Below are 66,776 nucleotides of genomic sequence, written 5' to 3' on the forward strand. Positions count from 1 at the left end.
CAGGGAGTGGGGCGATCGGTGGGGGGGGTAACGCGAGGGCAGGGAGTGGGGCGATCGGTGGGGGGGTAACGCGAGGGCAGGGAGTGGGGCGATCGGTGGGGGGGGTAACGCGAGGGCAGGGAGTGGGGCGATCGGTGGGGGGGGGGTAACGCGAGGGCAGGGAGTGGGGCGATCGGTGGGGGGGGGGGTTTGCTCCAGCTCGGTCGGGACGGAGCTGCCGATCCCCACCCCCGCGGGTGCGGCCGCCGGGGCGGGGCGGGGCGGGGCGGCTGATGCCGGCTCCCGGGCGCTATAAAGCGGCAGCGACCGGCGTGTTCCTCCTCCTGCGACCGGTGCCGCTGCCCCCGTGTCTCTTCCTCGGACTCAGGTCAGTCCCCGCCCGGGGCGCCGCAGACGGAGGCTCGGGCGCCTGGACGGAGCGGATCCCCCCTGGGAGCCGGCACCCTGGGTGGGCTCCGGCCCCTGCAGCGCTTCGCTGGCTCTGCCCGGGTGACCCGACCCTAAATCTCCCCGCACGCCTCCAGGGGACTAGCCCAAGTCCTGGCTCTCAAAGCAGGGCCATCTGCCCCCCCAGCGTGCCCAAGGATGACCAGCTGTGGCTCGAAGTGACTGGCCTTGCGCTCGAAACCCCTGCCCCCACGGTAGAGAGGAGCCAGGGGCTGAGCCGCAATCCCTGGTCCACACTGGGCACCAGACACGGGGCGGGCTTTCTTTGCTCTTGTCTTGGCTTTTTCATGCTGCCCGAAAAGCGCTTTGGGGGCGCGGCCGGGCTCCGCTGCGTCTGACTCCGGGGGCCGCCCGAGCTGTAAACGCAGGTCGGTGTCTCCGCGCAGATCAACACGCGGCGGTTCCGCAGAGCGGCTGGACTGCGCTGCCTTTGCGCGTGGGCCGCAGTTCAGCTCCCGCTCCTGCGTCGCTAGCCCATCTTGACTACGGGCAAAAACTCCGCCTGTAAAACGTACTTTGCTCCCATGTGTGCTCTCCCCGCAGGCTAGGGAGTATGATTATCAGGTGTCTCGCTTCTAAACGACCGTCTATGGAAAACCAGGGGGATCAGAGAGTCCTTGCAGTAAGCAAATTTGACGAGCGCGATACCTTCAGAGAACCCTGATCGAAGCGCAGTCGCCCTGAAATACTTGACTAAGGTAACGCTTCAATGTACCGTCTTCCCTAATGCTCTTCGGTTGCATCGACCAGGTTTGGCGGCGCTCTTGCCTCTGGGACTGAAGCCTGAGCATTAGTTTCATAAAACGAATTGGGCCAAGACCTAATTCTGGCTTGGTAGATCGGTGCTAGGTGCTGATCTGTTAAAGGGATCCTCTTCCAGGTGGGATTGTTAAATGGAGTCACCTGCTGAAATTAACTCCACAAAGAGCAGCCTAACCGGGTTTGAGGTTGGTGGTCTGATTGCAGTCGCTGATCACAAAATGAGGGCTGCATTACTGGTCTCTAAGTTGTTACACTGTAAATCTCTTTAATAGGTGAAGTCCATAAATCCAAAGTCTAATCTCCCCCGTGACTAGATGGCCGTGTATGTGTCTAACTCTGAGAAATGGTCCTTCTGCAAGATCTTGGACCCCATGGTCTATCCTAGCTTGACCAGCAGCTGTGTTTCTAGAGCGACTTCAGAAGGCAGTAAAGCAGTGCCCTTCTCTCCCCCTTTTAACTGGTGGAAATATTCATTTAGGGCAGTAGTTACCCTGTTTAGGAGAGAGCTCTCCTAAGGAAACTCCTGCTGCACGGAGGGTGACTGGGTAACAGTCCTCCTTTCCTGTGGACAGGGTTACAATTGGGAACCCCACCCATGTAGGAAAATCTTAGTGAAGGCCAATGCAGATCCTGTCCACACTAGGACCAGAAATGGCCTACTCTAGCTATGACTGTGCTCAAGCGTGGTGGCTACTAGCAGGCTGTTACTGCCACGTGGCAACCACATCCTGGACAATGGCAGCTAGGTTTCTTGGCTAGTCACAGCCTAGCAACAAGTGCACCCAGTCAGATCTGAGCTCCATGCTCAGCTGATGCATGTTGTATCTACCCCCATCAGTCACTAGGACAACAGTCTTTCAGCTGACCAAAACAAGCCTTTAGAATCTAGCTGGGGATGGCGGGGTGGTGGTTGGTGATGTTACCCCCAACTGGTGAAACATATCGCCTTCATCTCCAGCTTTCAGTGTGGGGGGGTTACCGGGCTTGACTTACACCAAATCCTGAATGGTGCCCTACCAGCACATCTGTCTCCTCTGCAGCTGGCTTTGCGCTGAGGCTGCACACCTCAGTCATGCATCCAGTGGCTTCATAAAAACCAAGTTGGAAGAACTCGCCTCCTGTTTTTAAGGAACTAAAAATGTCATTACCGTTGAATGAAAACCTGACCAGACCGACCCAGAATGCAGGCTCGGTTAGTGATGAAATTGCCTGCTAATCCGCCTCAACTCCCTCAAACTTGTGGTGTTAAACACATGATGGTTGCCTGGTGACAACTTCCCTATTTGCAGCATTTCTAAAACTCCTGCTCCAAGTGGGGAAATGGACTGCTCAGGGCAGGTTTTGCATGGCCCAGATAATAAACACAAATGTACCAAATGCTGAGTACTACCTACTTCAGTACTGCCAACCTCTAAGGAACAGTATTTTGTGAGGATCTGTGTGTCTCTCTCTCACCCCCAACCCAAGAGGTGGGAAATGCACACAGGATAGGCTAAATTTAGCTAGCCGGCTAGTCACCTATTTAAGCAGCAATGCCTTAACGCTTCTCCATGCCAGATATTTAAATGTATTTAATCCAAGTTTAGCATGGAAGCCAAATTGAGAAGGCAGTGTGCTCTAATGGTTAGAGCAGGGAATGTATAGCCAGGTTTCCTGTGTCTCCTAGCCTCAGCTCTGCCATAGATTCTGACTCAATTTGCCCATCTGAAAAATGGGTGTTATGAATGGCAAAAGCACCCTGCATGCGGATAGAAGCATCTCCTCTTGGAATACATGGGCATTGCTTGTATCCCGTGATGGAGAACCAGATGCCAGGGATGGAGCGTTGCTTAATGTGCATGGTGATCCTTGCCTGATGTAATGTAGAAAGCGGTAGGGTGTGGCCCAGATTTTAGAGCTCTGTTTATCGCTCTTGTTTCTGTCCCATCTAGACTGGGACAGAGTCCATTTGTCTTGCCCTTTGCTACATCGGAACGCAACTCGCTTCCTTTCCACTCCTCGTGTGCACTTGGCTTCTCCAGAGCTGCTCAGAAGCTTGCAAAATGGTTGGATTCAAGCCCACCGATGTCCCCCCGACAGCCATGGTGAAGTTCCTAGGGGCTGGGACAGCCGCATGCATAGCCGATCTGATCACCTTCCCCCTGGACACGGCGAAAGTCAGACTGCAGGTGAGAACTTCTGCAGGCGCGTGGACGGGTCTCGGGGTCCATGCTGAGCTCAGCATCCTTGTGGCTTGAGCTGCTGTCGTTGCATGATGCTGAGCAATGGCAGACGTGCCTTCGTATTTAATCTTCAATGACGTGCATTCTCAGCCAGCCCCCAGCCGGTCCAGTGAGCGTGCGAGAGTGTGGGCCCAAACAATGATGCTGCCACCACTTTCCTTAGCTGGTACTTCCACAGTCAAATACACTTCAGTGTAGATCCCAGGCAACTCCTGGATTTTTCCTTTATTTCTTCCCATTGCTCCTAGTTACACCCCTTTGTACCGCCCCCTCCTTGATGTGTGTCCCTCTAACAATGGGTAGATTCACCCCATCCACTCCCCACCCCTTAGCCATTGCATAGCTAAGCTGGGCATCTCTAGCCCTGCAGCCATGGGGCTGATCCTGCAAGGGGCTGACCACTTCTTGTGGAGCGCTGAGCGCACTCACGAACCCCGCCGCCAGGGAGTGGGGGGAGCACCGCGCCTCTCCAAATGCAGCCCTTGGATTGGCAGAGGGGGAAACGGAAGCAGCTGTGATGCATCAAAAGCCTGCGCCAGCTTTCATAGACATCCGAGAGGTCTGCGCAGCCCTTCCCTCGGCAGCTCTTCATGCAAACCTGGCTTGGGTCAGTGTGGCTCTGAGACTGGCTTTTACACTTGGCCCAGATTTGGGGTGATGGGGTTTTGTTCATAATTTAAGGCCAGCAATGGGGGTGTTGCTCCCCCAGACTTTCCTGAGTTCATTTAAATTTAACCCTCAGCCCCTTTGTATGGGGCACTGGAAATTGGCCCACACCCAGGGTGCTGGGACACAGCCCATTCTGGCTGTAACCTTGTGCTACCGTCTGATGCTTTAGGCAGCTGATGCCACCCTGACTCACAGCTCTTTGTTGTTAAAACACAAATTGCAAACAAAGGACCCGAAGGGGCGGTAAAGCCCCCAGTCTCCAGGATGGGAATCCAGATCACACTTCAACACAGGCCACGCATGGGCTGGAGTAGTGAGTTGGGCCAAGGCCCCAAATCACTGTCCAGCCTCTTCATCCCATTCTCTCCTGTACAGATCCAAGGAGAGACCAAGTCAGCAGCTAACACAAAAGCTGCTCAGTACAAAGGTGTCTTTGGCACCATTGCCACCATGGTGAAGACGGAGGGTCCCACGAGCCTGTACAATGGCCTGGTGGCTGGGCTCCAACGTCAGATGAGCTTCGCGTCTGTCCGTATTGGGCTGTACGACTCCGTGAAGCAGTTCTACACCAGGGGATCTGAGCGTGAGTGCCTGTTATGTGGCCTTTGACTCCCTCTCGTGGCTGGAGTGGGTAAAGGTTTGCAGCTGCTATGGCTTCCAAGCTAATGGCCTGGGTCCTCTAGCTCACACAATAAAGGCTCATGCTCTTCCATCCAAAGGTCGCGGGTTCAGTCCCCATGATGTGCCCTGGAGGGTCTCCCATGCATCCATTGCAGTGGGTTTAGCTGGGCTGAAATTTAATTTCTGTTGGGGTCAGGTGGCAGTTGGGACCTGACAAGATCCCCAAGAGAGGCCTGTGTATTTCCAGGCCCTGTGCTAGACAGCCAAAAATGGAGCCTTTTAGAGGCTCCACTGCGCACCCGGCTGCCTTTGGTGGCAGTAGCGGCCACAACCCGAGGGTTTGGTGTGGATCTGACCTTCCCAGGGGAAGGCCAGCTTTGTGGGCAAGGCCCAGGGAAGTAGGAGGTTTGGGAGCCATTCTCTATGGCATTGGAGTGAGTGGTTAATGGGGATAATACTCCATGCCCAAGGGGCTCCACTCCTGGGGGTAGAGCAGGCTAGCAAAGGCTGGAGAGGAAGCACTTCCCAGTGGTTAGAGGTCTAGCCTGGGCCGTGGGAGACCAGGGTTCAGTTCCTCCTTCTACACCAGGCTCTGGGTGTGACATCTACCCATGGGGTAACTGCCCTGCCCCACAGGGGTGCTGGGGGAGAGACCCTAGATTGTGAGGGGCTCAGATACTAAAGCACTAACTGGGGGCATGTGAGGACCCAGGACAGAGGCTAAAACCCTGTAGAGTCCACAGCTCCCCTGCGTGAACTGACTTTCCTCTTTCTGGCTCTCACTCTGTTCCCTGCTCTTTGCTAGGTGTCAGCATCAGTAGCCGACTCCTGGCTGGATGTACCACCGGAGCGATGGCTGTGGCCATTGCCCAGCCAACGGACGTGGTGAAAGTGAGGTTCCAGGCCCAGGCCCGAGTGGAGGGTGGCAGGCGATACCAGGGGACGCTGGATGCCTATAAGACCATTGCCAAGGAGGAGGGACTCAAAGGGCTGTGGAAAGGTTGGTGCAGTTCCAGAACCCTGCATGGAGGGGCCGGTTCTAAAGCAACACTCGTTACGTCTACACTGCCAAAAACCTGGGGCAGCAAGTCTCAGCCTGGGTCAACTGACAGGCTTGTGCTACAGGGCTAAAAATAACAGTGTAGACATCCTCTGGGTTTCGGCACTTGAGCAGGAGCATTTACATGCCTGTTTTTAGCCTTGTTGCCAGAGTCAGGTGGCCTGGGCTCTGAGTCTTGCTGTCATTAGCTTCCGCTGTGTAGACATACCCAGAGCATCCATTTTGCTGACTACTTCTTTTTCTCCTTGTTCTACAGGAACTTCCCCCAACGTGGCCCGTAACGCGATTGTGACTTGCACGGAATTGGTGACCTATGACCTGATAAAGGACACGCTGCTCAAACACAGCCTCATGACCGGTTGGTGTCCGGCTTGCTAGTGCAGGATGCTGACCTTGTGTCTGATTATTGCCAGGCGCTGAGTGCTTTCAGTTCAGACGCCACAGGGCAGTGGGCGGGCTAACGGCCATCCAGGACTTGATACGTACAGACCCAATTCTGATCAAGAACATGGGCTCCTACTCCTAAAGTGAGATTGTGACAGTCCTAAGCAAGAGGTGGGAAGTCACGCCAGAGTAACCCCTGCTAACGCATTCCTGCCTGCACTGAGCAATCGCTGGAAGATCAGCCGGCTCTACTTGGGCACTGTAAATACTGCACCGATGGAATGACCCACCCATCTCCTATTGCCTTGGCCCAAAGAGGTGCCTGGCTTATTCTCCCCTGCATAGCCAGAATAGAGGGACTGCTGCTGGCTCTCAGAGGGTGGAGTGAGAAGAAATATTCCCAGGACACTAGGGGCTAGTGGAGCCAGCCCTTGGCTGTTGTGCAGGGGGCAATGGCAGGTGGATCTAGGTAGCAGCAGATCCATTGGCTCTAGCCTGGCCTGTGTGACAGCCTGCAGGGAGATCCCATAGAGGTTTGCGCCTGATATGTAGGGATGCTGTCTCCTGGACAGACTCCCAGAAAGTCCTGCACCAGGAGGGAGGGGGTCAGGGTTCACACCCCCCAAGCATGGTTTGCTGCCTGGCTTGACAGTGCATGTTGTCCCCTTGTGAGCACTCTGGCAACAGCGGTGCTAGATTAGCCCCCAAGCAGCTAAGAATCCGGTTACTGACCTGCATGCTCAGGGACCCATCCCCTCTCCTGTCTGGCAGATAACCTCCCATGTCACTTCACCTCTGCCTTCGGGGCCGGCTTCTGCACCACACTCGTTGCTTCCCCCGTTGATGTAGTGAAGACCAGATACATGAACTCTGCCCCCGGCCACTATGGAAGTGCCGTCAGCTGTGCCCTTACCATGCTGAGGAAGGAGGGGCCCACGGCTTTCTACAAGGGGTGAGTAGAGCTCCTACTGCTAGGATTCTCTACACCAGCGACCTCGCATGGTATGCCCAGCACAGTCCTAGCATCCCTGCACCTGCCACTGAAATGCAACCACCCCTGAGGTGGAGCCCCAGCAGCTGATCTGTGCATGGCAAAGCTCTGGACTGAGACAGCAAGCAAAAATACCCCAGGCGAAGGAAGCTGCAAGTGATGGGGAGGATTTTAAAACCTTGTGCTACAGAATGGCTCTGTTTGGAGGATCTGAAGCCCATGGCTTCAAGTGTGGGGCTCCCTGGCCCAGGCTAGCACATCAGGGCTGAACTGATACCCCCAGGAGCACTGGGAGGGGGAAGGGAAGAGGATGGAGCCATCCTCGGATGGCTCCATGCCTAGCAGTGACCAGCCCTTCAGAGGTGGATCTGGACACCAGTGACTGAGTTGATGGGGCAGTTGTATTTTCAAAGGAAGGGCCCCTTCCTGATTGCGGATCTGTTCCTGTGCAGTCCAGGGGCAGCTCTGCTGATTCTGTAATGAATGAGTAAACTAGCAGTGTGAGCCCTGCAGCGCTGGCTGCCCTGTTCTCCTCATGCTTCATCAACAGAGCCCCAAGTTGGGCCACAAACACCTGGAGGCAAAGGGCTGCCACTGGTGTGACAGGGAATAACTCAGCCCTGCAGAGCCCTCCTTGCTGGTGAGGTATAAGGAGGGAAGGGTCCAGCTTGACTGATTCCAGGCTAGCTGTCCACACTGCAAACTCAGACCATCTTGCTTATAAACTGAACCTGTTTGACCTGAAAATTAAGATCTATGGAGCCCCATCCCCTGTTCTAGTCTGTTTGCTGCTGAACTGCACACATAGGTTAGACTGATCTGACTGAATCCAGCTGTCCAGTTCCCTGCTGAAGCACTTTAACTCGCATCCACTTCACTCTCACTAGCTTATCTCCTCATGGGGCTGTCCCAGGTGCAGGGGAGTGAACCAAAGGCAAAGACATGGGAAGTCTCAACCCACAGACCTAGCTGTGACTCTTCTCCCCTCTTGCTGGCTCTAGGTTCATGCCCTCGTTCCTGCGGCTGGGATCCTGGAACGTGGTGATGTTTGTGACCTACGAGCAGCTCAAACGCGCCATGATGGCTGCCCGCAGCTCCTGGGAGGCCCCTTTTTGAGCCTGCCATGGGTGCAGCTTACAGATGTGGCATGAGCCCTTGCTAGCACTGACTGTCCTGTCTGTGAACTGAGATTGGCTCCGGACTCTTCCAAGCTGCCTCCAGTCACTAATGTGTCAGCCTCTAGTCTCTGATCTCTGCTCCTCTTCTGGAACAAATCTGGGCCTGCAGGGAGGAGCCGTAGCTGTAGTCCCCTGGGAGTGGGAGCAGGAGCCTCTGCCCTAGTAGGGAATGTGACCCTTCAAATTGGGCTTTGTTTTTTAATGGCAAGTTTGCTTCTTCCAAATTAGAAGGGCAAATGTACATTTCCCCCCGCCCCCTCAGGGCCAAGATCTGATGGACCTAGGCTGATGAGCCACTACAGCTCAGAGGGTAAGAGACAGGAATTGGAGTTAGCACCTGGGATGTGGCAAAGCCCTGGACCAGTCTGGTAGCAGGCAGTAAAATCACTCTATCAGGGAGTGAGATCCTTCCCTGATGGCAAGACAGGGAAACAGTCTTCAGCTGGATCATTCCAAGGTCTAATCACTAGAGCCTATGTGTTCAGACTGGCAGGCCTGGCCTGAACATTAGGCTGCCTTACTCTGTATTTCATTGACTTGACTTTTCCAGCTGCAGAGCTCTGAACTCCCCTCAGATCAGCAGAAGGGGCAGATTCTTGGTGCCTTTTGAAGACCAAGCCACTTATTTACATGCCTTAATATGGATTAGGGGACCTGACTTCTAAGCACCAACACTTTAAACGGCTGGCCTAGAGCTTTATGTAGCAGCTGTTCCAAGGTCTAGTCAAGGAGTAAGGATTCTAGTGCAGTGATGCTGGAAGTTTGAGGAGGGTGGGTCAGGCAGGTTGATGGGGATTTTTTTTTTAGTCCTAGTAACTATTTATTTAATTTTAAGTGGAAAGAATGTTGGCCCCCAAGTTTCCTGCTGTTAACACTGTTTTGATGAGAGAGCAGGTGTGTGGAGGAGCAACAATGACCTTGTGGTAGGGGTGAGTTCAGGTCTTAAAATAAAGCTGGAGTCAAACTCATAGCCTGCTCCTTGTGTGAACTTGCTTTTTGCTCATAATGCCTTGAACTGAAAGGGCCTTCACACCTTGGCACTGGTTTGTGGCTGCAATGAGCTCTGGCTTTGGGTGCCTGATCAGAGCACTTCCTGAAATGGGGCCCCTTGAAGGTGGGCATCCATCTGGGCACCTTAAAATCACCAACTGGTCTACTAAGCCCTCTTCACTACCAACCAGCCTAGCTCTTTGGGCCCAAAAGGAGGGTTACAATTTGGAAGGAGAGGATACTGTGTTTGTGTTTGTGTTGTTTGTGTGTTTTGTTTTTTTTCCCCCTTGCTGACAGGGATCCCTGCTGCTGCCCAAGAGCCACACAGGGGGAGGTGGGACAGAATGGAAACTAAGCAATGAGAAATCAGCCCCTTGCTTGGTGCGGGACAGAGGGAGGCAGTTGGTGAGGAGGATTTCCAGTGCTCAGGCCAGCACTAGGCACAGGGATGGGCAGTAGGGCTCCTGCCCCTTAGGTCAGAAGTCTCCCTGCCAGGGGAATGAAAGGCATTTCTTTCTCTACAGGTGGCTGCATTTTGCACAAGGCTGGTCAATTACATTTTTCTAGCCTCTTTCATCCCCAAAGGCTTTCCCCATTGCCTCTGGCACTGCAGCCACCTGGGGGATGGAACAGGGCAGCTCTGTGGCAGAGCACAGTGTTGCTACAAACTGCTGGAAGTGAGGAACATCAGCGTCCAGCAGAACTGCAGGGAGGAATGTAACAGGGCCAGGACAGCAGGGTTCCATGTTGAGCTTTAACCAGTACAGATCTCAGGTTGGTCAATAACCCCAGCTGATTCTTTTATTGCTCTTCACTGCAGTCATTACAGAGACTGTTTCAAAGACACCATGCAGTGGGGGAGCCATCTCTAACACCAATAACATACACCCACTGACACAATCTGTACAAATAGCTAGAAAGCTTTATGCCCCTGGGTCCCATGGAGCTGAAGTCACAGCATGCTTAAGTCAGGAGTGCTTGTCTCAGGAGCTGCTTCTTGGCCGGTGTGAGCCTTTCAGGGAAGCGGATATCAAAATACATGACGAGATCCCCTTTGCGTGTGGGGTCACTAGGCAGAGGCATCCCTTCCCCAGGCACGATTTTGAAGTACTTGGGGCTGGAAGAGCAAAGGCCAGCATTATGCAGGAGGGTGCAGGGAGTAACCTTCCTAAGGCTGCAGTGAGAACACACCCGGCAGTGCCACCTGGAGTGCTCGGGAGGGATAATCTCATTAAGGAGCAAATTGTCTCTATGTGCAGCTCCCTCCGAGGGCAGGAGCTGGCTCTAACGAGCTTGCTGGGAGGGATGCACGGAGCTTGGAAAAACACAGGTAACAATTTCTGTAAGGTGCTGTTCTCTGAAAAATGATGCTAAAAATGGGCTTTGGGGCTCTCTCTTCCCTTTGTCTCAGTGACTCCTGATTGGATTTCCTCAGCTGGTTTTTCTAACGGCTGCCCTGAGATCTGAAAGGCCAGCTGGGTTCATTCTGGCTCAGGCATTGCAGTTGGTCAGAGAGAGTCTGCCCTGAGTGACTCAGTGCAAGGGGTTTGTGCGGGTGCAGCGAGCTGCCTCCAGTGTTGGGGTCAGTGGGGGCAGAATTCGGCTCTGCAATCGGAACTGAGCTAACAGTCCTGTTCATGAGCCGGGTCTCCCTCCTGGAGCTGTGTGGGCGCCGCAGGCCTGGCAGGATTAAAAAACAGTAAGCCCCTGGGGGTGTCTGTGATGTAACTAGATCTTACTCTGCAGACACAGGAGAAGCAGAGCTGGGTAGTATGCAGAGGCCATTTTTACAGTCAGGCCAAGACTTTCAAAAGCAACTAGTGATTTGGGGTGCCCAATCTAAGACCTAAAGGGGCCTGATTCCCAGAGAGCACTGAGCCCCCACCCTCGGATGGTCTCGAGGTGCTTCCCTTTGAGCATCCCAAATCACTGTTGAAAAACTCGCCTTCCCTTGTGAGAGCAGACCCACGCTTTACTAAAAGCGCCACAAATCAGCCTTTCCAAATACTAGGCGAGCAGGGTAGTTTGCCTTGCTGATTGCATACGGGGCTATTTCTGCTCCGGCACTTACTGGACTATGTCATTGATGGGAATATTAAGCAGTCTGTCATCTAGGGTTCTCACATCCACTGTACAGCCAATCAAAGCCTGCAAAAGACAGAGCGAGGCACTGAGCGAAGATGTTCGTTGATTCTGTTATTCCAAATAACAGGCACAGGCTGAAGCAAATTGCGATCCATGGGAGCCTGGGTAAGGCTACTACAAAGGGGCCTTTACACCCTGAGCGTTCCTCCAGGCACAAGAGGATCATCCCAGTGTAGAGGGATCTTCTGAGTTCTGACTGCGCAGAGCCAGCGTACGGGCTTCTCTGCCACATGCACCCACATGTCCAACTGCCAACTAGGGGGTGTGCCCAGAGAAAAGTGGGGTGTGGCTGAGGCACTGCTGTAACCCCGGGTGGCCTCCAGCTATTCTACATTACGCTGGGGGGGATCAGATCGAGCCACAACCCACCTAAAACTGAAGGGCTTAACACCACCTTTGCACACCCCCTCCCTCGAGTTGCACTGTGACGCCTCTGGGCCAGATCAGAGGATCTGGTGTGAAGAGTGGCAAAGTACCCGTGAGAGCTCATTCGTGTGAGCAATGGAGAGAGAAGCTGAAGGAATTTCGCAATCACTCACCTTTGCTGAGGAAGGAGCTGAGAGTAGTGAGGCCATTGTCCTTAAAAGGCCTGGTGAGCAAAGAGAAATGCAATGCACGAAGGGACAAGCTTGTCCCAAAGGGTGCAGGGGCCAGAGCAAGCGTGGAACCCTTAAGAACAGAGCATTGTGACTTAACAATAATCCCTAGCTCTTCCACAGTGCTTTTCATCTGTAGCTCTCAAAGCGCTCGACAAAGGGAAGTGTCATTCTCCCCATTTTACAGACGGAAAACTGAGGCAGAGAGACGTGAAGTGACTTGCTCAAGATCACCCAACAAACCAGTGGCCGGGCTGGGAACAGAACCCAAAGCTCCTGAGTCCTGGTCCAGTGTTCTAGCCACTAGGCAACATTGCCACCCGTGTCATGAACGAACACCACATTCAAGACTACCTAGCAGTGGATATTTTAAATAAGGAACTTTTTGGAAAAATTATAGTTAATGTCGGAGCTAACTCTAGCACCTGACACCCTGAGTGGAATTCTAGCTGCAAGGACCTGTTTCCTTATACAAACTGGATACTGGTTGGCAGTGCAGTAGAATTACAGTTGCTCCTTGTGTTGTTGTTCTGGCTTGTTGCAGACTGACCAATCCATAGGCCATTGTAACTGGAGTTTTAAGAGCGCTGGGTAACATTATGACCAACACCACCACCAGTAATCATACTTTCAGCTGAGTTCAGGGTCACCCAAGACCATGCTTCAGGGCATGAACGGACAATGGAAAGGGTCAGGAAGGAATTCTCCCTCCACCTACCACGTATGACATTGCAAAACTGGTGAGGTGCCCTGTTTCGGGTTGGTGTGGGCAGTGCCAATTCAGAAGCAAAAGGCATTAGCCATAAATAGATAATCAATTTGATGGTTAGCTCTTAGGACAGAGGTGTGCAAACTTTTTGGCCCGAGGGCCACATCAGGGTTGCAAACCTGTAGGGAAGGCTGTGCCTCTCCAAACAGCCTGGCCCCCACCCCCTATCCGTGCCCTCCCAGTTCCCGCCCCCTGACTGCCCCCCTCTGAACCTCCGACCCATCCAACCCCCCCGCTCCTTGTCCCCTGACCGCCCCCTCCTGGGACCCCACCCCCCTATCCAACCCCCGACTCCCTGTCCCTTGACTGCCCCGACCCCTATCCACACCCCCACCCCCTGACAGCTCCCTTCCCGGGACTCCCACGCCTATCCAACCCCCCCTGCTCCCCATCCCCTGATCGCCCCCTACAGAATCTCCGCTCCATCCAACTGCCCCCTGCTACCTGTCCCCTGACTGCCCCCAAGACCCTGCCCCTTATACAACCCCCCACCCCTTACCATGCCGCTCAGAGCAGCAGGAGCTTGCAGCCTCGCCGACCGGCTGGAACCAGCCACACCGCCGCGCTGCCCGGAAGGAGCAGCGGGCCAGAGCGCTGGGGGCGCAGCGAGTTGAGGCTGCGGGGGAAGGAGGACAACAGGGGAGGGGCCGGGGGCTAGCCTCCCCAGCTGGGAGCTCAAGGGCCGGGCAGGATGGTCCCGTGGGCCGGATATGGTTTGCCCACCTGTCTTAGGACAAGGACCAAGTCTTTGTTCTGAAAAGAGCCGAGCACACTGTGAGGCACTAAATAAATAAAAAATACTGGAGATGTTGAATTCTTGGGGCCTGGTTTTTATACAGTTGAGACGTGTGATTGCACATCTAACTGGCATGCACGGTTACCATGACGGGGTGTGTGCGTTCACACAGACACACACCAGGTAACTGTGTGCACAGAGGGATAAGTATTTGCATTGCATTTGCATTGCATTGCATGCATTTGCAGGCATGATGGTCATATCTACAGATGCAAAATTCCATACCTCAAACGCATGAAAATCAGGCCCACAGCTCTTCTGTTTTCAGCAGAATGAAGTCAGCCAATTCAAGAGCGGCTAATCCATAAATACTGAGGATTAAGATGATAAATAATAGGCAGCCTCCCAGCAGTCTGACTGGCTGGCCCAGACTCTGTTTGGTTCAATTATAAACTGGCAATTCCTTTCATCCCCAATGCAGTTTGTTGTCATGCTGCAAAACCTCGCTGCCTTATGGGAAGGTAAGAAAGGAGAAGACACCGTCCAACTCCACTGAAGTCAACGTGCATCTCTTCCTTTTCCTGCATGCAAGTTGGATCAGGCCCCAAGTGCACTAATCATAGAATATCAGGGTTGGTGGGGACCTCAGGAGGTCATCTAGTCCAAACCCTTGCTCAAAGCAGGACCAATCCCCAACTAAATCATCCCAGCCAGGGCTTTGCCAAGCTGGGCCTTAAAAACCTCTAAGGATGGAGATTCCACCACCTCCCTAGGGAGCCCATCTCAGTGCTTCACCACCCTCCTAGTGAAATAATCAACATCCTTACCTTCCCTAGGGGGATGGTGGCTACATAGAGCAGGTCATCATCCTCCCTTTTAAACCTTGGGTGGAGTTTCTCTCGTACAATGAAGATAATATCAGCTGGGATAATGTTTGGGCCCTAAAGTACAAGAAATAAACCAGGGAATAAGTCAGTATCTAGCAAAGACAGGCACTGTTTACAGGGAAAGATAATCAGGTCTTTGCCTTTTTCTTTTTTTTTTTTTTTGCTTCTTTCTGATGTCTCCAGAAGGCCTGGGAAGTGTGTTTTTTAACAAAATATTTTTTCCCTGATTGCCTTTACACTGGATGCTCAGGTTCTTAGCACGCTGTATTTCCTGGAAGATAGAAGTAGTAAGGTCATGACATCACAACTCCCAAGGAAGTGAAACCTCAGCAACTGAGAATGGGAAAGGATTTTAATCAGATTGTTTAAAATGCTTTTTCTTTGTTTATATTCATGCCTTCTAAACTCAAACATCAGACACACATTTGGGACAAAAGCCGTCTTTGTTAAAGCCCCGGGTTCTTGGCTGGCTGGTTCTTGCTCACATGCTCAGGGTCTGATTGGCATATGTGGGATCGGGAAATAATTTTCCCCCAGGTCAGATTGGCAATGACCTTGGGGGGTTTTCACCTTTCCCTGCAATGTGGTAGGTGGGTCACTTGCTGGGATTATTTCATTTAATCAATTCCCTGCCATTGCAGGAGCCTTGGGCACTGGTGCACCTCGGTCCCTCCTATTCTTTGCCTGTGGCACATCATAGTTTAGTCCAGTGGGCTGGAATACTTTGGTCTCATTTCAGTTGTTGGGTTAGCGTGTGGGTATTGGGGGATATTGGTGGCCTGTGCGATACAGGAGGTCAGACTAGATGATCTGGTGGTCCCTGCTTGCCTTAAGCTCTATGACTAATACTCCCCCCTCCATTAAAGGCTAAGAAAGTCCCCACTGAGCCCTTCAGCGAATCCTCTTGCTAGACCAGATTTGACATTCCTGGGGTTCTTGCGGTAAAAACAAATAGAAAAAAAAACTAGGGCTGTCAAGCGATTAAAAAAATTACTTGTGATTAATCACACTGTTAAACAATAACAGAATACCCTTTATTTAAATATTTTCTGATGTTTTCTACATTTTCAAATATGTTGATTTCAGTTACAACACAGAATACAAAGTCTACAGTGCTCACTTTATATTTATTTGTATTACAAATATTTGCACTGTAAAAAAACAGAAGAAATAGTATTTTTCAGTTCACAGTAGTGCAATCTCTTTATCATTAAAGTTGAACTTACAAATGTAGAATTATGTACAAAAAAATAACTGCATTCAAAAATAAAACAATGTAAAACTTTAGAGCCTACAAGTCCACTCAGTCCTACTTCAGCCAATCGCTCCGACAAACAAGTTTGTTTACATTTGTGCCCTCTTCTTGTTGACAATGTCACCTGAACATGAGAACAGGTGTTCTCATGGCACTATTATAGCTGGGGTCGCAAGGTATTTACATGACAGATACACTAAAGATTCATATGTCCCTTCAAGCTTCAACCACCATTCTAGTGGACATGTGTCCATGCTCATGACAGGTTCTGCTTGATAATGATCCAAAGTGGAGCGGTCCAACGCATGTTGATTTTCATCGTCTGAGTCAGATGCCACCAGCAGAAAGTTAATTTTCTTTTTTGGTGGTTCGGGTTCTGTAGTTTTCGCATCTGAGCGTTGTTCTTTTAAGACTTCTGAAACCATGCTCCACACCTCATCTCTCTCAGATTTTTGAAGGCACTTCAGATTCTTAAACCTTGGGTCGAGTGCTGTAGCTATTTTTAGAAATCTTACATTGGTACCTTCTTTGCGTTTTGTCAAATCTGTGGTGAAAGGGTTCTTAAAACGAACATGTGCTGGGTCATCATCCGAGACTGCTACGACATGAAATATACGGCAGAATGCAGGTAAAACAGAGCAGGAGACATTCAATTCTCTCCACCAAGGAGTCACAAATTTAATTAACTCATTATCTTTTTAAACGAGCGTCATCACAAGGAAGCATGTCCTCTGGATTGGTGGCCGAAGCATGAAGGGGTACACAAATGTTTAACATATCTGGCACGTAAATACCTTGCAACGCCAGCTACAAAAGTGCCCTACAAACGCCTGTTCTCACTTTCAGGTGACATAAACAAGAAGCAGGCAGCATTATCTCCGGTAAAGGTAAACAAACTTGTTTGTCTTAGCTGAACAAGGAGTAGGACTGAGTGGACTTGTAGACTCTAAAGTTTTGCTTTTGTTTTGTTTTTGAGTGCAGTTATGTAACACAGAAAATCTATATTTGTAAATTGCACTTTCACGATAAAGAGATTGCACTACAGTATTTGTATGAGGTGAATTGAAAAATAATTTCTTTTGTTTACATATATTTGCACTGTAAAAATGATAATCAAAAATAATACAAAGTGAGCAGTGTACATTTTGTATTCTGTGTTGTAATTGAAATCAAAATATTTGAAAATGTATAAAAACATCCAAAATATTTAATAAATTTCAATTGGTGTATTATTGTTTAATAGTGCGATTAATCGCAATTCATATTTTTGAGTTAATCGTGTGAGTTAACTGCAATTAACTGACAGCCCTAAAAAAACCCTCCCAAACCTCCATTGTGAATCCCAAAGAAGCAAAGTGAGACAAGAACCCTTTTGTTTTCCCTTGTTGCAGGACTCTTTAAAATATTTCTAAATATCATAAAGTAAGACGACCGCTTCAGCTATAGGAGAACTGGGCACTTCCCCAGTACTAGTTACATGAGAGATCACAAAAAGCAAAAAGCCAATTACTCAAGCCGCCAAAAGAACATTCTTGCACAGGCAACTTTAACTGTGGAATTGCCAAGCTACTGAGTGCTTAACATAAGAACGGCCATCCTGGGTCAGACCAACGGTCCATCTGGCCCAGTATCCTGTCTTCCCACAGTGGCCAATGCCAGGTGCCCCAGAGGGAATGAACAGAACAGGTAATCACCAAGTAATCCATCCCCTGTTATCCACGCCCAGCTTCTGGCAATCAGAGGCTTAGGGATACCCAGAGCATGCGGTTGCATCCCTGATCATCTTGGCTAATAGCTTGATTTTGCAACCTTAAGAATGTTCTTTTAACGGAGCTTTTTGGGTGTAACTTTGGTACTGAGCACTGCTGCGTGCGCTCCCTCGGGGATAAAATTCACCCCTGTGCTGAGGGCCAGCACAAGCCACATGCTCGAGCTAAGTCCCACTTAAGCCCTCAAATAGGGTGTAAAGCAACGCCTCGGCCTGGTACTTGTCCTGTGAACAGGAGTGAATTTCACCTGACAATATTAACATTCTGCATATCTGGGGCCTGATTCTCAGTTACAGCTCTCTGATCCTGAGGGCTGATCTGCGCCAGCCCCAACCCCAGTGGGAGTGACAGCAGCCAAGAGACTGCTCTAATCTGTCCCACTGGCATGGCTCCCCTATCTCCTGTGCTGGGAGCAGGGGATGCAGAGGCCACCTCCGTCAGCTGTTTGCCAGCGGTTTTAGTTCTGTGATTCTCCACTGCCAGTGGAATGCCTGGCTGGCTACGTACGATTGGATTCTGGGCCCTCGATACTGCCTGAGCAGAGCCCCGAGCTGGATCGCAGCGGAGAATCAGGCCCCTCATCTTCAAAGCACTCTACAAACATTAACTAGTTAATCCTCACAGTGCCCTGCAGAGGAAGTGGAGGGTTATCAGATGGGGAAACTGAGGCAGGGAAGTTATGTGATTTGCTCAATGCCATTGCAGGAGTCCCTGTCAGAGCTAAGACTTGTGCTCCTAACTCCCTTAGGCAATGTAGAAAATCTCCCCCTTAGCCTCTCTGTGCCTCATCTTAAAATATGCATCATTACTCAGGCACGTTTTGTGTGGCTTGTTGATTAGTGTCTGTCAAGCACTTTGAGATCTTCAGATGGAAGGCGCAACAGAAACACAAGATCCCATTACAGCAAACAATGAATGAGCCATTCAGTACTGGTGAAATCTTGCCGGGCAACAGTCACTACAAGCCCAGCCTGGAGCAACTGTTCTGTCCCATGTGTGTGGTTTAAAGCACTGCCCAGCAACACTCCCATGGAGACATGGGATGGGGTGACAGGTCAGGTAAACCAAAGCCAATTGCAGGAGAAACTTACCTGGTCTCCTTCTTTTTGAAAGGTAATCCTGGTGCCCTGCTTCCACCCGGGCTGCACGTCGATTGTTAAGATCTTATCTCTGATGGTGGACGTGTGACCGTCTTCATTCATCACCTGGGGTTTGAAACGGATGAGTGGGGCAGTCGGGTTTGGTCTGTATCTAGGAGAGACACCTGGACCTTTGATTGGCTAGGATGCCAGTGATACTGCACCAGCCTTGTGGGCAACTGCCTTTAGGAAACTAAATCAGTTCTGACTTGAATTGCAGAGCTTCTGTGCCCAGGCAGCTCTGCAAACCATGGTTATTACAGGAGTGCCTAGGGACCAACCAAGATTGGGCCCCAAGACAAACAAAGGGTGGGGGGAAAGGGGCAAAACACACAGAGGGAACAATGGGATGGAAAAATCAGGCCACCTGGAGACAAATGCGGCTCCCAGTTACCCCTGTTCTACCTCACTGGAGTCTGCCAGGGAGATTAATATTTGCATTTAATTTCCGTCTGACTTTAGTGGGATAGCCATGGGGTCACTGGCCCTATATATTTGGCTTAATGTTTGAGGATTGTATTTTGTTCATTTCAAGACAGTCTGATTGCCAGCACAACCCACCAACCCCCTAGAGCCCTGTTGATGGCAGAGGCCACATAGCTAAGATCAAGGCAGGCAAAGAGACCCGAACCTGTTACGTTAACACTACAGAAGGCCAAGCTTTTCCTGCACCCTGCTCAATGCTGTGTAAGACAGTGTCAACTTTCAGCAGGGCCTCCTGTGCTCTGGCAGCGGGGTTGGGTCCCATGGCACCAGAGAGAGCACGGAAACTTTGGCTGTCGGGGTCCTGCCCGAACTTGTTGCTCTGTACAGCACACGTGAGCTGCTGCTGTGGCTGGCTATGAAAGAGAGGCCACCGCAGGAGCAAGAATGGATCCCTGGCTGCTCTCTGCACAGCCACAGGAGCACAGTTGCCATGGAGATGGAGTGGGGTTGGGGCCATGCACTTTCACCCCACCCTACTCTTCTCAACTGCCCTGCCCCACTGCCTGGAGCAGGTTACTCCCCACCTGTCCATTCCCCTATCGGCTGGGACTCGGGAGATGCTATCACAGAATATAGTGATCAGTCACATCCACTAATTTCAGTGAAACTTCCAGTGCCCTCCTAGTGAAACATACAACCCAGCCCAATGGGAAAGAACAGCTCTTCCATGACAGGCTCCCTTCGGGCAGCTGTCCCGCTCCAAACGCCACCGATTCGGGCTCACGTCTCACCACTCCTAATTCAGTCCCCTTCTTTCCTTACCCTGCGAGAAATCTTAATTTTCTTGGTGCATCCGTAGAACAGGTCCTCCAGTGACAGGTAGAGATCTCGCTCAATTGGCGGGTCCTGCTTCGCCACCCCTTTTCCCCGCAGCCCCCCGAATGCCATGTTCACCTCAGATCCATCTGGGGCAAAGAACTCTGTGCATATCAAAAAACAGAATCCCAGCTGTGCATATAAAATGATGGGGTCTAAATTAGCTGTTACCGCTCAAGAGAGAGCTCTAGGGGTCATCAGGCATAGCTCTTTGACAACGTCCACTCAATGTGCAGCAGCAGTCAAAAGAACGAACAGAACATTCGGATCAATTAGGAAAGGGATAGATAATAAAACAGTATATATCGTAATGACACTATATAAATCCATGGTGCGTCCGCATCTTGACTTCTGCATGCAGTTCTGGTCGCCCCATCTCAAAAAAGATATATTCGAAAAGGAAAAGGGACAGAGAAGGGCAACAAAAATTATTAGGGGTATGGAACAGCTTTTATACAAGGACAGATTAAACAGGCTGGGACTGGTCAGCTTGGAAAAGAGATGATTAAAGGGGAATATGATAGAGGTCTATAAAATCATGACTGGTGTAGAGAAAGTGAATAAGAAAGTGTTATTTACCCCTTCTCATAGCACCAGAACCATGGGTCACCCAATGAAATTAATAGGCAGCAGGTTTAAAACAAACTAAAGGAAGTATTTCTTCACACAACGCACAGTCAACCTATAGAACTCTTTGCCAGAGGATGTTGTGAAGGCCAAGACTATAACTGGGTTCAAAAAAGAATTAGAGAAGTTCTTGGAGGATAAGTCCATCAGTGTCTATTAGCCAAGATGGTCACAGATGCAACCCCATGCTCTGGGTATCCCTAAGCCTCTGACTGCCCGAGGCTGGGACTGCATGACAGGGAATGGTGTCTTGATGATTGCCCTGTTCTATTCATTCCCTTGGAAGCTCTGGCATTGGCCACTGTCGGACGACAGGATACTGGGCTAAATGGACCACTGGTCTGACTCAGTATTGCCATTCTTATGTTCAATGACCCAGAAAAAGGTTAGATGCAATCACACCATCAGCTGAGAGTGGCATGAACTAGTGGCCTGAGCACAGGTCTGGGAGCCAGGCATTCCTAGTTCTAGTCCCAGCTCTGACACTGACTCCCCTCTCTGCCCTTGGCAAGTCACTCAGGTCAGAAGTGTGTCAGTTTTTCAATGCCCAGCTTGAGACATGCTGGGCTGAACATGGGCACTCACAAACCTTCCCCCTGCCCAGTTCTTGCTGATTTCAACTGCTGTTGTGGGTGCTCGGTGCCTCTGAAAATCAGGATCAAGATGGCTCACATCAGCCACCCAGCAAGTGAGACATTCCAAGACACTGACAGCTTTTGGCAATTTCCAAAAAGGCCTCCTTGTGCCTCAGTTTCCCCATTTGTAAAATGGGAGTGATCTCACCACTCTACCAGCTGGGATAACTTTGTGAATGTTTGCAAAATGTTCTGACCATGAAAAGCATGAATTATTATTTATTTATTACATGTTTATTACCATGCTAAAGGAATTCCTGCTTTCCTCCAGGAATCCCTGAAGTTCTTGTCACTATCTTTGTTTGAAGGAGTTTTTTACTCCCCCTTTTTTAAACCAACATAAACGTAAAAAGTTTCCATTCTACCTCCCAAACTCTAAAATCAATAATTGGACTTTGCTCTCCTCTGGTGCCTTCCATCCAAGGACCGAAGACATTTATGAAGTAAGCCTCCCAACCCTGCTATGAGGTGGCACACTAATAATTATTAACCCCATTTTACAGACAGAGAAACTGAGCCATAAAGAAGTTAAGTAACTTGTCCAAGGCTGCCAAGTGAGTCAGTGGCAGACTAGGGAATAGAGCCTAGGTCACCTGACTGCCAGACATGTGCCGTGCCCCTAAGACCACCCTTCTTGTTTCCAACATGGTAGTTTGTTGCAAGTTCTTTGGGACCTGATCCTGTGATCTCCCCAAACAGAATGTAAATTCACTCCTGCAGACTTACAATATTAAGCCTTTAATTAGTTTGAAAACTTCACCGAGCGCCCAGATTGGGAAGAAACCTTTCAATCAGATTTTGTGAGTGTCCTGAGCTCCACTCAGAGCACAATGTGCTCCCAGATATCCAGGGACATGGGTCCAGAGTAACCTGGTGCTAGGAATGTCTCAGTGCTGATGGTCCCAGTCTCTGGAGAAATAAACGAGGCAGGTTGTATCACTCTTCACCACCACCTAGTGGCTGACTGCAGCATGGCATTAAAATCTCAGTGAAGGCTGCCTGCTCTTTGGGTCTCCAGGTTCTGGTGCAGTTGCCATTATTTGAGCCAGGGGATTTTCAAGAGGAGAAAGTGACGGGCTCAGGGGAAGACACTACAAGCCCAGCCTGGAGCGACTGTTCTGTCCCATGTGTGTGGTTTAAAGCACTGCCCAGCAATGCTCCCATGGAGACATGGGGTGGGGTGACAGGTCAGGTAAACCAAAGCCAATTGCAGGAGAAACAACCCTCAAACTGGGGTTCCGAGGGCTAATGGTGGCAAAGGCACAAAGGCAGGGTCTGGTTTTCAGGTGACTGTACAAAACTTTAACCTACTTCCTGCCAACCACAGGGCTGGTTCTGTTGAAGAGACTATGCTTGGGGCAATCACCATAAAAACAAAACAAGAAGCATCACAGGAAGGAATTATACCTACCAGCAAAGGGATTATCGCCTCCAAAGAACTCCTTGAAGACTTTATCAGCATTGCCGTGAAACACATAGCCAACAGACCAGGGATTTTCACTCCCAAATTCCAGGGGGATCCCACCTTTGAGACCCTCTTCTCCAAATTTATCATAGATGCCCCTCTTCACAGCTAAGGGAGAAAGAGGCATCAGTAGATGTGCATATGCTTTGATCATTTGTGTGTCAGATGAAAGTATATAGTTCTAAACCCAAGTCTTTGCTTGATCCTGGGATGTGTCACCCAAAGCTGTCATTAAGCATTCTCCTTGCCATAAGAAAATCTGAAGTAGCAGAAAGGATGCTACTGCATCAGTCTGGTAGCAACTATCTATAGGAGTCTCATACTTAGAAGCAATCTCAAAGGCTCACCCTTCCAGCTGGGGAGGGTGATACACTGAGTGATCCAGGGGAAGGTGGCTGATCCCCTCCTGTCCCTACCCAGCCAGTCATCCAATACACAGAATGGAAACCACAGAGAAGACTGTTACAAATCATTTTCCTAATAAGCTCATTAAGGTTTCCCACGACTCAGTTTCCACACAAGGATTCCTTTATTAGTCCCAAAAGCCACCTGGTGTTAATTACATCCAAAATACAAACTCAAGGATATATATGCCTATATTCTATATCCCAATGCCAATAGTTACAAGCACTGGTCAAAATGCTCACAACAAGATCAAGTACCTGGGAGGTACCTTGCCATCATAGCGTGACTCCAGAGGAAAAGCTCTGACAAAGAACCCCTCGAAAACTTTGCTTTTTTATACACTGTAATAAACAGGTAGTGTGGGACCTGAGCTAAGGACAGATAAAGCAGCTAGGGCTGAACAATGTCTTCTGCCCCAGTCAAGACAAGATTAATGACTGGGCCTCTTTCTTCAAGGTTTTCTTCTTATCTCATTGGGCCATATTTGTTTCTAACTACTAAACTACACAATTTTTAAATAATAAACTAAACAAACCAAATATATACATCACCTGGTACCCAATTATCCAAGTTGTCTTTATTTCTGTGATCTCAACCCAAACTTTACATAAGAAGACACTGATATTTAAGAGTTACCACAAGTTTAACACAAACAATTTTTGTTTCTCTTCAACCCATCCTTTTACATGCTTCGGGCCTATCACTCATGCTAAAATCCAAACTCAATTTAACACCATAGTTTGCTTAGGCCTGATGTGGGCCTATATTCCCACAAAGACTACGATCTTCTCTATCTCCAGTCTTTACAGTCTAGAGAGACCCCAGAGAGATTACAAACATACAGCAACCCACAAGGAATAGGGGGGGGGGCGGGGTCATGGAAGGTCAGATTTAGATGTCTATAGGTGCAATCTGCCAACAAAAGCAGAGAGAAAGAGAACAACAACTTTCAGCCATTATATTTTCTTGTGCCTGTGCATTGTGGTGGATTCTCCTTCATTGTAAATTTTTAAATCAAGATTGGGTGTTGTTCTGAAACCTATGTCCAATTCAAACAGGAATTAATTCAAAGGAGTCCAAGGACTTGTGTTCTACAGAGGATCTGACTAGACGATCACAGTGATCCCATCTGGTTTTTATAATCTAAGAATCTTATGCTATATTAAAGAGAAATATTTTCTTTACATGTAAGTACTTATAGATCAGTGGTTCTCAACCAGGGGTACATGTCCCCCTGGGGTACGCAGAGGTATTCCAAGGGGTACATCAACTCATCTAGATGTTTGTCTAGTTTTACCACAGGGTACATAAAAAGCACAGCGAAGTCAGTACAAACTAAAATTTCATACAGACAATGACATGTTTATACTGCTCTATATACTATACACTGAAATGTAAGTACAATATTTATATTCCAATTGGTTTATTTTATAATTATATGGTAAAAATGAGAAAGTCAGCAATTTTTCAGTAATAGTGTGCTGTGACACTTCTGTATTTTTATGTCTGATGTTGAGTACTATACTAAGCAAGTGGTTGTTAAGTGAGGTGAAACTTGGGGTACGCAAGACAAATCAGACTCTTGAAAGGGGTACAGTAGTCTGGAAAGGTTGAGAGACACTATTATACACCATGATCAAGTCACCTCTTAACCCTCTCTTCGATAAATCTAAACCGATTAAAATATATTTACTCTCACCGTAAGGCATATTTTTCAGACCTTGAATTGTTCTTATAGTTCTTTTCTGCACTCTCTCCAATTTTTCAACATGCTTTTTGAAGTGTGAACACCAGAACTGGAGGTGGTTTTTCAGGAATGGTCTCTCCAATGCTGTAAACAGAGGTAATATAACCTCCCTGCTTCTACTTAATATTCCCCTGCTTATATATCCAAGGATCATGCTAGTTTTCTTGGCCGCAGCATTGCATTGGCTCCCTGCTCCTGCAATCTGACTGGCACAGGTCACCGTGACCCTTACACCCATGCTAGCGATGTCAGTGGGGCTCCAAACACACACAGACCTTCACCAGCCTGGATCAGACAGCAGGAGCAGGGATCAGTGCTGCATGCAATAGATAAACAATTAAGTAACTGGTTTCAGAGTAGCAGCCGTGTTAGCCTGTATCCGCAAAAAGAAAAGGAGTACGTGTGGCACCTTCAAGACTAACCAATTTATTTGAGCATAAGCTTTCGTGAGCTACAGCTCACTTCATCGGATGCATCCGATGAAGTGAGCTGTAGCTCACGAATGCTTATGCTCAAATAAATTGGTTAGTCTCGAAGGTGCCACAAATACTCCTTTTGTAATTAAATAACTGATGTTAATAGCCAGACAGAGGATACACCAGCTAACCAGCATGGCAGCAAAGCAGATGATATGATGTGCCTAATGAAATCCCCCTGCAGAAAGTACACTCTGTACTTGAATATGACTTTCCAGACCTTATCCCTGAACTGCACAGTTTATCAGTGGGAAGAGAAACGTGTTCCTACTTACGATCACTTAACACTTCATAGGCTTCTGCGAGCTGCCTGAATTTATCCAGCGCCCAAGGTTCTTTATTTTTTAAAGGATGGTTCTTCAAGGCTAGTTTCCGGTAGCTGCAAAAGAGAAGCCAGGGAGGCCCAGCCCCAGGGTGGGCGCAGTTAGATCCTGTTCTGACATGCAATCTGAAGCGCTTTTCAACTAAGTGCATTTGTCAGACGTTTAAGATCCCAAAACACCAGCGGAATGGATGCGTGGGATTGGGGCCCGACCCTGCCCTCCCGAGTTCCTCTCTTGCACACTGCAAGGTCTGGTTCCAAGGCTGGGTGTCTGCCCTGCTGTGGCTGAGGAAATCAGTAGCACCTAAACACAGCTGGTAACGGCTCACCGGACCGGACCACTCTGGTTACAGGGTGTATGGTCACGCCCATGGCGGCATGTTCTCCGTGTATATACATCTCCCCACGGCAGTTTCCACGGCACGCATCCGCTGAAGCGAGCTGTCGCTCAGGAAAGCTCATGCTCAGGTAAATTGGTTCGTCTCCAGGGCGCCACCAGTCCTCGGTGCATGGCTCTGCGGCCTGCCCCCCAAAGCGCGGGACGGTCAGAGGGAGCGGAGGGCGTGCCCGCACTCTCGCCGCCCCGCGCGAGGCGCAGAGCCTACAAGGTCTGTGGGCATCGAGCTCCCATGGGTTTCTAAGGGAGTTAGGCACCCCCCGAGGCCGACGGGCCCCCGGGGGAGCCGCGGCCGGGCCGGGGCCCCCGTGACCCGGCGGGGCGCACCCCCCCCCCCGGAGTCCCGCTCACGCCTGTTTGATGTCGGCGTCCCTGGCGCTGCGGCGGAGCTCCAGCACCGCGTAGTAATCCTGCCCCATGGCGCCCGGCCCGCTCGTCCGTTGCTATGGACGCCGCCGCGCGGGGCAGTGTGGGAGTTGTAGTTCTTTTCACCCGGACACCACTTCCGGACTACACGTCCCTCCCCCCCCCCGGGGGCCTGTGTTTAGGGGAGGGGGTAAGAGACGCCGCCCTCACCCACAGCAGGCCTCGGCGCACCCCACCCCACCCCCCCGAGCTCCTGGGGCAGCGGCCCAGCATGGTTTGGGAGCCCCCTCAGAGAGACACTGCAGCCCCAGGGCCCCCATCCCCCCACCAGCTCCACCCCGCTCCTTTCCCCACCCTTTCCTCCACCCAGGGTTGCCAGGGGTGGTTGGAGGGATTCCTGGAGGTTTCATCACATGACAATTTTTAATTTAAAATGTATCTTGAACTCCTGGAGACTCCAGGCTAATCCTGGAGGGTTGGCAACCCTACCTCCGTCCTGCCCCACCTGCATGGGGCCTGCTTCTCTTGTCTCACTTCCCCTCTCCATTTCTTCTGCAGAGCCCTCACCCATGAGCCCTCCCCAACACCTGGCCTACTGAAGCGGCTGTGTGAATGGCTCCGCTGTGGGGTATTCCTTGCATTAGGGAGGGCCGAGCGCACTTCCCCGTGTGCATTCATTTACCAACAATGCACAGCTCAGCACCCACTGTGCCATCATCCCCATTAGCAGTATTGGGGCATGATGGTATTTCATTTTCACAAATATCGGGAGGGAGGGAGGGAGGGAGGACAAAAGTCTTACAGGTGAACAGGGAACTGGTATGGATGGAGCCTTGCTGTATTCTGATAAGCCAGTCCTATATTCCTAAATGCTCCCTGACACCATGGCATGCACTGTGATAGTTATTTAAAAGTAAATGGTTACTTGTCTTCAGAGTACTTTACACACGTTAACTCAGCCATCACAAATTCTGCTGGGGCTGGTGGGTTTTATTAGCAGATTTTCAGGAGTAAAAGGTGGGAAAGTAGATTTTGTACATGGGCTAAATTCTTATGACAATTTTGATTGGCTAAAAGGTAGTTACGGATCACCCCCTTTTTACAGATGGGGAAACCAGGCATAGAGAGATTAAGTGATTTGCTCAAGGTCACATAGTGAGTCAGTGGCAGAGCTGAATTAGATCTCTGGAGTTCCTAAATCTTATCCCACTGTTCACTCTAATACCATGTGACAGCACAGGAATTTACAAACACATGCACACAAATTATGGGGGTAGATCAGAGTCCACAGGACTGAACCTTTGTCCCTTAGACTTAACATTTAGATGAAAATGATAGTCTGCCATTATTATTCGAATCCTATGGCAAAAAGATGCTTTTCACCATACCATAAGAGCTATATAATTACTGATTTAACAAAAACTGGTGGAATTTTAATGTGGCCTTCACTACAATGGCTACAACTGGATATATTTTTAAACTGCACAAGAACATATGTATTTCATTCAAGTGGAGATCAAACTGAAGTCTCAAATTTAGTCTGAGTTCAAATCATGGCTGCTCACTAAATTCACAGAATAGTCACACTTTTTGTTGTAGAATAGTCACAAGAAAGATTATGAGGCATTGAATGTGACATGGACATAGCAGAGTCGTTTTGCTTTTAAATTAACTGTCTTGAAAATACACAAACTTCTCTAGACAGAGGTGATCAAAAGTCAATCCCTTTATTTCAATCAATTCTGCAGTGTGGTCACCTCCCCATCTCTTGTCTCTCCAGCCCCAAGATCATAGTCTTGTTAGAAATACCAAAAATGTCCACTGCGAAATGCGAAAACAGTTCTGTAAATATATTTGCAGATACAGAGGGTCTTGCATTAACATCTTCTATAAGCTGCTTACTGGAAGAGAATGGTCTAAACTTTGGTTGTAATAAGCAGCACAAGATCAAGAATTCTATGTACAGTCTTGTTCTTAGATTTTATCACAACAATGTTCTCAAAGCTTATATATACACACTTCATACATACTGTACAGTCCTAGAAAGGTAGCTTTGCTTTTATTGGGAAGTGCTACTTAGCCTAGGTTCCAAACCTAGCTAGATTTTAGCCTTGGTTCTTAGTTCATCTGTTTTCCACACACCACAAGTGGTCAGATGTCAGAAAGCTGGTATCTCCTCACCATCCCATCTCTGCAACATGTATAGACTTGTTTCTCCCATGTCGCTACCTAGAAGAGGGAAATGAAAATATTATTTAAAAATAAAACCTCTTACATGAACATCGTCCTCATCTGCTTTTCCACAAGTGCCTTAGTGCTTTCTCCTATGCAACCCTATATGAGTAGGGAAAAACTCCCATCCTCTTAAATCCACCCATAAAACACACCTCTCCCATGAGGCAGACAAATCACAATAACTGGCCACTGGCAAGGTGAAAGACCAGCCGCGCTTGACAACTCACAATAGAAACATATCCATATTAAGCTAGCTCATCTTAATTGATTAGCCTCTTACAGAGAAAATGAAAAAGTGGAGAATCTTCTTACTATATGTTCCATTCTATGCATCCGATGAAGTGAGCTGTAGCCCACAAAAGCTTATGCTCAAATAAATCTGGTATCTCTGTGTTAACAATTGGAAATCCTACTGGTACCGCCATGGATAGGGCAGTTTGCTACTGACAGAAGCTCATGTACTTCCCCAAATGCTATATTATAGTGGATTCTGAACTCAGCAAAAGCCTGAAGAGAAATGGGAACATTTGAAAATGCAGCAGTTTCCCTGAAGGAAAACTGGAGGAAGAGTGAAGAAGACACATCAGTAAATCGTGAGCGGTCCTGTTGAACAGCACTGTTGGGCATGTTTCCTGGTCCACTAGGTATGTCCATTTTTCTTCAGATTTGCAATTATAAAGATGACTTTGTAACAGCGCTTGGGGTCTACAATGTGACAGCTAAATAAATGCTTTATAGTTATTCAGCAACGACTCTTAGAAACAAGTTTTTTTGGGGGGTTTTGAATTGTTTCAAAGATGATGGGCTTTTCTGTCAGATCTGAGAGAGAAGATGGATTTCTTTTGCTCACGGATCACCACCAGTTAAAAGTCTGCAGGCCAAACTCTGCCCTTGGGTATGCTGGCCTACGCTGCCTTCAGGGGGTATACTGTTGGAACAGATGGCAAGATATGACTTTGCAATAGGGCTGTCAATTAACTGCAGTTAACTCATGTAACTAGATCAAAAAAATTAATAGCGATTAAAAAAATTAATCACAATTCATCGCAGTTTTAATCGCACTGTTAAACAGAATACCAACTGAAATTTATTAAATATTTTTGGATGTTTTTATACATTTTCAAATATATTGATTTCAATTACAACACAGAATACAAAATGTACACTGCTTACTTTATATTATTTTTGATTATCATTTTTACAGTGCAAATATATGTAAACAAAAGAAACAATATTTTTCAATTCATCTCATACAAATACTGTAGTGCAATTTACAAATATAGATTTTCTTTGTTACATAACTGCACTCAAAAACAAAACAAAAAGCAAGACTTTAGAGTCTACAAGTCCACTCAGTCCTACTTCTCGTTCAGCCAACCACTAAGACAAACTAGTTTGTTTACATTTGCAGGCGATAACGCTCCCCTCTTCTTATTTACAACGTCACCAGAAAGTGAGAACAGGTTTTCGCATGGGACTTTTGTAGCCAGCAATGCAAGGTATTTATGTGCTACATATGCTAAACATTCATATGCCCCTTGATGCTTTGGCCGCCATTCCAGAGGACATGCTTCCATGCTGAAGACGCTCGCTTAAAAAATAATGCGTTAATTAAATTTGTGACTGAACTCCTTGCGGAAGAATTGTATGTCTCCGGCTCTATTTTACCTGCATTCTGCCATATATTTCATGTTGTAGCAGTCTCAGATGACGACTCAGTACATGTTGTTCATTTTAAGAACACTTTCGCTGCACATTTGACAAAATGCTAAGAGGGTACCAATGTGAGATTTCTAAAGATGGCTACAGCACTCAACCCAAGATTAAAGAATCTGAAGTGCCTTCCAAAATCTGAGAGGGATGAGATGTGGAGTATGCTTTCAAGAATCTTAAAAGAGCAACACTGTGATGCGGAAAATACAGAACCCAAACCACCAAAAAAGAAAATCAACCTTCTGCTGGTAGCATCTGACTCAGATGATGAAAATGAAAATGCATCCGTCTGCACTGCTTTGGATTGTTATCGAGAAGAACCCATCATCAGCACGGACATGTCCTCTGGCATGGTGGTTGAAGTATGAAGGACATATGAATCTTTAGGGCATCTGGCATGTAAATATCTTGCGACGATGGCTACAACAGTGCCATGCGAACACCTGTTCTCACTTTCAGGTGACGCTCTGAACAAGAAGCAGGTAGCATTATCTCCTGAAAATGTAAACAAATTGTTTTTTCTCTGAGCGTTTGGCTGAACAAGAAAAAAGGACTGAGTGGATTTGTAGGCTCTAAAGTTTTACATTGTTTTATTTTTGAATGCAGTTTTTTTTTTACATAATTCTACATTTGTAAGTTCAACTTTCTGATAAAGAGATTGCACTACAGTATTTGTATGAGGTGAACTGAAAAATACTATTTCTTTTTTTCTTACAGTGCAAATATTTGTAGTCAAAAATAAATATAAAGTGAGCACTCTACACTTTGTATTCTGTGTTGTAATTGAAATCTACATTTTCAAATATATTGAAAAACAACCAAAATATTTATATAAATGGTATTCTATTATTAACACTGCAATTAATCGAGCAATTGATTTTTTTAATCGCTTGACAGCCATACTTTGCAACTGGAACCTGGTTATAAGGAGCGCTAAGCATCATCATCAACACTGTGGCTGTATGGAGCTAGATCCTAATCCAGTGCTCTCCCCCAGAGCTGTGTTGACTCAGCAGGGTTTATGGGAATAAAGAGTAGCAAAAACTTACTCTGATTTCTGAAATCAACAGATGAGATTCGGAATATGCGCAGTGGGCAGCTCAGCTGGGTAAGAACAGTGCCATTTTTACCGTCACTTTTCTAAATAGAATTGCCCTTTAAAATAAGACTTGAATGCAGAGGCAGGAGCCCCTAAGTTCTAATCAGAGCTCTCTCTGACAATGGACAAGTTACTTAACCTCTCTGCCTCAGTTTCCCCATCTGAGAGAGGAGAAATTACGCTAGGAATGGTTTTTGTAAAGTGTTAAAACTATTCAAATAAAAAAGTAAATTTAAAAATTCACTTCTCAAAAAGGTGCCAGCTCTGCCGGTTGCCAAATCACCAGACAATGGCGGCCATGGCAGAGTGCCACCTTCATTCCCCCTCGCTGTTACCCAGGGCAATAGTGAGCAGACCTAGCCATTACCTTGTATACAGGGTCACAGTCTGCTTCTGTGAGGTCAATTACGTGATCAAGATCTTGCTGAATAATAAAGCAGGTTCCATCACCTAGAAAAAACAAAACAGGTAAGGAACACAGAACTGCTTGCAAGATAAGACAGTCTCACAACTACAAACGGACGCAGATTGGCATAATACAGGCACCATTTTGTATCAGAGCCCAATCGCTGCTTTAAATCATAAGACTGCAGAAGAACTGCACTTGTTACACAAAGCCAACAGAGTCCTTTGAATAGGAGTTGTGGGCTGCCAGTTTGGCCAGACAGACGCTCAAAAGATTGGGGTACTTTATGGAAGAGTCAGTTGTTTTGGGAGACCACTGCGGAATGATGACAGAAGAACATGAGATGTTAGGAAGTTAATGAAACACTGATTAACACTGTTCCCATTGTGTCACTTGTCATCCATTTGCAGTGGATATGTTTTCAAAGGGTATGTCTACTCTTGAGCTGGAAGATGTAATTTCCAGCTCAAGCAGATATGTCCACGCTAGCTCTAATCGAGCTAGTATGCTAAAAACAGAAGCCTAGCCATGGGGATGTGAACAGCGGTAGGGATTAGCCACCTGGTTATGATCCCACCGCTTGCACCCCTGCAGCTACACTCCTATTTCTAGTAAGCTAGTGCAGGTATACCTCCTCGAGCTGGAAATTACATCTCCAGCTCCTGCATAGACCAAAATGTCACTTGGACAGCCAGCTATCACCTTGCACCCCAACCCAGGAATTCACAGAGAAAGCAGAGCTGCATGATCGCAGTGAGACATTGGCTGATCATATGGAGGGATGTGAACATAACCAAGAGGAGAGATAAGAGCAACTCCAGCTAGCCCTTTGGAAGCTCCCCTCCAGCACCAGACTGGAAACAGGTCAAGAGGTTAAAAAAAAAAAAAAAAATAGATACGATCTAAAAGCTCTGGTCTTTGGTCAGAACATACTCATCACATCCTCTTAATTCACTGGAGGCCTGCTTCTGAACAGCCTGGTATAGTGATTTATACCTCTGCAAAGTGGGTAGGAAACACTCCCAACTCAGAACAGTAGCATTACACACCCATTTTGCAGAGCCGTAAGAGACTCCATGAAGAGCAAGGAAATGGAGAATCAGGTCCTTGTTTTATAAAGTGCCTTTCACAGTTCTTCTCCGCTTCAGAGGACCGCAAGCAGAAGCTGACGTGTCCACACACTGCAGAGCAATGTGCAGAAGCGTCTTACGAGGATGACGATTAAGGTAACCACACTGCAAAGTAAACACTGTTGCCTCAGGAACTCTTGTACTACCTTGGCTGGCAATAAATCCGTCTCTATAAGGGAGTAGACAAAGCACCGGTGCTCCTGATCTATGAATGATCTGAACTGGAGCCCTAGAAAAACCAGCAGAAACAAGGTCAAAGCATTATAATCAAAGACCACACTGTTGTACTGATTTAGATGGAATATATGGGCCAAAGGTGTTAACATAACCCGGTCACTGTTTAACATTAAATAGTGTTAAACAAGGCTTGGTATAGACCTCAGCCTTCTTAGTACCAGGGCAAACCCACCATTAAATATCCTTTTAACCTCTTATTAAAGATAAAGAAAAGGAAACACAGTCAACGCATTTGAAAGGTAAAATATTAAATAAGACTTTCATTTTAACAACATCCCTTGTTCCCCTTCTCTTTAGCTGGAGAGAGTTTGTAAAAGGAAAACTCCTTGTGTTTGACAGTCTCTTAGATTATATGAAAGATGGCAACAACTGTCCTTTGGGGAAAAGAGATATTAGTTGAGATGGGCTAGAGGTGTTGTTGTTAAGCTCTGATCCCATTTCATCCCACGTGATGACTGCGATTCAGCTGGAGCTGATGGTGATAGTGATGTCATCTGGGTCCCTCTCTCTGCCTTGGTCTGGTCAGGACAGGACATCTCTCAAGGTTAGCATAACAAAGACCGAGGGCCCCAGGAGATGGTGAGGGTGGCAGCCATGATGGTGAAGCTTGCTTCAGTACCCTGTTCTCTCATTTCCCCAAAAAAGTTTCTTTCTTCAAGGATCCAAAAAGGGAGTGGTGGGTAGAACAGACCAACCCCTCATTTTGTCTACCAATTAGGCCTAGTTTCTGACACACCAATTTTGGTTCATTAATTTGCAGACCCACATTTTCTTGTTCACAAACCCTGACTTCAACACAGTCCTTGAGTTATATCAGTAGGCTTTTTTGTTTTTGTGTCTGGTTTTCTTGCACCTATTTATAACATTCTTTACTAAAAATAAACTTGATCTATTTTTCACAGTTAATTCCCAAGCAGGCAAAAAGGTATACGCCCAACTGTCAGAACAATGCCCATATGCAATATAATAAAGAACAAGCAAATAGACCAGAGCAAGAAAGTTATTTAAAGATTAAAATCATTACAGTCACATGAATTATACAGAGTGAGATTGGAAAGCTGGTGGTTAGTCACCATGGACAAGGGATAAAACTGGAAAGATAGAGATGCATCCAGTCTGCAAAGCTCAATATTTTATCCTTCAGTGGATAGATCAGGGCAATGATTTCTCCAAAGGCAATTCCAGAAGATATAAAGGGATCTAAATGCTAGTTAGTTTGTAGGCATGCACCATGATTCCCTCCGTACAGAATTTAAAGAGATTATCCTTAATGAAATAGATGAAAGCTTGGAGATTTTCCAATAACAGAAAAGGAATTTTTCAGAAATTGAATGCTAAATTCTCGTGTCATCATCTGAAAGTACCATCTTGACAACCTCCCAAGTGGAATGTGCATTTGGCACGAATATAAACAAAGTTAATCATTGCATTGTACGTACGAGCTTGATGAAGAGCTTTCAGAAAAAGGAAACACTTGGCAGTGGGTAGATCAATTCAGAAATACTAAATTGGAACGGAGAATCATATTGCAAGTGGAATTCACCACTTATAAAGCATGTTATATCGAAGGCCTAAAGAATTAAGCTCATTGTCAGAGGCAGTGGGGGATGGGATTTCCGTCTGGTGGAAGGTGTTTTAAGCTGTACTGGTTGTAGAACAGCTGATAAAATGACATGGTAGGAAAAAGTGCTGGTGCTTTGAACAGGTTTATATTTAACTCCTACATTATTGCGATTTTCAGTGCATGTCCAGAGCATCCAAAGCTTTGGATGGGCGCGCACACAGCATACAACCAAAATCTATATAAAGCAAGACAAATTCCATTCTTCAGCAGTCTATATAAAATGAATCCGTGTTGTAGTCTCAGTCCAGTTCCTAGCGGAAGAGAGTCTACAACAAAACCACCACAAACACAAGTGGCATCCTCATTGGTCATCTCTGTAGAGATGCCAAGGGCTGAATAGGCCAAAGAGACCAAGTTATTCTCTCACTTCTAGCAGGAGTCCCTTCAGATCAGGCCTGAAGCACAGAGGTAGGGCACTAAGGAAAAGACTGAACTGTAACGGACCCTGATACACCTGTTCTGTGGCTAAATTTAGGAGCCAGCATCCCAGGGACTCCTGCACTGCTGATGCTTGTGTTGCACCTGTTCTACAGTCACCATGGCTGTCAATTTAGCTCCTTTCACCAACGTTGAATTCACGGCTTTAAACACCTCACCACACTTGCCCCTCACTTTGTATTTCTGACATCCAGCTGATATAGATTTCCATCCTGAGTCCCTGCTAGGAGATAGATGCTTGAGAGGAAGGTACAGCAGTTAAATGCATCAGATCCAACGAAGAGAAACACCTGGGAATGAAAGGAGAGAAGACTTTAAATATCAGTTTATTCACAGGTAGCATGAAAGACAAAACCCACCAGCCTTATTCTTAATAGGAGTCCCAGGGAAAAGGGAACGAGTGATTTATTTAGGAAGTCACGGATACGGTCACTTCCGTGAGTTATCACAGACAATTATACACGACCTGTCAGAGGCAACATGGGGCTAACAGCTCTTTGCTCCTTCCCAAGACATCCAGAGGCAATAATGCAAAGAAAGCCTCCAGGAATGAGCCTGTCACACTAGCATTGGCAATATATATAGTTAACACTGCTGGGATTCCCCTGGAGAGATAAGGTAGCACATCATACAGAGACAGCAGGGACAATACTGGGCATATAATACCCTCCATGGTCTTCCTCCAGCCTTCATTGCAGGGCCTAGAAATCTCACTTCTCTCCCTGCTAATCTTGCAGCAACCTCCCTCTGTTTCAGGCACAACTGTGTTGGTGGAAGAGTCTTCTCCAATGCAGCATTTGTCATCTCTCCATTACTTTTCCAAACTCAGATGTTCTCCCATGTCTCTACCTCTTCAGTCTCTGTCCTCTATTTAAACTCTATAAGAGGATTTAAATCTGGCCCATGTTTTGGAAGTGTGTGTACAGGAGATACTATACAAGAAAGGAACCTGTACTGTGTAAGGCAAACATCTGTCCCAATACCAGAGACTGTACTTGTATAAGATCATTGCTACCAGTCTTAACATTTTGTGCAGAGGATCCACTGCCTCAATTTAGTCACTGGTGTGTAAGAGAACAAATATTTAAAGCCAAGTAAGATCATCAGACCTTATAAACCCATTCTTGATGCTTTATGGAGTACACTGGTATTTTAGCCCTTTGCTGCTTACATTAATCACTCTCTAGACAGAACTAGAGGAGTTGTCAAGGCAGCGTTTGCTCTGTGGCAGCAGTACTTGGTTTATGGATATATTCTGACCACTGTTTAAACCCTTGGAAAGAAGAGTTAAATTTGGATTATAACTACTGAGTTCATTAAGGGAGATGCAGTCTGAGATTTGTTCATTCCATAGATGGAGCTATTATGAAGAAGTCTTGCACAGCTACTCCCAGTTGCTTCTCCACATGTCATTACTGGTATGTCTGGCTTTTGGCACAAGCATATTCTAGGCCCCCACCTTCTTGAGGCTCTATCATAGGCCCTGCTATGCCATTACTACACACTTCCCATTCCTATTCCAGTTTGGGCTGCTCCAAGCCTGTCTCGCAAGTGAGAGAGAATCCCAGGCTCCCAGCTGGTTAGACCAGACCACCCACAGTTGACAGGAAGGCAGAAGGTACTGGTTGGTAGACCACAGGTCTCCATCTGGTAAGATGGCACAAGTGCTCGATAAGGCAGCTCTAGTAAGGACATTTTGGGGAAGGTGGCGTTATTGTAAAAATGAGACCTACTACAAATTCGTTGTTGCTGATCAGAGAAGAAGCCATCGCTTGGAGTGATCTCATATAGATTGTATGGAGGGTGAGTCAGATTGAATACATTTTTCCAACGAATTTTTGAAAATAATGTAATCCTTTTATGAAGGATTTTTTTTTTTATGAAATGTAAGAGATGGTTGCAAATTAACAAGATTATGCTAGGCTGATTTTACACTGGGCTTTCAAACGGAACAACAGTTTTTAGAAAGATTGTACCCATGTTTTTCTTTTTCTAGTATTACAATATAAAACCAAACATCACCATGCAGTTGAAAGGGGAGGCCTTAAAATCCAAGGGAAAATGTGTGTGGACATTAAGAATTCCAGGGTGCTTTTCGTAAAACTAGGGTTTGCCGTGGTGTCCTTGGCCAAAATTCCACCGCCGCTCCCCCCACCTCCCCTACTTATATACTGTGTCAGTGACACCCCCCCCAGAGAAGGCTGTATTTCAGTGGTGCTGTCTGCATAATTTGCAAAAAGAAAAGGAGAACCTGTGGCACCTTAGAGACTAACCAATTTATTGGAGCAATTGGTTAGTCTCTAAGCTGCCACAAGTCCTCCTTTACTTTTTGCGAATACAGACTAACACGGCTGTTACTCTGAAACCTGTCATAATTTGCAAAGCATTTTGGGATTAGACACATGATAAAAAGACCATTTTGAACCTCTGGATTAAAATCTAGAACACAACATATGAAAGGGAGAAAATGCAAAGTTATAGCTCCTACCACACCTCTGCCCCTTTAGTGTTAAATTTATGTCTTAATTTACAGGTGTAATAGCCACATTTTCTGAATTTTGTAGTTAAAAATTGCGAACTTCTACTAGCAGTCTTTGCATTTAATTTCCTTTAGAAAAAGAAATGATTATACACTGAATGGAATTTGCTACATATCCTCATTTCAATGTGTAATCGCTGCATTGGTTTCAATGCATCACACTCCCGATATGCATGCTCCAGTACTGAACTGGTGCATTGCACACCTGTATGTTATGAAGTCAGGAGAAAAAGTGTATTGCAGACAGACATTAAATGAGTTCCAGATGCTTGTTAACATTTCATCTTATAGGTCAAAAGGTGCTAAGAGGTTTTGAATGGACAGTAGTGAACACGTCTCATGAGATCCTTACCGGCTGCCTGCTCTGTAATCCCACACCTTGGAGCTTTTTGTCTTCCCGAGCCAACAGCAGGATTTTCCCTTCTGTCCCAATTTCACGTTCACCTGTTAAAATTCTAATTGTTATCATCATTGGCAGTGATGCAAGGCATCTTGGCAACAGAATTGGGGATGCTTATGCTGATGGTACCAAAATCTCTACCAGATGCTCATAGGACATACCTCTTTCTACATGGAAATCCAGCAGGTCCCTTTGAGGTTCAGACTAGGACTTGGTGTGGCAAAATGTCTGATGATTTTGGGGTGGGAAAGGGGAAGAAAACACCCTTTTAACTAGGGAGGGAAAGGCAAGGAGATTCATGTACCAACAGACAATATACTCATTTCCAAAGGCCTCAATTATATAGAGCCTAATCTTACTCCTGCTGAAACCCACAACAAAGCTCCCTGTGGAGCAGAAGCATACCCCTAAACACCAAGAATGGCAGGGTGGACCAATAATCACACAGATACTAGAGCCAATGGAACCTCCTGCTAATTTTAGCCAATACATACATGTTAGATGTAATATACACCACACTAAATGAGTATTATGCACTTGGTATGAATATAATACCCGTTATAGATATATAGATATTGTGACGAAGTTCCTCCTCTACCTTGGTGGGTCTTGCGCTTATTGGCGGATTTGCTCACCTTAGAGATTCACGGCGGCCCTCAGTTTGGCCGTTTTCGTGAACCCACAGTCCAGGTCAACTCCTCCTGTGTCTAACCAGGAGTTGGGAGGTTTGGGGGGAACCCGGGCCCTCCCTCTACTCCGGGTTCCAGCCCAGGGCCCTGTGGAATGCAGCTGTCTAGAGTGCCTCCTGGAACAGCTGTGCGACAGCTACAACTCCCTGGGCTACTTCCCCATGGCCTCCTCCCAACCCCTTCTTTATCCTCACCATAGGACCTTCCTCCTGGTGTCTGATAATGCTTGTACTCCTCAGTCCTCCAGCAGTCCCCGTTCTCACTCTCAGCTCCTAGTGCCTCTAGCTCCCAGCTCTTCACACACATGCCACAAACTGAAGTGAAGTCCTTTTTAAACTCAGGTGCCCTGATTAGCCAGCCTTAATTGATTCTAACAGCTTCTTGATTGGCTGCAGGTGTTCTAATCAGCCTGTCTGTCTTAATTGTTTTTTAGAAAGTTCCTGATTGTTCTGGAACCTTCCCTGTTGCCTTACCCAGGGAAAAGGGACCTACTCAACCTGGAGCTAATATATCTGCCTTCTATCACTCTCCTGTAGCCAAGGAAACATCTATACATGCTCGTGCTCCACACCCTGCACGTCCTCACCCTTGCGTCCCGCCCTGATACAAAATGGTGGGACCTCCTGCCACTTCTGGAGGGTGAGGAGCCCCGGTGGGCCAGCCTATACTCCACCTTGGTCCCGAGGCCCGCCGGGGATATCAGTTGGTGACTCCTTCATGGAGCGGTGAGCACGGGCGTATACTTGGCACGGTTCACCCCATTCCAGACACCTACCCTTTTTGCGGCGTGAGGGAAACCCTGGCACACATATACTTGGAGTGTGCCAGGCTGCAGCCCCTATTCCAGCTCCTAACGAATATTTTGTTGCGCTTTTGGTTACACTTCTCCCCTTTTTATTTATGCACTCCCTATCTGCGGCCCCACAAAGTCACGGGACCTCCTGGTCAACCTCCTCCTGGCCCTGGCTAAAATGGCCATCTATAAAACCAGGGTGAGGAGGTTGGCCAATGGAGTCTCCTGTGACTGTGGGGCCTATTTCCGATCCTCCATCCGTTCACGTATCCGGGCAGAGTTCTTCTGGGCGGCGTCCACTGACTCCCTTGATGCCTTTGAGGAGCAGTGGGCGCTGCCCGGGGTTCTCTGCTAGGTGTCCCCATCCGGTTCCCTTCGTTTGACCCTTTGACCACACTCCTGTCCCTGTTATTTCATTAGTTGTCCCCTGTAATCATTTGTGTCCAGGTCCTGTGGATCCCCCTCTTAAGCTCGGGGGGGGGGGGGGAGAGAAGAGATCCTTTAGCAGTGGGCAGGCGAAGCACTTCCCGGATCCCAATAGGATCACTCTCCTGTAGCCATCTGGCTCGACCCTGTCACAATATGCACACACAAATAAATAAGTGTTGGGAAATTATGTTAACTAAATGTATTACACTCTCCCTATAGTTCCGTTCATCCATGTCAAAAATCCCACTGCACTTTGCAAAGCTGAAGTCAGCTCTGGCATTAAAAAATGGGAAGCCTGTCAAAGCTAAGAGACATGAATGTTGTGTCCTAGCATAGGCTGGGATGCCGCTCTACACCCAACTGATTTGGAGTGTAGTATCTAGAACAGAGATAAGAAAAGTATAGAACAAAACAACAACTGTTGTGAACTGATGGGCTGGATCTTAGTACAGACTTTTGTAACTTGTAAAATCATACTAGAAACACTACTAGCTGAAATGCCTGTCTTTGAAGCACAACTTCTGTGTAAACATAAAGGTCATACTGCGAGATAAGAATTCCTTCCCAGAAGGAGGATATGTATGTTTGCTTTTCATACTTTACTGCTTTGTCTTTAGACAATAAATTTGGCTAAGTTCAGTTATTTGGTCTCAGACATTTTTAATAATGAACTAGGAGTGTAGTCAAATAATTGGCTACACCTTTTAGTCTATATCATCCTCTGAAAAGGAACTGTATTCTTCAGCTTCTCTCAGGACTCCAGTGAGCAACCCTGATGGCCCGCTTCCCTTCCTCTTGAGAGTTTATGCTGTCAGAAGAGACCACTGAGGATGGAACTGCTGCCCTAGCGATGAAGGATTCCCCTCTATAACAGCAGTTACGTATTTTCCCTAGAGTCTGCACATGGTACATCTTTTTAAGGGAAAAAGAAAACCTCTCTATATTACTTACTAGGTGCTTTTTCAGGTGAGCCCAGATTTACTGTATTGTCAGCAACGCACAGAGCAATGCCATTCACAGGAGAACCACAATCTGCAACAACGCCTAGGCACGCAGATTTCCCACAATCCCAGAGGCGGGCAGTGCCATCTCTAGAACTGGAAATGACATTTCTTCCCCGATCCACAATGGCTGTGTCCAGGATACCTACACCAAAGCAAAGAAACTTCTCAGAAGCGTAGAAGTGAGGAAGTTACAGCAAGGTTGGAAAAAGCACCTATCTTGCTTTAAAAAGCTGGAAGGCAAGCACCAGAATCTCACAGGCAGTAGGCCAGTTGGGTGAAATCCCACTGGAGTTACATCTGCTTACACCAGAACTGAATCTGGCCCCTGAGCTAGATAACCCCATTATGAATTTGGACAGGTCAGTGATACTTGTGTATTCCAGATACAGCAACATGAAAAGCATGTTTCTTACCAGCTGTTAACATTCCCTTACAATTTTATAAAAAGAAAAGGAGTACTTGTGGCACCTTAGAGACTAACCAATTTATTTGAGCATAAGATTCCGTGAGCTACAGCTCACTTCATCGGATGCATAAAGTGGAAAATACAGTGAGGAGATTTATATACACACAGACCATGAAAAAATGGGTGTTTATCATACACATTGTAAGGAGAGTGATCACTTAAGATGAGCTATTACCAGCAGGACAGTGGGGTGGGGGGAGAGAAAACCTACTCTGAAACCTTACAATTTTATATCACTGTTGTTTCTAACATTTAAAGAGGTATATTTGAATAGTTACAAGGTTTAATTAACAGTCTGCATACAGAAGCAAAGTTCAAATGCCAGGGCTGTTTTTCAAACAAAAGTCAACTGCAACCAGACGAAACCAAATTTAATTATTCTAGCTGACTGCAGCTACTGAGACTCCTTGTGATCCAATAATGTATACAACGGATTAAGTCAATTTTGGAGACAACAGAAATCTGCTAGATTTCCTCTCATTGAAGCTCTACTACATTTCCTGTCAGATTAATTTACAACATTGTTGCAATACATCCACAAAGCCTTTTACACGTTTTAAAAATCCAAAAAAAGGTCAAGTGAAAATTATGCTAGGTTCACTGCAGGAGTCCAGAAAGATACTGCATTAATATTTTGCTCAACTATTTCAACAGATGCCACTTAAGTTAGGCTGACTCAAGCTGTAGTGTAGACATAGCCTAAGTCACTCGGAGGCGTGAATAAACCAGCCCTCTGAGTGACATAAGTACCAGTGTGCACAGCGCTATGTTGGAGGGAGAGCTTCTCCCACCACATAGATACCATGGCCCACGGAGGTGGTTTTATTTTGCTATTCCTGTCCCCTGCCCTCTTGTCAGGTAATCACCCTCCCCTAAATTCAGCACCACACAACAGACTTCGTGCTCTGAGGCACAAACAGTGTCTTTACTTGTTTTATGAGGCACCTACAACATTGCTGGACATTTGAAAAATAACAGATCATCTGAAGCAACAGCGGTACAACCTTTATTATCTGAATGTCTTGATTAATGCTGAATAACCATTTATAATGGAAGGAATTTTCAGTGTAATCCATATAACCAGGGGATATCAGCCTATTTAGGACAGCAAGGAGTTCGACAGCCAACTATACAGAGAAGGAATAAAATGCTACCCGACAAGAACAACTTCAGGTGTTTAGAATAGCAGCTGTTTTTGTCTGTGTTTTATATACAAATGCTGGGAGTCTGAAGAAGAGATTTGAAGCATCTAATGTTAATGCACAGCACAAAAATGTAATAGGCTGATGCTTGAACTTTAGCCCTCTGCTGTGATGTAATTATATAGGCAGCGGATTAAGCATTTTAAAGGCTAGTTTGTGTACCTCCTTTGTGACCTTTAAACGTTACTACACAGCTGGCATCTTCTGCTGACCAGATCTTTAGCTGGGCATCCATTCCCCCACTCAGAACCACAAGGCCCGACGGGAAAAACCTGCAACAATTCACATCATACACATGGCCTTCCAATAGTCTCTGGAAAAACAAAGAACTGCATGCTAGTTCCACTGTTATCACCCCGATGCCATCCTGTATTAAGTTATTCAGTACTAGAAAGCACACAGTGTTTTTACCTAAATCGTGGACATGGTCAAATCCCCCACGAACACAGCTAATCTTCTACAGTGGGATAAGTTCAAAAGCAGACAGTGAACAATTGCGCCGTAGCTACCATCACTTTTAACTATGCCTCCATGTTTTAATATTTGCAAAAAGAAAAGGAGTACTTGTGGCATCTTAGAGACTAACCAATTTATTTGAGCATGAGCTTTCGTGAGCTACAGCTCACTTCATCGGATGCATACCGTGGAAACTGCAGAAGACATTATATACACACAGAGACCATGAAACAATACCTCCTCCCGCCCCACTGTCCTGCTGGTAATAGCTTATCTAAAGTGATCATCAAGTTGGGCCATTTCCAGCACAAAAACCTGGATGTGCTGGAAATGGCCCAACTTGATGATCACTTTAGATAAGCTATTACCAGCAGGACAGTGGGGCGGGAGGAGGTATTGTTTCATGGTCTCTGTGTGTATATAATGTCTTCTGCAGTTTCCACGGTATGCATCCGATGAAGTGAGCTGTAGCTCACGAAAGCTCATGCTCAAATAAATTGGTTAGTCTCTAAGATGCCACAAGTACTCCTTTTCTTTTTGCGAACACAGACTAACACGGCTGTTACTCTGAAACATGTTTTAATATTGGCACTCATCATCATAGCCTCTGAGCATCACTTCCCTTGGGAGATTATGCCACAGTCTATTAGATCTTTGACCTCAGAAGTGAAATTTACGCTAACGTCTCACTCAAAGGAGAACACCGTAACCACACTGGACCTCAGTGCACAGTCACTATTAGTTAGGAGCCAAAGCTAGGGCCGGGACACTATAATCTATGAACTTGAGACAAAGAAATGTATAAGAACCCAAAGATAGAGCCAAAGTTCTTACTCTTATTTCTCCATTAGCCGCCTGCCAGACTTTCATGGTTCCATCGGTGCTGGAAGAGACGCCAAGGCCCCCGCCACTGGAAATATCAATGCAGAGTATCTGTTTGGAAAGACAGCACCAAATAGTTTGAGCATTTTGTGTGACCCTACGAACACATGCTTATTTTGCTCACTCCCGCAAGGGAATTTTGCATTGAAGGAGACCTGCTAACCAAAGCATTCAGTAATAACACCTATATAGAGATAGATATTGCAGATTTCACCATAGCACCTGAGCAATCATAGTCAATCACTTCACATGCATAACTGAACAATTCTGGTCTGATAATACTCTCCACATACAAAGCACCTTTCATTTGAGGACCTCAAGACCTTTTACAGACATTGGTCTCAGATGTTAGGAGGCACTCATCGAGAAATGTTAAGAATATGTTTAACAAGGTCTTGGCTTTCTCATTTAGTCTAACCAGAAAAAAGGGTTGTCTCCCTTTTGGGAGGGAAGGGGGCTTGACAGAAGGGAGTAGGTAGCTTAAATGAGTGTTTTCTGATTAAGTTGTATTATACAGACAGACATTCTGTGTCTCTCCCTCAAGGACAAACTGCTGGTATGATCTGACCTGAACCCAGGCTTCAGACCTATTGACTGACTGGATTATCTGACTTGATTCACCTCGATTTCTTACAATTTGGTGGCATTTACAAGCAGAGATTTTGCTAAATTTTTCCTCTGGCTCAGCTCAGAATTCTGCCTGGGCAAGGAGATGGAGTGGATTTTGAAGGGCAGGTCAGCAGCATGTATAGATAGCAATAATTACATTTCAATTGGCAAGACCAAGTTTTTGGTTGCCCTGGGTTGAACAGAGGCCAGGATTTTTCTAGACTGTAGGCATAAGCCCCTTTTTGCAAATAAGAAACTGAAGTAATGAGGTTACGCAACTGGCTCAAAATAACAGTCAGTAGCAGAGCTTGGACTAGAACCCTGACGCAGACCTTTGCTCTCATTACTAGACAATATTCCCTTCCTTACGCTATACGGTACCTAAGCGTAGCCTCTTCTGCTTAACTCCCAGTGCCATGAAAGGGCATTGTGTTTGCGAGCATAGGAAAACAGATCCAAACCTGCAAAAGATCAGGTTTGAAATACTCAGACACCCAGCAGCCACAGCCTTAAATTCTAGTAGGGCTGACTTCATCCTCATTAAGTAGATAAACTGACTCCCACACAATTTACCACTTTTTGTGACAGCAAACATTTGCCTTATATCCTTTCACAAATTTCTCTTTCCCTAAAATATTGTGCATCACTGCTGTGATCTGGTAAATAGATTTCTTCTACTCTGAAGGGGGCTGCATTTTAGTTGTGGATGAAGTAATTTTGTAAGGCATTGTGTAATCATATCACTTCGCCCACTGATAAAGTACAGCTACTCCTGGGGTGGAATATGACAGCTGGGTAACAGATTGTATCAACAGTGAACAGTTAAGGACAAAACTGTAAGAATAGTCTTCAGCTGAAGGAAAACAGAACATAATTACTCAACCTGGAACTCTGATAGAGTAAGGCCTTCGCTCCAGCATCCCAGTAGAAAAGGATATGGGATCCTTACTACTCACAAGTAGTCAGCACTCAGGTTTTATGTCTTATCTAAAAGAAAAGCTCATCTAGTGGCATCATACTGAGGCATCAGTTCGATACCAACTCAGAATGAAGAATGCCACCTAACGATTTGCCACCACGTTTTCCCTGGTTTCCTATCCAAGCAATGACCAGGCCAAACTCTGTTTAGCTCATGAGCTCTGACAAGCAAGAACACAGCTAGGGGTGACATGGCTGCACACCAACAGTACTCCATTACCCATTTTAAAGAAAAAAGTGAATTTGTGGATTGCTTTTGTGTTTAAAACTACTTAAAACTCATATAAGAGCTCTGCTGGCTGGGGCTTTTCACTGAAAACACAAGTCAAATCAGACAATAATTTAGCACGATTTGATCACAGAAATGTAAGACGACAACAGAATAACTTCACAAACAATTCCAATCCTCTCAGCAGTAATACACTCCCTCACAATGAAAGGATTAGAAATTGCAAAGCACTCTCAGCAGACACTAAAAGGCACAGTGTTAATGTTTGACTAATTCAGAAACTAACAAGGGATCAATAAGCAGGCTGAGGTAATGTGCGTTAACTCAGACCCAGATGCAGAGGTAGAAGTGATAACTGTAGCTTATAGTGTATCTGCTTGAAACTCACTTACCTAATAATAGACATTTACCGCAGTCTGTTTTCCAGAGCCAGCAATCTGCAGCTCATCACCCTCATTCAGTAACATTCAAAGCACAGGTTTCAGAGAAACAGCCGTGTTAGTCTGTCTTCGCAAAAAGAAAAGGAGTACTTGTGGCACCTTAGAGACTAACCAATTTATTTGAGCATGAGCTTTTGTGAGTTACAGCTCACTTCATCGGATGCCTACAGACAGCCCTGCAACCTGAAGCAAATACTCACCAACAACCACATACCACACAACAGAACCATTAACCCAGGAACCTATCCTTGCAACAAAGCCCGTTGCCAACTGTGCCCACATATCTATTCAGGGGACACCATCACAGGGCCTAATAACATCAGCCACACTATCAGAGGCTCGTTCACCTGCACATCCACCAATGTGATATATGCCATCATGTGCCAGCAATGCCCCTCTGCCATGTACATTGGTCAAACTGGACAGTCTCTACGTAAAAGAATAAATGGACACAAATCAGATGTCAAGAATTATAACATTCATAAACCAGTCAGAGAACACTTCAATCTCTCTGGTCACGCAATCACAGACATGAAGGTCGCTATCTTACAACAAAAAAACTTCAAATCCAGACTCCAGCGAGAAACTGCTGAATTGGAATTCATTTGCAAATTGGATACTATTAATTTAGGCTTAAATAGAGACTGGGAGTGGCTAAGTCATTATGCAAGGTAGCCTATTTCCCCTTGTTTTTTCCTACCCATCCCCCCCCCCCCCCCCGACATTCTGGTTAAACTTGGATTTAAACTTGGAGAGTGGTCAGTTTGGATGAGCTATTGCCAGCAGGAGAGTGAGTTTGTGTGTGTTTCCAGGGCGGGGTGAGAAAGCCTGGATTTGTGCTGGAAATGGCCCACCTTGATTACCATGCACATTGTAGGGAGAGTGGTCACTTTGGATAAGCTATTACCAGCAGGAGAGTGAGTTTGTGTATGTGGTTTTTGGAGGGGGGTGAGAGAACCTGGATTTGTGCAGGAAATGGCCCACCTTGATTATCATACACATTGTGAAGAGAGTGGTCACTTTGGATGGGCTATTACCAGCAGGAGAGTGAGTTTGTTTGGGGGGGGGGGGCGGAGGGTGAGAAAACCTGGATGTGCTGGAAATGGCCCAACTTGATGATCACTTTAGATAAGCTATTACCAGCAGGACAGTGGGGCGGGAGGAGGTATTGTTTCATGGTCTCTGTGTGTGTATAATGTCTTCTGCAGTTTCCACGGTATGCATCCGATGAAGTGAGCTGTAGCTCACGAAAGCTCATGCTCAAATAAATTGGTTAGTCTCTAAGGTGCCACAAGTACTCCTTTTCTTTTTGCAAATACAGACTAACACGGCTGTTACTCTGAAACCTGTCTTAACACAACCTCACTTTCTTTTAATACTCCGTTGTAGAGATGTGAAAATGCTACTTTACCCAAACATACTGTGCATCAACATGTATTTTCACAAAGAGATGGAGAACATTTATTTTTCAGCTTCTACTATAGCATTTTCTATAGCACCTATTATCATAGTATCTAAGCACCTCACAAGTAAGTTAGATCTGTATAGCCAAGTCCCTCGCAGACTGTACAGGTTTCTGCTCTTCTACCTTCTGTGGCAGAACAGGTTTCATTTGGGATAGACGTTTTTTAGTTTCTTTGGGTAAGCTTTAAATAACTCAAATGAAAACTGCAGACTCCCTTGTCTTCCCTAGGATTTACCTGGTTTTAGCGTACCCATTTAAAGTGTCTATCATGCCAGCACCTCAGGGCACATTGGAAATAACACAAACATGAAATAGAACAAAATCAAAAACAGACAATAACACTTTCACAGTAATTAGGTCAATTGCTTTTTGGGGGCAACTGCATCAAATTACCCGCCTGAGTGACAGTTTGGATTTTCATGGCAGTACTCAGCTGCAATATTCTGCTCTCCTTTTAGGTCGTCTTTTCCACTGACATGGGAGTAAGAGGTCTTTATTTTTCAGAAGAGTGCGATATTAAGATCAGTCAGCGTGAGATGAATTTTGCCTCGTATACCAGCTTGTGCCCACTGTTAAGAGCTGATGTAAAGAGCTGCACAATGGAAGCAATTTGTAATGTAAAACAAATGTGTAGTGTATTGGTCCTATAAAGCCCAGAAACTATGCTAGACATTCTTGAGCACCCTCTACTGCACCTTGAAGTCTTTAAACCATAATTTGAGGGCTTCAATAGCTCAGACATAGGTGAGAGGTTTATTGCAGGAGTGGGTGGGTGAGATTCTGTGGCCTGCATTGTGCAGGAGGTCAGACTAGATGATCATAATGGTCCCTTCTGACCTTAATATCTATGAATCTATGAATCTATGTAGAGTTAGAAAGTCAGCCAAACCAAAGGCTGATGTTCCCAGCCATGTGCTCCTTTCCAATGCCAAAATGAAAGTCCCAGATGAAATTCAGCTTTGCCATGTCACTTAAGAATGTGAGCAGCTCCCCAAAATAGAGACTGCAGAACAGGGAGGTGCAGGTACTATATGGGAGTAGAGGAGGGGGAGGAGCAAATTAAAAAGCAGAAATATCCCACAAAAATAAGAATTATGTTTAAATAAAGAACAAAGCTGGGGCAAGGAGAAGTGAGGAGTCCTCTGTTTATCCACAGAGCAGACACAGTACAGACAGCAGCACTGCCCTGCCCTCACGCCTAGCCCCGGAGCTGGAGGGTAACTTTAAGGGGTGAAAGTAACTCATTATTCATAAACCATTCAACCCTTGCCTCTCTGCTGAGTCTGCCAACAAGGGGATTAAGTACAGCTGTTACACCATAGGCACTAGAAAGGCCAAGTTCATTTTCTCTAGGACAAACAGCCACCAATTCAGCAGCTTTGCCACGACAAGCTTGGTCTGGCCTTGAATTAGAGACCTAGAGTTGAAGAGCTCCATACCATTCCTAGCCCCCTAGCCCAGCCTGTCATGCTCTCTAGTGTTGTAATGATTTCTGCTGTAATTCACCCATCTTTTCCCTTTATGATGGAACCTGCTGGGGGACTGGAGTGAGCAGAGACTGGAGCTAAAGTGCAGGATAGAGGAAAACAGAGAAAACAAGAGCCAGCCAGAGGAGACTGTGGGAGAAGGGCATCCTTCCCACATTTTGGGCAGGTACCATGTCACCCCGTATGTTTGTACAGGACCTGTCACATTGGTCCCCTGTTCTCACTGGGGTCTCTGAGTGCTACCAGAACAACAAATAAAGCATCTCAATCTCCCCTTTTACTGACACACAAAACAAGGCACTGAGGTGAAGTGACTTTCCCAATGGTCACACAGGAACTGTGGCCTAGTCAAAAACCAAATGCTTGTTGCCTGATTCAGTCTTGTCCTTTAACCACTAGGCCATGCTGCATCCATGGGAAAGTAGGCCAAAAGTGATATTTTTGGAGCCCAGTTATTGAAGGAAGGGATATGGAGTAGCATGGTCACTGTGTAGGGTGAATGTAGTGCCATTGTTGTAGTTACTTCAGGAATCATTGCAGTAAATCCAGCGGCACTCTGCTGACCCACAGAACTGCTCCTGTCAAAGAGGTGAAGTATCCAGTTGTCAAAGAGCAATGCTCTCCTATTATTTATGATTGAGTACAACTACAGTACCTGAGACCGCTGTTAGGACCAGAGCCCCTTTGTGCGAAGCACTGTACAAATAAGCATACAGGAAGACATGGCCCCTGCCCTGATGACATTATTTGAGTTTGGTTGCATATTAATGTAATGTAACAATAGGGAAAGTGAAAATCTGATGGTTCTACGAAAGCGGCAAAGAGCCATAGCACCTTATAGACTAACAGACGTACTGGAGTATAAGCTTTTCTTCAGATGCATGTAGTGGAAATTTCCAGAGGAAGGCATAAATAAATAAATATATGTATGCCTGCCTCTGGAAATTTCCACTACATGCATCTGAAGAAGTGGGTATTCACCCACGAAAGCTTATGCTCCAATATGTCTGTTAGTTTATAAGGTGCCACAGCACTCTTTGCAGCTTTCACAGATCCAGACTAACACGGCTACCCCTCTGATACTTGATGGTTCTACATCACTGGAAAGTTTGTTTTTTCCTTCTTCATTATAACTGGCCAGTTCCTTGTAGCTGTCACAGTAGAATTGGATCTCGAGAAGGATTCCAGGGACCAAAGTTTCCAGAGATTTTTACCAAGAAAACCAAATGCCTCTCTGTATCATATGTGACTGCTTCATGTATTTTTTAGGGGTGTTGGATGGAATTTAACCACAATTAGATTAGATTTACAGGTGACCCAAAAAACAGCAAAATGCAACAGCACCCTATTCTTCCATGTAACTAAAGGGAATCTCTATTTTAAGCTGCCCAAAGGATTGCAGAATTTACTTTGGATTGTTTTCATACACCACCCCTTTAATGAACTGGAGAGACCAAGTTTAAAGCTAGAAAGTGGAAATACTAACTTAATTCCAACCTGATTAGAATAGTTTTTTGCTAAGTTTCTATGCAAAGGCATGTTTTACTCCATTTGCTTAACTGGTCTGCAACAATTACAGACAGACAAAGAATGTTATTAACATTCAGCTCTGTGTATCTCTAATCACTCAGCAAGATTACTTACGCTTTTTTGATGAATTCTGCAAAAGCTTGTGTATGGTGCCAAAAATTTTGTGGAAACATTTTCATGAGGGCAAGAAACAAGTATGCTTTTCTAAAGGAGGGGACGGAAAAAGATTACAATATTGTTAGAATTAATTGTATAGAACTATAACATTTACAGTCGTCTTACGTTCATGTACAGATGGAAAACAATCTTTACTATCCCTTTACCGCCTATCTACTCATTTTACTGACTCAAAAACGTGCTTGTTCCCATTAGTATTGCAGAGGCAAGTCAGTTATAGGAGAACACGCCTGATGTGATCAATTTACCTCATCACTGCCTACTGCAGGGTTTCTTGCACCGTCCTCTGAAACAGCCACTACTGGCTACTGTTGGAGACAAAATATGGGGCTAGATGGACCACTGGCCTGAGCCAGTCTGACAACCACTATGACTTTTTGTTCTGCTTTATGCACCAGAAACATCAGCTGACTTCCAGTTGGAGGATTTTTGTCATCAATGACATAAAAAGCAGAAAAAGCACATCTGGATTTTCAGATTCCTGACTTAATCTGTGGAACTGGCAGACAAAAATATTTCTTGATTAGTAAAACCTAGTACATTTAAAATCTTGATCATGAAAGGTGTTGAGTATCCTCAACTAGCACCTCTCAATATTGGACATTGGATCTGGATCAGTGAAATAAGAGAAAGCCTCCAGATTTTGTTTTTACGCAGTTATGTATCTAACCAATCCATATTTACAGTAAAATTGCAGATAAAGCCATGTAGGTGGCTTTGCAAAGCAATTGCTGACATATGAAGATACAAAAGGCTCTGATTTAAGGACAGTCATGATTTGTGCATAAAGTGCAAGTGACTTCAGTCTATAGGAAAACCTGATGAATGACTCTTACTAAAGCTTGAAGTTGCATTTTCATCAAACGGTTTTCTTTCCATGCATGCTTCAAATACAGATTAATCTGACTGGAGGATAGCAGCAAGCACAGCCAGGGATCAAGATCCATCAAGCCACAGAAGATATAGAATCCACAACCTGGTCACACACCACCAAACTTCAGTATATTTAGAGAGCATTCCTCATAGTAGTAGCTAAGTGCCAGTACACCTCAGTGGACAAAGTACTTGGCCTTTCACTTTTAAGATCATATTTTAAGATTAAAGATTTTAAATGAAAAAAGTTTGATGGCCTCTTTTCATGTCTAGAAGATATTGGTCCAAAACCCACCACGTGCAACTAAATTCAAGTGGTGCAGTTACTATGTCTAATCAGGAAAAATTGTTAAGCACTTTCTATGCGAAGGTTCAGATCATAAGGCAGTACATGGAACAGCACACTGTGTGGCTGGCATCACAGTAGTGAATGACTGTAGCATTTTAATTTTGAGTAGTAGCTACTTGCTGACCCTTCAAACATACAAATACACTGAAATAAGAGTACCTTGGTTATTTCATTTACAACAAATCCTTCAGAGGCTGAGATCTCTGGAATCCCATCTGAGCCTACTCCCTGGCATGTCAGGCTGCCATACAAAGTAGGTTTCCCTGCAGTACAAAGACATATTAAAGATCAGAGAAAATGATGATTTAGCATTTTACACACTTCACATGTAACTATAATCCTGTATTTATTTTTGGCCTTCAGCAATTTCAGTGATACACAGGCAGCCTATTCAGATCCAAAATCTAATCTTCCTTTATGAGGTTTTTTTTTTTTAATTAAACATTCAATCACTAAGTGAGATTCAATGGGACAAAGGCACTGAATATATCTGGGAGAAAATTCATGAACATGATTGATATGCCCTGTGTATCAGGCAGAGAGGAAGGTTTAGAATTCACGGATCATAACAGGCGAACAAGGAGAGTAAGAATGGGAGCTTTTGCTTAACCCAAATGGTCTGACAGGTTAGTAAAGAATAAATTTGACCAGACAAGCTTAAATGCTTTTTTGAATCACAAAGTTAGTAGATTAAAAGAATGCAGTAGATATATTTTAATTTAACCAAAGCAGTTGATAGTATGTCAGGAACACTTACTTGAAAAATTAATTCACTTTAGCTTAGATAGGAACGATGTCATATGGCCTGAAGTTTGCAGATGACATTAAACTAGGAGGAGCTGGACACAAGAGTAAACACTGACCTAACAAAAAGGGCCTGGACACAGGCAAAAAATAAAACAGGATTCTGCTTGGAAAACTCCACAAAACAGATAATGTTCAGAGATGCAAGAGTGAAGCCAGACAGCAAATAAGACAAGTGTGGCAACAAGGAGAAGGTTATGAGTTCAGGCTGCATACAAAGCAGCATCACATCATATCACAAAAGGCAATAGCTGTTCTCTATAAAGACACAATGTGACCAAACCTGGAACACCATGATCAGTTCTGGGTATGTTCCAACTAAGGTATTGACAAATTGGAGGGTGCTATGGAAGAGCAATATGAACATGGGGTGGGAGGGAGAAACATTCTTAAGGGTCCCATTCTAAAGTAAGTTCTTATATTACCCACCTCTCACCGTCATAGCTGATCACTCTCCAGACTGCATGAAGTGATGTAACTAACACTTATTACATGTAATTCATTCTCTCTCACTTCCTTTCACCAGGAAAAGAAGCATGTGCAGTACAGGGCTGTGGTTTGTTAGGATTTTTTACTTATAAATCATACATGCTGCTGTGTGTTTATGTTAGAAATGGCAGATCAAAGCAGCATACACGACATTTGAAATAGAAGGTGGGCAGGTTTGTAATAGTCCTTAGTTTCTGGGGGAGTTTATTCCACAATCTGAGACCAACCCCTGGGAAAGCACAGTCCCGTACATAGATGAGCTTCACTCTTATGGTAGAAAGTTCCATTGTGTCAGAAAAGCAGAGTTGTTGACTACTCTCTTCATCCCTGAACTTTAGGCTTTTAGATATCCAAGGCCTAGACCTTGAAGATACGGACCAAGATCTTGTACTTGATCCCATATTCTATAGACAGAAAATGCAAAGAATGGAGGACAGATGCAGTGGGCTTGCAGTTGCCCGTGTTGATGAGGAAGTGTCCTGAAGCCTTCTGTACTACCTGACGTTTTTTAAGAGTTGATGGTTTCGTGTCCAGGTATATTGCACTACTGTAGACCAGATGAGAGATGACAAAGGCATGTATAATGGAGGTCAAGTTATTTCCACTAGACAGCATTACTTGCGGATGCCGCTATGTGAGGTAAGCAATGAAGAGAAATCCAGGTACACACCTAAACTACAGGCTCAACTGACCAATTGTAAATTTGTACCTTGAATGAACCAAAAGGACTACACTATGGGTGCAAACTCTGATGTAACAGCGGTTTTCCCTCTCTAAGATTTATTCTTAAGAGCTCAGCAGAAACATGCTGTGGTTCACCCCAGCTCCAACTCCCTTGAAGGAGAGCAGGAGGGCTTCATGTGTGCATCCAGACACCCAGCTCTGAGTTTCTTGGGTCAGGACAGGACTCCAGGTGTTTATACAGTCTTCCTTTGGGGCCACTCTCCCGGAACACAGAACAAAGGGCAGGGCAAGAGGTGAAATCTGGCTGCAGAGAGCTTGGTGGGGGTGTCATTCCAGGCTGGAGATCTCACCACCCACACATTCCCATTTTCCAGGTCAGGTAAAGTGCTTCACGGGGAGAAGACACACCCCTACATGGCCCCCCCAGCTCCATGTATGATGCATCATGTTACGTGCAACACCCAGCTCAGAGCCAGGAAGTCTCTTCCAGTGGCAGGAGAGGGATGCTGAAGCCGGGGAGTCGCCACTCACCTGGGCTCCTGCAGCTCAGCCAGGCTTCACCTTCGTTCCTCCTGCAGAGAGGCACAAAGGGCCTGTTAGCTGCGGACAGGACCAGCAGCACCGGGGAGGGGACAGGGCAGCCAGGAAGCACAGAGGGAGGATAAGGAGAGGGGGGCGGCTGTAGGGCGGCGGAACGGGGGGCCGCCCCCAGGACAGAAGGGCTCCGGCGTAGGAAGTGTCGCTGCCGGGGGTGAGGGGGGGTCTCGGGGGCGGGGGAGAGTTGGGGGTCGCCGCCCAGGAGCGGGAGGGGGGTCGCTCCCCGGGGGGGGTCTCTGGGGAGGGTACCGCGGGAGTCATTCCGGGGGGGGGGAGGGGCCGGCTCCCACCTCAGCACCTGGTTCCAGTCACTCTGGATCCGCACCGTCGCCGCCATCTTCCCTCGGCACCGGAAACGCCGCCTCCTGACCCGGAAGCGCTGGGGGAGGCTCACCCAATAGGAACGCGCCTCCCCCCCTTCCCCCGCTACCGAATCCTTAAAGGGGCCGCGAGGCGGCGGCAGCGGCGCCTGGTCCCGAGGCTGCTGCCGGGCTCAGGTCAGAGGCGGCTGCTCGCACCCACCCCCCCCCCCCGCCCGCGCGTGTCCGTGACCCGGCCCGGGGGCTGCTGTGGGGGCGCCGCTCTGGGCTGGCACAGGGGGCTCGGGCCTGTGCTGGGCGGGGCCGCCCCCGGGGGAGGGGAGCGGTGCCGGGGGGAGCCCTCAGGGCTGGCCGCGGGGGGCTGTGCTGGGGGCCCCTGGGGGCCGGGCCCGCCCCGGGGGTGTGGGGGGGAGCTGTCCTGAGGCCCCCTTGGTGGGGAGGGGGGGAGCTGTCCTGAGGCCCCCTTGGTGGTGCGGGGGGGAGTTTTAAGCCGGGCTCTCCTGGTTCCGTTTCCACCTCGGCCAGCTGGGCTCTGGCTCCCCAAATCTCCCTCCCCTGGGATTTCAATCGGGCAGCAAATGAATCCTCCCTTTCGGCCCTAAGCTGCTGTGAGATGCCACCGTGCGCTGTTAACCAGTGGCCACGTCTCACCCCAGCCGTGGCCATGTGCGCGCCTGGGGTTCGGTGAGCCTGACTTCAGGACCGGGCAAACTGGTCGAAACTATAGTAAAGAACTAAACTGTCAGACACGCAGGGGAGCATAAGTTGTTGGGGAAGAGTCAACATGGTTTTTGTAAAGGGAAATCATGCCTCACCAATCTACTCGAATTCTTTGAGAGGGCCAACAAGCCTGTGGACAAGGGGGATCCAGTGGACATAGTGTACTTAGATTTTCAGAAAGCCTGTGCCAATGTTTCTCACCAAGGCTCTTAAGCAAAATAAGCTGTCATGGGATAAGAGGGAAGGTGCTCTTGTGTGTATAAAAAGATCTTCTACACTTTCCACAGTATGCATCCGATGAAGTGAGCTGTAGCTCACGAAAGCTTATGCTCAAATAAATTGGTTAGTCTCTAAGGTGCCACAAGTCCTCCTTTTCTTTTTGTGAATACAGACTAACACGGCTGCTACTCTGAAACCTGGTTAAAAGATCGGAAACATAACCTCAGAGTGTAGACCAGCCCAAAGGGTAGGAATAAAGGGTCAGAATGGAGAGAGGTAAATAGTGGTGTCCCCCTGCAGGTCTGTACTGGTCCAGTCCTATTCAACATATTCATAAATGATCTGGGAAAAGGGGTAAACAGTGAAGGGGCAACATTTGCAGATGATACAAAACTACTCAAGATAGTTAGTTCCAGGCAGACTGCGAAGAGCTACAAAAGGATCTCTCAAAACTGGGTGACTGGGCAACAAAAATGGCAGATGAAATTCAAGTGTTGATAAATACAAAGTAATGCACACTGGAAAACATCATCCCAACTATACATATAAAATGATGGGGTCTAAATTATCTTTTACGGTTCAGGAAAGAGGTCTTGGAGTCATTGTGAATAGTTTTCTGAAAACATCCACTCAGTGTGCAGTGGCAGTCAAAAAAGCGAACAGAATGTTGGGAATCATTAAGAAAGGGATAGATAAGGCAAAATATCATACTGCCTCTATATAAATCCATGGTACGCCCACATCTTGAATACTGCGTGCAGATGTGGTTGCCCCATGTCAAAAAGGATATATTGGAATTGAAAAAGGTTCAGAAAAGGTCAACAAAAATAATTAGGGGTATGGAATGGCTTCCGTATGAGGAGAGAGTAATAAGACTGGGACTTTTCAGCTTGAAAAAGAGATGACTAAGGGGGGGCATATTATTGAAGGTCTATAAAATCATAACTGGTGTGGAGAAAGTAAATAAGGAAGTGTTATTTACTACTTCTCAAAACACAAGAAGTAAGGGGTCACTAAATGAAATTAATAGCCACAGGTTTAAAACAAACAAAAGGAAGTATTTCTTCACACAATTCACAGTCAACCTGTGGAACTCTTTGCCGGAGGATGTTGTGAAGGCCAAGACTCTAAGAGGGTTCGAAAAAGAACTTGATAGTTCATGGAGGATAGGTCCATCAATGGATGCATCCGATGAAGTGAGCTGTAGCTCACGAAAGCTTATGCTCAAATAAATTTGTTAGTCTCTGAGGTGCCACAAGTCCTCCTTTTCTTTTTGCGGATACAGACTAACACGGCTGCTACTCTGAAACCTGTCATTAAATCTTTAATGTTTGTAAAATTCTTTGAGTTCCCTAGAAGATGCTATAGCAGGGCAAAATATTCACAAGGAGTATGGGAGGTCCCGCCAAGGTGGGGGTGGCAGTAGGTAATGCTGGGAACATGGATATGCAGAGTGAAGGCTGGGAGTACAGTATCTCCACTGGCTCTTCTCCCCTCCTTCCCTATCATTTCTTGTTTGTGATTCCCCAGCAGCACAAGCCCTGTGACTGAGTTTTTGTGACAGAGTTTTCTAATGACATTTTCCTCCCCCCTCTGCTACTCTCCTCTGATCCGTTACTCCTTAGATCCAACAAGATGTCTGGTCCCAGCCCTCAAGGTCACAACTGGAGCCAGAAGTCCGAAGACGAGGAGGATCCCTTGGATCAAATGATCTTGCGCACTGGCTGTGCCACTTTCCATTATGCAGTGCAGGAGTGCATGGCTGAACACCAGGACTGGAGGAAGTGTCAGCAGCAGGTACAGGCCTTCAAGGACTGCATGAAGGAACATCAGAAGCAACGAACAGAGGAACTGCAGAAGAGGCAAAGGTTAGCCGAGGCCAAGAGCTGACAGAAAAGACTCAAGCTTGAAGCTCAAGGGATCCAAGAGTCCAACTCAGCCAGAGCATGGAGAATTTAACTCCTGAGAAATATCCTGCTGAATCAGAGGGATAAAACCTTTTCTCTCTTGGGACCTGGCACATGCATTAAGGGGACTGATCACAGTAATCAGGATGGGGGTGGCTTTGCTGATTATGTGTCACTGAATATTTTTTTACAGTGGAAATATCAGGTAAAAATTTATTTTAAATTTTCAGGTGAAAAAATAAATGGATTTATTGTTCCTACTTTGGGCAATCCTATCATTCCTGTTCTGTCTCATGTTGTTCTATAGCGCCCATCGCTGTAATACAGGAGCTGAGGATGATTTAACATTGTACCCAGGGCAGCCACTGGTACATTCTCCGTTCAATGCACTCACGCTATGTAAGAAATAAAAAAGGATTATTTGGGTGGCACTGCTTGTATAGGTTTAGTTCAACTAACCCCATGTTGACAGGCTGGGTAATTGCTGGGACATCAAATTTATACCAAATCTTTCAGGCTGACCGGTCCAAAGCATTTCACAAACTGTATACCTACAGAAAGAAAAGGAGGACTTGTGGCACCTTAGAGACTAATAAATTTATTTGAGCATGTTAGTCTCTAAGGTGCCACAAGTCCTCCTTTTCTTTTTGCGGATACAGACTAACACGGCTGCTACTCTGAAACCTGTATACCTACAGGACTCCCTTCACCCAGTCACCTCTAGGGTGGAGGATCAGCAAACGGACACACCTGGTGCTGCACACCCTTGCTAAGGCGGAATTTTGCCTAAGGCCTGGTCTATACTAAACAGTTAGGCTGACCCAGCTACGTTGCTCAGGAGTGCGAAAAATCCACACCCTTGAGCAATGTGGTAGAGCTGATCTAACCCCCAGTGTAGACAGTGTTGGTTGATGGAATGTTGGCTGATGGAAGAATTCTTCCATCCACCTCACTACTGCCTCTTGGTGAGGTGGATTGGGAGGGCAGGGGAGGGATAGCTCAGTGGGTTGAGCATTGGCCTGCTAAACCCAGAGTTGTTAGTTCAATCCTTGAGGGGGCCATTTAGGGATCTGGGGCAAAAATTGGGGATTGGTCCTGCTTTGAGCAGGGAGTTGGACTAGATGACCTCCTGAGGTCCCTTCCAAACCTGATATTCATATTCTATGATTAACTACAAGAAAGGGAGAACCCCTCCTGTCAGCACTGATAGCTGTGCTGCTATAGGGTTTAAAGTGTATACAAGCCCTGAGGCCATACACAATGTCCTGCACTTGAAGATCCAATGGTACTTTCTATATCATCTGTGCAGAGCGCACACAGCTTTGGTTTGTAAACTGTCATCTGAAAAAAGAAAAGGAGTACTTGTGGCACCTTAGAGACTAAAAAATTTATTTGAGCATAAGCTTTCGTGAGCTACAGCTCACTTCATCGGATGCATCCGATGAAGTGAGCTGTAGCTCACGAAACCTTATGCTCAAATAAATTGGTTACTCTCTAAGGTGCCACAAATACTCCTTTTCTTTTTGCAAATACAGACTAACATGGCTGCTACTCTGAAACCAGTCATCTGAAAGGCTCTGCATAAACAAAGTGAGTTCTATGCATTTTACTGAGGATGAAGGGTAGAATCAAATGCACTGAAGTTTGAATCTGCTATTCCAAGGAGTTTGTGTACTGTGTACTACAAACATTAATTACATTTGAAGAACATGATTCAGGTTGCAAAGTCAAGCACTCAAAACGTTAGGAGACACCAGAATTAAGGTTGTCTGTGAAATCTTAATTCAGCCCCCTTGTGCATTGAATAACAGGGTGGCCTGTGCCTTGAAGGGCCTGGGGCCTGCCAACTCTGTTTCCTATTTCAGACCCAGTTGAGAAGGGGTCAGGTATCTTCTATAAAGGGCTGAGAGGGGTGAGCGAAAGGGAAACTCAGCAACTCTAGAGCCTGCAGAATGGAAGCTGGAAGGGCCTGATGACAGCAGAGGGTCAGTGGGGAGCCGTGTGCATGCACTGGGGGGCAGGTGGGACAGAGACTAAGGCTTTAGAAAGCTCCTCTGGCTAGAAGGGGAGAGGATGGGGGGGCTGCTGGGATCAGGCACTAAACTCCTACAGCAGACTGGCCAGCCTTTGTGGACAGTGGGAAAGGAGGAAATTGAAGGGAGCAGCTGTCCCTAACCACACTCCTGCTGGAAGAGGCTGGCCAAGAGGGTTTAAATGCCTCACCCCTTTCCAGCCCAGTTGGGCTATAGGGGAGAGCTCTCCCGCTCCAGAGGAGGAATGGGGCTGGGGCATTGGGCACCTTCTCAGCCCCCTACACGAGGGGGAACTCAGGCTTCCTAATCCTCCTCTGGAGGCTCCATCCCTCACAAGGCCCAAACAGTCACGGCCAGTGAGAAGTGTGTGCACATCCGTGGTGGGAGCACTGAAAATAAATGTCCCCTAAGATGCCTTTGCTGACGGAGAAGGGACAAAGGCACTTGTTCAGAGCGGGGTCCCTGGCAGCCTCCTCCAGGCCAGTCTTCTAATGTCATTGTACAGGGGCACACTTAGTGCTCAGGGCAGTCTGGAGCGAGCCAGGCCCCTGACAGCGCTGCAGACCCATCTGCTCTCTCTGTCAGCAGGTGCAATAGGAACAGCAGCAGCAGCAGTCTCCCCACCGGTCCCGCAACGTTCCTGCGGTGAGCCTCAGTTCAGAGTGGCCAGGGGCCTCACTCGGGCAGAGTCTGAACCGCTGATCTGGCCCCCTTTGTACCTCGAGGTGCAAACCCTGAGGCTGCGGTGTCACTGGCTGACCTACTCTTGCACCAGCGCTGCCCTCTGCTGGCACTACTGTGCACTGACAGATTCAAAAGCTCCATGTCTGGGCCTGGTTTGTACTGACAATGGCGGTTGCTGTGGGGCAGGAATTGGCTTGGAGCCCTGTGGGCGGTGGGCAGTGACAGACCCTGGGAGAGGCCTGGCAGACCCAGCCACGCTGGAGCTGTTGGGGGAAGTATATGCTGCAGCAGGAAGAGCCCTTACAAGGCTGCAGCGTGCCCCCTCCCACAGCCCGAGGAGGGATTCAGCCAGGAGTGCCCCATGCATTCAGCACAGTCAGCAGGGGATGGAGGAACCATGGTGTCACTTACTTTATGTGCCCCGTTCTAGGTAACAACAGGGGAGGACTCCACGGTTGTTAAACTAAATGGCTCTTTGTTACAGCAACTATTTACCAAGCTATTCCAGCCACGCGCACACAGACTGACTTCCTACAGCCTCCTAGGGTGGCCGCTCATGCATCCCCAGACTACTGGACCTTGCAGTGCTCCTGGGAACGGTATGGGCCTGCAGGCATGGGCTGCCCCGCCCGGACCTGCATGACCCCACTCCTGCTGACGTGACCTGCGCTGCCCAGAGGACATCAATTTGAAAAGCAGTGAGGTCACGCCAGCGAGGGTGGAGTCTGGAGTGGCACACTCTTCAACATGGCATCCCCCATCCAATGCCAGACAAAATCACATCTATGACAGGGGGCACACCGTAGAAAAGCAGAACTGTCCCAGCTTAAAACTGGATGAATGGCCTGCCTAGTGCCTCCTCCAAACACCTCCATCCTGCAGCATGTGCTCTTCCTGCCACACTCCATGATGTCTGCTCCATCTTTCCAGTATTGCCAACTTCAAGAGATCACAAATCATGAGTCAGACCCCCCAAAATCATGAGATTGGCCCAAAAATCATGACTTTCTTTTTTGAAAAAAGATTAGATTGTGTTTTTTAGGTCCATCTCTTGATGTCTGAACTCTCCTTGCCAGTCCCCAGGGTGTGTGGATGTGACAATAGAGTTGCCCACTCTTCCACAGGTACTGTCTAAGGTGATTTCTGGCCCCTGCTGCAGGAGCTCTCACCCCCACATCTGCCCAGCGATTAATCCTGTCCCCCAATCCCCCACCAGTTCTCTCCCCACCCCACTCCCCTCAGTTCAGCCCCCCTACCCCATTGACCTCCACCAGCCTTAGTTCACCCTCCCATCACTCACCCCATCAGCCCCCACCCTACTCACTTCAGCCTCCCTGTAGCCCTCCCAGCCTCACTTCTGTTCCTCTTAAGGTTCTTCACCCTCCATTTCCCAGGCTGGCAGCTGAAGCCCTGGGGCAGATGACAGGATTTCTAAGTAAAATTAAGCCACACTTTTAGAATTCTCAAATGTCTGGGTTTTTTGTTTTTTTCCTTTTCTTTTCAGTTTATTCAACTGCTCATTTGAGGGTAGGCCCTCCCCCTTCTCTCTCAGATGAAGTTTCTCTTCCCTGCTGGCTTGTAGCCACACGGTCTCTTGCCCCAGGATAGTGAGTTTGTGTGTGTGGTTTTTGGGAGGGGGGTGAGGGGGTGAGAGAACCTGGATTTGTGCAGGAAATGGCCCAACTTTATTATCATGCACATTGTGTAAAGAGTTGTCACTTTGGATGGGCTATCACCAGCAGGAGAGTGAATTTGTGGGGGGGTGGAGGGTGAGAAAACCTGGATTTGTGCTGGAAATGGCCCACCTGATGATCACTTTAGATAAGCTATTACCAGCAGGACAGTGGGGTGGGAGGAGGTATTTTTTCATATTCTCTGTGTATAAATAAAGTCTGCTGCAGTTTCCACGGCATGCATCCGATGAAGTGAGCTGTAGCTCACGAAAGCTCATGCTCAAATAAATTGGTTAGTCTCTAAGGTGCCACAAGTACTCCTTTTCTTTTTGCGAATACAGACTAACACGGCTGTTACTCTGAAAAACTGGTTAGCTGGAGAGCCTTCTTTCTAATACGCAAATGAATTTTCATTGTCTTTCAAGTTTCAGAGTGCTACTTTGGAATTACCTGCCTGGTGGAGAAACCACATTCCTTTGTTTAGGGTGGGGTAATTCCTGTCTGACTGGAAACACATTTGTGCCAGGGCTGGAAAAAAATTTAAAAATCCTGACATTTGAGAGTTGAATCGCAAGATCATGAGCGAGGCTTCATTTTCCTCACAAATCGTGTCTTTCGTGATCTATTTGAGAGTTGGCATGTCTGTCTTTCCTTTAAATAAACCAGAGGTTTGGGCCAGAGGCCACTAGCACACAGAGCCTGTGCAGGAACAGGGCCTTTTCCACCAGCCCACTGCAGGCTCATAAATATGCTGGTCTTCGAACCCAGGTCCCCTTGCCTCGTTGTGTTCCTGCTAGGTGTATTGCTGCCTTCTTTCTGCTGGGTGGCTTCCTGGTGGTCTTCTGTATTGATGATACACCCCATAGCTTCTGACTCCCCTGCATCCAGCCGACTAATCAGCATACAGGGCCCCAGTTACAAAGGTGTGAAAAAGCAGGCTAATGAGGACAGAAGGTAGAAAGTTGGGGCCCAGATATAAACAATTATTCCATTCCCCTGCCCCATCTTTGTATAGCTCCCCCTGGTGGGGCACAGCATGGTAGCTATATGGGTGCTCTGTATAAAGCACTACTTCTTGGCCCACCTTCATTCATCCCTGAGTGCGTCACCTCCATGCTAAATCTACTGCTACGCGCCTGAACTGATTAAACCAGGGCTTGGATTTTAAAACTGAGGGGACTGACTCTCTTTATAAAGTAAGTGCTGGAGAATGGGGGTCATTTGCAATGAGACAAGATGTTTCCAGCACCAGGTTGGCTCCAACACAGCAGAATGGTGGGGCCCAGTTATAGACTGGTGAAAAACCAGGGTATAATCAGGAATGATGCACGATAGTCTAGCCCCAACACACACAACAGGTTATGGCACAGTTCTAAACCGTTCTGGGTGAAATCTTTGCCCTGCTAAGCCAATATGGGTTTTGCTGTTACTTTCAATGGAGCCAGAATTTCACCCTATTACTCCACTAACCCCTAAAATGCTATTGTGTGGATCCACAGGTAGGGCTTAGACTTGAAAGACATGGATGCAGGGAAGCAAACAGCACCTCTTTCCCAACCCCTCCTCACAAGAGCCATCCCTGAGAGGGTCAACTCTATCCTCTCTACTTAATCTACATCTAACATAGTGTTCGGATCCTTTCCCCCATGAAAGCAGAACTCAGATTTTAGAACTGGGACATTGGCTTTTCTCCTAATAGAACTAAAAGTGGGGTAATTAAGCAGCAGGTGGGATGGTTCCAACTCAGAGTCAGCTCAAACTCAAAAGCAAATGCTCACCTGGTAGAATATGGGGACTCAAGTCACGGAGCTGGAAAAACCAAGATAATGAGGAATAAAAAAGGACAGTCAGTGCCACTGTCAGTTCAATCCCAAACGTGTGTCAAATCACACAAGCCAAATGCTCTGCTGTTGGACCAATGCCCTCTGTATTCCTCAGGCCCAAACTAGGAACAAATCCAGCATCTGGAACTTAACAGAAATGCATTTTCCAGGCGGTGCTATCTACCTCCCTTTACTGATGTGGTTGGGGGGGAGGGAGGGAGAGAATTGGTTAAACAGAACAACAGATGAATGGAGTCTCTTGTTCTTCATCCCCTCTGCGAATACATGCATACTGGAGATACAGGGTTTCTCATAGGCCAAGGAAGAAAACATCTGTGGGAGCCCCCTGTTAAGGTACTGGCAGCTTGTCACAGCTCCTCAGTATTCCTGGGTGAGTGCAGAGCTGTGAGACTCCAACCTCCTGTCATAGCTTTTGTGTAATGCAGGCGTCAGGGCTTTTTGGACACAACTAGCTCGTTGGCTGCTGTCTTACTTTAGTAAGTGAGGGCAGCAAGAGAGCGATCTGCCTGGTGCGAGGCCCGGGCAAATGCACAAAAACAAATCCCCCACTTTTCTAGTGGGTTTTAAGTCCAGATGTTCCAAAACAGGTGCCTAAATAAGGACTGAGGAACCTATATACCACGGCCTGATTTTTCAGAGGGTACGTCTCCACCACAGCTGGAAGCAGGTTGGAGCTAGCGAGCTAAAAATAGCAGCATGCATGCTGCGGCTCCAGCAACGGCTGGGGTAGCCGCCTGAGTCCAGGGCCTCCGGACCCCCGGGGTCTGAGCTCAGGTGGCTACCCTGCGCCTCCGTCTGTGCTGCCCGGCCGCACTGCTATTTTTAGCCTGCTTGCTTGGGCAGCGGCAGCGGGAGCCCACCTAGCCAGGCTGGGACACCGCTGCAGTGTGGACACTCTAACCCGCCCAGCGCCCCAGCCGCTTCCGCGGCAGTTAATTGGCGCTACTGGCTGCTCAGCCCGTTTTAAAATCTGGCCACATATCAAGGGGTCTAAATAAGAGCACAGGAGCTGGACTCCAGGCATCTGATTTTGAAAATCTCAGCCTAAAAACCTGCAGATAAATCAGAAAAACAACTTGGATTTAACAAGAGCTTAACAGAACAGCACAGCAAGGGACAATGTTCTGAACTATTCCACCAGACTCACTCCCTCGTCCCCCAAACTCCTCAGCAGGCTGTCAGGAGACAACACATGCAGCCAACGAAACAGCAAGAAGCATTCTATCCGAATCAACTCTCATCGGCCGACTGTGCACTGAGGAGATTGGGAAAGCTACTTTTTCCACAGTCAACCTTTCTGTCGCTACTACACCCCATTTACAATTCAAGTCAAAAGGACAACCAGCAGGGACCTTAAAACCGGTCTTGGCAACAACTGCCATGTGAGAAAGCCCAGTTATATTTCTTATTGCTGGTTAAGAGGAGTATCAGTATTTACCTCCAAGATCAACAGAGACCTGATTCTCCTCTCTTTTAATCAGTGTAAATATGGAGTAACTCCACTGAGTAAGAGATTTACATTCTGCTAACCACTGAAACAGGAAGTCAGTGGGCCAAATTCTTTTGTCACATACCTAGTCTGTAAGACATGTGCAGCCCCTGTGTAAAATGTTATGTGGTAAACCCAGGACAAACAGCTACAAAAAAGGGAGGGGTAGTAATTAGTCCCAGGAGATTAAAAGGCCCCTCCCCCTCCACTGAGGATATAACAAGGGGGAAATAAGGTTCAGCTGGAAAAGGGGTTGCTAGGGAGCTAATTAGGTTCAGTTGGCTCCAACCCCTGGAGACCTTTTTAAACCCTCCCTGGCTGGAAGGAGAGGGGGAGGAGAGAAGCTGCCAGTAAGCTAAGGGCAGCAAGACACCGAACCCTTCAAGGAAGGGAGGCTACACTCCCCTGCCCCAGAGGGAAGGGAAAGAAAACAAACACAAGGGACTAATCAGGGAAAGGAATAACTGGACCCTGTGCTACCTGTAAGGATTTGTCTTGCCTAAGCCAGTGACTCCAAGGCAAAAAGGACTGAGTCCGCTGAGGAGAACAAGGTACTTTGCCACAGTTACCAATCAGAATTCTCCACTCTCACCCCTAGTTTTACACCGACTTTGCACAAGTGAAAGTGACTACAAAGCTCCAAGGCAGTGGAGAACCAGGTCCCAGCTATGTATTGTTATGTAGGTTCTGAATGTTTTTGGAAACTACAAAAAAAAAAAAAAAATCATATATGCCTGTTGTCAAGGGCAGATCCAGAGGAAAATTATTCTTCACCAGAGATGAAGAATAAGAGTCAGATACAAGCCCAGGCGAGTAATTTTCCTGTGTAATCTGATTGGTTGACAGTGGTCCAACAGTCACTGTTATTGGCCTTTGACGAGGTCATTTTCTGTTGCTGACTCATCTCGTGATTATTCAGCCACTTGTGAATCAGGATCTCTCGTTTGTGATTAGTACTTTCCACCCCTCACAGGGATGTGGAGGCTCCATCCAGGTTGGCAAAATGCTTTGAAAACCTCCCATGAAAGGGGCTATACAAGTGCAAGGAATTATTATAGCCTTCGCTGTAGGA

General features: G+C 46.8%; 4 protein-coding genes and 1 long non-coding RNA gene across 8 annotated transcripts; 3 read left to right on the forward strand and 2 right to left on the reverse strand.

Moving 5' to 3' along the window:
* The first annotated feature begins 246 nt into the window (after positions 1-246).
* On the forward strand, positions 247-9,302 carry LOC311530880 (dicarboxylate carrier UCP2-like). The gene is made up of 8 exons (XM_084647884.1): positions 247-367; positions 991-1,145; positions 3,141-3,377; positions 4,476-4,683; positions 5,527-5,721; positions 6,038-6,139; positions 6,937-7,117; positions 8,158-9,302. Exons 3-8 carry the CDS (start codon positions 3,252-3,254, stop codon positions 8,270-8,272), a joined length of 927 nt encoding a protein of 308 aa, XP_084504010.1. The 5' UTR covers positions 247-367; positions 991-1,145; positions 3,141-3,251; the 3' UTR covers positions 8,273-9,302.
* An 809-nt stretch (positions 9,303-10,111) lies between these two features.
* DNAJB13 (DnaJ heat shock protein family (Hsp40) member B13) lies at positions 10,112-26,434 on the reverse strand. Of its 4 annotated transcripts, none has more exons than XM_084647823.1 (8): positions 26,348-26,434; positions 25,553-25,656; positions 22,596-22,757; positions 19,869-20,026; positions 18,573-18,686; positions 14,398-14,511; positions 11,396-11,472; positions 10,112-10,441 (listed from the first exon to the last, which is right to left on the reverse strand). In XM_084647823.1, the coding sequence occupies exons 1-8, from the start codon at positions 26,413-26,415 to the stop codon at positions 10,288-10,290; spliced, it is 951 nt and encodes a 316-aa protein (XP_084503949.1). In that variant the 5' UTR covers positions 26,416-26,434; the 3' UTR covers positions 10,112-10,287. The 4 variants fall into 4 exon arrangements, with proteins under 4 accessions (XP_084503949.1, XP_084503947.1, XP_084503948.1 ...); XM_084647821.1 differs by lacking the exon at positions 26,348-26,434 and adding an exon at positions 25,904-26,236; XM_084647822.1 differs by lacking the exon at positions 26,348-26,434 and having other exon boundaries at positions 25,553-26,237.
* Positions 25,993-33,080, forward strand: LOC311530901. Its single transcript, XR_014714114.1, has 3 exons — positions 25,993-26,067; positions 29,082-29,241; positions 32,964-33,080. It is a non-coding gene; the product is annotated as an uncharacterized lncRNA (long non-coding RNA).
* On the reverse strand, positions 28,071-55,160 carry PAAF1 (proteasomal ATPase associated factor 1). Its single transcript, XM_084647920.1, has 12 exons — positions 55,106-55,160; positions 54,750-54,790; positions 52,401-52,504; positions 50,957-51,046; positions 44,057-44,155; positions 42,929-43,079; positions 41,046-41,240; positions 38,136-38,227; positions 35,419-35,534; positions 33,092-33,174; positions 31,777-31,859; positions 28,071-28,591 (listed from the first exon to the last, which is right to left on the reverse strand). Exons 1-12 carry the CDS (start codon positions 55,150-55,152, stop codon positions 28,514-28,516), a joined length of 1,179 nt encoding a protein of 392 aa, XP_084504046.1. The 5' UTR covers positions 55,153-55,160; the 3' UTR covers positions 28,071-28,513.
* Positions 55,161-55,204: 44 nt separating this feature from the next.
* On the forward strand, positions 55,205-58,236 carry COA4 (cytochrome c oxidase assembly factor 4 homolog). Its single transcript, XM_084613719.1, has 2 exons — positions 55,205-55,312; positions 57,700-58,236. Exon 2 carries the CDS (start codon positions 57,710-57,712, stop codon positions 57,962-57,964), a length of 255 nt encoding a protein of 84 aa, XP_084469845.1. The 5' UTR covers positions 55,205-55,312; positions 57,700-57,709; the 3' UTR covers positions 57,965-58,236.
* The last annotated feature ends 8,540 nt before the right edge of the window (positions 58,237-66,776 follow it).

The sequence above is a fragment of the Lepidochelys olivacea genome, assembly GCF_965140295.1.
Source record: "Lepidochelys olivacea isolate rLepOli2 genome assembly, chromosome: 1".
Taxonomy (NCBI): Eukaryota; Metazoa; Chordata; order Testudines; family Cheloniidae; genus Lepidochelys; species Lepidochelys olivacea.

What these genes read in the sequence shown, in the direction of transcription:
- LOC311530880 (XM_084647884.1), top strand. Translation starts at nt 3,252, where the DNA reads ATGGTTGGATTCAAGCCCACCGATGTCCCCCCGACAGCCATGGTGAAG. An exon ending in ACTCAAAGGGCTGTGGAAAG is followed by an intron (nt 5,722 to 6,037) that starts GTTGGTGCAGTT and finishes CTTGTTCTACAG; the next exon opens with GAACTTCCCCCAACGTGGCC. An exon ending in CCCACGGCTTTCTACAAGGG is followed by an intron (nt 7,118 to 8,157) that starts GTGAGTAGAGCT and finishes TGCTGGCTCTAG; the next exon opens with GTTCATGCCCTCGTTCCTGC.
- DNAJB13 (XM_084647821.1), bottom strand. Translation starts at nt 26,061, where the DNA reads ATGAGCTTTCCTGAGCGACAGCTCGCTTCAGCGGATGCGTGCCGTGGA. An exon ending in TTCAAAAAGAAGGAGACCAG is followed by an intron (nt 14,512 to 18,572) that starts GTAAGTTTCTCC and finishes CTTGTACTTTAG; the next exon opens with GGCCCAAACATTATCCCAGC. An exon ending in CCCATCAATGACATAGTCCA is followed by an intron (nt 10,442 to 11,395) that starts GTAAGTGCCGGA and finishes TTGCTCTTCCAG; the next exon opens with CCCCAAGTACTTCAAAATCG.
- PAAF1 (XM_084647920.1), bottom strand. Translation starts at nt 55,152, where the DNA reads ATGGCGGCGACGGTGCGGATCCAGAGTGACTGGAACCAGGTGCTGAG. An exon ending in TTGTAAATGAAATAACCAAG is followed by an intron (nt 51,047 to 52,400) that starts GTACTCTTATTT and finishes CCCCTCCTTTAG; the next exon opens with AAAAGCATACTTGTTTCTTG. An exon ending in GTTTAAAGGTCACAAAGGAG is followed by an intron (nt 41,241 to 42,928) that starts GTACACAAACTA and finishes GCTTTGGTGTAG; the next exon opens with GTATCCTGGACACAGCCATT.
- COA4 (XM_084613719.1), top strand. Translation starts at nt 57,710, where the DNA reads ATGTCTGGTCCCAGCCCTCAAGGTCACAACTGGAGCCAGAAGTCCGAA.